At 46.3% G+C, this 72089-nt stretch overlaps 1 protein-coding gene and 1 long non-coding RNA gene across 3 annotated transcripts; both read left to right on the plus strand.

Annotated features, from left to right (window-relative positions):
* The first annotated feature begins 17768 nt into the window (after positions 1–17768).
* On the plus strand, positions 17769–31690 carry LOC110292184. The gene is made up of 3 exons (XR_002377686.1): positions 17769–17994; positions 24013–24248; positions 31385–31690. It is a non-coding gene; the product is annotated as an uncharacterized LOC110292184 (long non-coding RNA).
* Positions 31691–44738: 13048 nt separating this feature from the next.
* Errfi1 (ERBB receptor feedback inhibitor 1) lies at positions 44739–59781 on the plus strand. Of its 2 annotated transcripts, none has more exons than XM_029476143.1 (4): positions 44739–45043; positions 55989–56183; positions 56276–56352; positions 57226–59781. In XM_029476143.1, the coding sequence occupies exons 2-4, from the start codon at positions 56062–56064 to the stop codon at positions 58410–58412; spliced, it is 1386 nt and encodes a 461-aa protein (XP_029332003.1). In that variant the 5' UTR covers positions 44739–45043; positions 55989–56061; the 3' UTR covers positions 58413–59781. The 2 variants fall into 2 exon arrangements, with proteins under 2 accessions (XP_029332003.1, XP_021014936.1); XM_021159277.2 differs by lacking the exon at positions 44739–45043 and adding an exon at positions 45988–46197.
* The last annotated feature ends 12308 nt before the right edge of the window (positions 59782–72089 follow it).

Here is a 72089-nt window from a genome sequence, read left to right on the forward strand (position 1 = left end):
ACTGATGTCACAGCTTTGGTTAGCATCACGCCTCTTTCAAAAAGACTCTCAGAACCCTTGACGGCATGGGGCTGTCACCAAGTTCTTAACTGACCTCATGATTCCATAGTGTAATGAACGATTATGCTCTCCGTGAGGAAACTAAGCAACTGGAGAGGTCAAGTAGCCAGCTCCAGGGTGCTACAAGGTCAAGAGCAGCAGGAGGAAGCTGGAAGTGGGGTGTAATCGTGTCAGCCGCTGCCCGCTGGGCTCTTATCTCTCCCAGGAGGTGCACGGCAGGACACAGGAAGCTAGCCCTGGAGCAGGACACACTGCCTGCTAAAAACAGCATCACCCATTGACTTCTAAGCCGCTCTGCATCCCTCTCCTGGCTCACTTGGATAGAGCAGAGCTGTCCGTGGGCACCAGGATGGCCATTCCACACTGAACCTCTGCTCCAGTGCTGGTCCAGAGAGCCTCCCCCTGACTTGTCTGCCTTCCGCGTCACAGCACAGGACACCCCCTCCCATGGCCTCCTGTCAGGGTGGAGATACAACTCTATGGTAGCACATGTGTGTGGCTCGAGCAGGGCCATATATATATATATACATCCCAACCCCAACACTGGGGGGTTTTCCCCAGTGTAGAAGGCCCCATCACCTCTCTGTTCTGATCCTCGCCTGTTCTCCTTCCCTACCCTCCTTGAGATCCCAGGGTCTGTGTCCTGCCCTATGTACCTCACACTTGCTCTTCCCCTCAGGTTCTGATGACTCCTGAAGTCCTGACTCCAGAATCACCTCTACCACCTCTTTTGACATTTCATCTCCTGCCTCTTCCACCCCAACACCTTGGAGTTCCTGTCCTTATCTCGTCTCCACCCTTGACCTTGACACTGCCGGGTGTATTTCACTTGCTTATCTTGCTCGTCACTACCAACACAAGCCCAGCTAACCCGGAGAAATAGCAACACACACATCTTTGGGGTGGGGTAGGGGGAGAGAGCTGTATGCGGTGATGACTCATGCGCTCGTAAACTGCTGGACGCTTTTTATACTACTGTGAGGAGCTGTTGCAAAGTCGCTTGTGGTTTGAATGACTTTAAGATTCAGAGTACTATTAATTTCCGGTGAATAATTCCAAGAAACACGGTGCTTGGGGAAGAATTAAGATGTTTTCAAGAGAGTACAAAGAGCTGCCTGGTGTGACTCTAGAGGAAAGACCGCAGCGCTGAAGTCATTTTCCTGTTTGGTGAGCCACCGTAGGCAGTGCCGGGGAGATTTTCAGATTTACTGTACTCTCATTCATTCGAAATCAGATTCCACACGGAATGTTTCTTTAAAGCATCTTGGAACAAACTCTTCTCCATTCCAGATCTTGTTTTTCTTTTCTTTCCACCGCCCCCCTATAAACGCATTCACTGAACTAACAAAAACTTTATTACAGGTTCGTCAGTGTGATCGAAATGAAGCCTGGGACTGGGTGCAGTGGTACACACCTTTGCTGCCAGCGCTTGGAGGGCAGAAGCTGGCAGACCATTATGAGTTCGAGGCCAGCCTGGCTCACATAGTGAGCAGGGCTACATAGTGAATCAGAAAGAGAAAGAGAGAGAGAGAGAGAGTGACAGAGACAGAGAGACAGAGGGTAGAGGGAGGGAAGACTGAGGGTATGTGAGTAGCTCAGTGGAAGATGCTTGCCTAGCCTACGTGAGGTCCTGGGTTCTGTGCCAGCACAAAGCCCCCATCCTGTATTTTCCATGGCATGCCAGCAACACACACCTTAGTCTCTGGGCACATGGAGGAGGTGAAGGCAGCTGTGGATTGACAAGGATGTTGGGGGCATGCGCCGTGAAATCAGAAAGGAAATGAGAAGGCAGCTGCAGGCTGTCTGCCTACCTCGACTCCCACCCACCCGCCCGCCCGCCCGCGCCTCAGCAGCTGCCTCCAGAGGTGAGAGCTGTCGACCAGCTGATGGGAAACAGCTGGCTCCTTCCTGCCCTTTATGCTCTCCCAAACCCTAAGCCTGCACACAGCTGCAAAAAGCCACCTCACAGACCTCCCTGCAGAGCTGCAGGTCTCAACCATTACTGTGTCCACAGGGTGGGAAAGATGACGGAGATCGGTTAAACAAAGGATCCCAGCTCCCAGCGCCTCTGTTTGGTTTTCGTTTATTATTATTTTTTGAGATAGTGTCTCCAGTAGCCCACCCTGGTTTCAGACTTGCTATATAGTTAAAGATGGCCTTGGATTCCTAACCTTCCTTCCAGGAGCTTCTGGGTGCTGGGACTGCAGGCATGTGCCACCAAGCTCCACTCTGTGGGTTTATGCTGGGAATTTAATTTAGGGCTTCATGTATGCCAGGTGAGCTCTCTGCCAGTTAAGCTCCATACATCCTCGGGCCTTAATTTTAGCTAGGGTTTCACGTAGTTAAGACCGGCATGGGACTCGATCCTCCTGCTTCTGCCTCCCATTGTTAGGGTAACAGTTGTGTGTCACGGATCCTCTTGATGGATCTTGAATGCCTAAGAGGGTCTCTGTCCCTCACCAAGCCCGTTTTCACAAGAACTCACCACAGTGATGGCCATGTCACATGTGTTCAAGAAGTGACCAGGAGGGAAAGATTGGTTAGGTGACTGCTTGAGAGTACAATTAACTGTCTATCCAGTCTAATGACACTCAAGTATAACCTGTAAGTAAATGGAATATGTGGGAAGAAGGATTATTTTAAATGATTTATAGCACCTATAGTCTAGTCACAGTTACCAGAGGGATCTGAAGCATGAGGTGAAAAACCAGAGCCACTGCACACAAGTAATCTTCATTATTCACGGCTGTGTTTTGGAGACTGATTAATAGAATGTATGCATACAATATATCATATATATATATATATATATATATATATATATATATCATATATATATTCATACAACTTATCTAATACATGTATACTATATAAATATATATGTATACATACAATGTATTTGATATATATACACTATGTATATGAATGCGTACAATGTATTTGATATATAGATACCCTATATGTATATGTATATACACAATGTATTTGATATATAATATATATGTATACATACAATGTATATGTGTATGTATATGTGCATAGTTGAATCAACCCACCACCATGAGGAATGAGCTGCTCTAATCTTTGGTGTGAATATACTACAAAAACAACACCGAATAAGCAAAGCTCTACACAAAAGACCACACTTATATGTAGCGGTGAGCTTGGGCTACACAGCTTTGTGCTCCCTGCAGATCACATGCTCACTCACATCTGCCCAAGAGCTATCTTGGATCTGTGAATGAAAGATGCGCACACATTAACTTATTTTTAAAATGCCTTGGCTACCTCAAAAGATGGGCACTCCTCAACCTTCTCCTGCTACCCCAGGCCCAATTGGGGAAGTGGCCAATGTCACCTGAATTCTTACATGGCTGGTTGGCTTTATCTCCTGCCCCTCCTGTGTCCCATCCTTCTTCCCCGAGTCATGGCAGTTCTGCGTCTCCTGCCCCCTGCCCCCTAGCCCTCGAAACTCTAAGGATCCCTTTGCCCAGACATTGGCTGCTAGCATCTTTATTGATTGATCAGAAACCAATTGGGAACAAGGACCTTGGGCATTTGGACATGCAGACTCCTAATTGAATCAGAGCATTAGAAGCAATCTCCAACACTTAGATGACTTTCTTGGAAAGGCAAGACTTGTCCACGGTAGGGGGAAATTAGAGTGCTTGTCTGAAGAGCTGAGCTACAGGGAGTTCCAGGAAGCCATGAAGGCCATGGACATGAAGGGGTTGAGCTCCAACAGAACACATTTGATGGTGCACTGGAGAGTCACATGTCTGGAGCTGAGGGTAGACCTCAGTGGAAGTGCGCCTGCCTCACGTGCACGGCCTGGCCCTGGTCTCCAGCACTGCACTTTTTTTCTAAGAGCCATGTATTTTATTGCATCTGAATTCTTCTTCAAACTAGAAAGAAACAATTATACACAGATGCTGAGTCCCGAGCTTTGACAGGTGTTACTGTGCCTCCACAATGAGGATAGAACCATGAGGGCATACACAGCATCATGATAGTGTCCATGGATCTGCTAATTTATAGGAATGAAATGTAAGAAAGACAAACCAGGGCTGGGGGCGTGGCTCACTGGGAAAGCACTTCACTGGGACCCTGAGCTGTGTCTTTAACACTAGCAGTGCGGGGCAGACGCAGATGAGACTGGGTACCACAAGGAATACACAGATGGATGGAAAGAAGACAGGAGAGCGAGAGAAGCCCCACCTATTCAATGGTTCACACCTCCCTGACTCCTCAGGCTAGGACCAAGCTTCTTCTTCAAGGGCCTTTGGGGGACATTTCATACTCAGACTCCAGCGAGGGGTGTGGCCATTCTCTGTGTACACCTTTGGCACAGCCCTCGCTTTAGAATCAGGATGTCATGTCACACACTGCTTTCGTCACCAAAAGGCAATGGTTTAAAGTCAACCTAGGCAGAGAAGAACCCCAGCATACAGCGCTGACTAAAACTAGTGAAGACGGTAATACAATAAATGAGTGGCCTGCCAGGCAGTGGTGGCGCATGCCTTTAATCCCAGCACTTGGGAGGCAGAGGCAGAGAAACCCTGTCTCAAAAATAAATACAAATAAATAAATAAATAATAAATAAGTGGCCCAGCTCCCCCAAAGAGGGTGCAGAGGAAAAGAACCTGGGTGATTTTCCTTATATTATGTGCTTGTGTATATTATGTGCTTATATATGTATGCACACGTGTCTACAACACGTATGTATGTGGTGTATGAGCATGTGTGTGTTCAGGCACATTCAGATACCACAGGATGACTTCAGGTGTCCTGCCCTGTGGCTCTACACGTTGCTCCCTTGAGACACACTCTCTCACTGATATGAGCTAGCCTGGCCTCCCCAGCGATCCTCCCCCACAGCGCTGGAGTTGATGGCGCTCCTGTGATGTTGCTCCTTGCCTGGCTTTTTATCTGGGTTCCTGGGATTTGAACTCAGCTCCTCGTGCTTTCAAAGCTGGTGCCCTTACCCACTGGGTCATCTCTTCAGCCCAAACATATTTAAATCTGAAGCAGAGTCTGAGCTCCAGTATGTGATCCTGAAGACGAAAGCACTGGCTCACAGCGGTGAGGGGATGGTGCCTGTGGGGACACTCATGCTTCACAAGTATTAGAACCTGAGTCCTGAGCACGCTCATAGAAACTGGGTATACATTTGTAGATACATTTGTAGATGTAGCAGTGCAGAAAAGCATATATGGAGAATGACTGCTCTCCTGAGGTATATATATGATGGTATATACAAGATAAATACATATACATATATATACATATACACATACACATTACATATACACCTACACATACATATATACATTTACACACACACACATATACATATTTCCTCTGAGCTCTGATACATGTGTGTATATACATACATACATATATACAGAATGGATATATATAGAATATATATATATATACATATGTATATATATATATATATATATATCTTACATTCACACATATATACAGGATGAGTATATACAGAATATACATATATATATACATATGTATACACACATGTATATACATACATATATATGTGTGTATATATATACATACATATATATATTCTGTATATATATATATATATATATATATATATATATATATATTCTCAGGCCCCTGGAGCCTAAGTCTAAAAGGTTGCTCAAAGGCCCATGTATTGAGGGCTTGTATTTAGCCTGTGGTGCCACTGGGAGGTAGTAAACTCTTTAAGAGGTGGGGCGGAGTTGTCTCATTAGGATAGTGATGGTCCATCAACCTGACTGTGTTTGGAACCACCTAGGAGACACGCCCCTGAGTGTGTCTGTGAGGGTGTGTCTTAGAGGTTTAACTGAGGATGGTAAAGCTCTGAAAACCAGAGACACAAAGGTCCCTGGGGCTTGCTGGCCAGCTAGTCTAACTGGTGAGCTCCTGGGTTCGGCGAGAGACCCTGTCTTCAAAAATAAGGTGGAGTGCAATGGAGAAACCCAAGGAGGCATCGGAACTGCATATAATGTGGGATCCTGGAACGAGATACACAGGGAAGAATAGAGGCATCGGCGGGAAAGTTGGATAAGGGTTTTAGAAAGTCATACTCTTCTGCAAATTTTCTGTAATTCTAAAAATTATTACATAATAAAAAATAGAAGTCGAAATGGATTGCTGGGTGGGCAGATGGATGATGTAATTAACAACTGGAACATCAACTGGAAAAAAAATCAGCTGCGTCGAGTGTGCCGTGAACATCTGCAGTCTGCAGTCCCAGCGCTTATAAAGCTGAGGCAGGAGAATTGGGAATTTAAGGCCAACTTAAGTCACATAGTAAATCCAAGGCCAGCCTGGGCAACATGAGATCCTGTCTTAAAGACAAAACATGTAAACAAACAAAGCCAACTGTAGAACTCAAATAAGGGAGGGTTCACCGTGCAGCTCCAACAGGCTCCCTCACAGTCAAGAGTTTCAAAAATGAAAAACTGACAAGAGCCAATCAACAAACCAACGTTAACCTTGAACCTGGCCTCGGAGTACAGATTCCCACCTGCAGTCAGGAAGCCTGTGAGATCAGCAGATAGGAGTGTAATAAAACTGTGTTTGGTGACTCGTGGGATACCACAAGAGAAGAAGGTCATCTACCATGAACGAGAACCCCTGGATGTCAACAACAAAGTAGCCAAGTGAACAGCAGAGAGGACTGTGGTGACCAGGGGAGGGGACCTGTCTGCATTTTAGTCTGGGAACACTCAGGGGAGACCACTGTGTGAGGTGCCTTGTAGTAGACGGTGGCCCTAACGAAACTCCACGCCATGGCAGCCCAGGCTGTGCCTGTGAGTGTGGGGTCCCTCTTATCAGATACTGATAGCAAAAGGGATGGGGCAGTGGGGCCAGCTAAGTGGGGGTTGGTGTGAGTTGGTACAGTCGCCTGATTAAATATTACTTAATTACTAAATAAACTGATCTCATGAATCAGTCCCCCAGTAAAATGATGTAACAAGCAATAAATCTGCAATGGCGACCTTTGGTGTTTTGGATGAATGTACGCACTGTGACCCACATATTTATCATGGAGGGAGGGAAACTGTGCAGTCGTAATGGAATATACACATGTCCCTTGGAGACTGGGAACTAGAGGAAGGGGGTGAAGGGAAAAACATGCTCTAAAGATTCACAGATGAGAAATGTCCTATGAGATAATTCAGAAAGCTTATGGTTCCCCGTGTGGGACAGGAAACGCCTGAGGTCCAACTCAACCCTCAGAAGATATACATTCAGGGAAAGTTCCAAACCTAGTCCTCCAGGGAGCACGGAGAGAAACCAGCCCAGAAGGCTGAGGCTACATCCGCTGCAAGACTTATCTGGTTCTCCAAGGGGGTTGTGAGTGATCAAAAACGTTGGATGCAGAAATACCATTTCAGAGATGGAGGGGGTAAAAATGCCCACACAAGGATGGAGCCTTTCCAGGTGACTTGTGGAGTGGCAGATTTGTCCATCTCTGATAGACCACTTGAGTCGAGATCGAATTCTGGTCTGAAACCATGAAGCTAGGGAACACGGGTAAGAATTTATCCTAGCCCTTTCAGCAACATGGCAGAATTTTGAGTACTGCAGAGGGGACAGTTACTTAGTGTTTCTAATGGACCCTCAGAGGGTAATCTTCTAAAACTTAACCTCCCCTCAGTCCTGTGTCTGTGTGTATTTGTGCTCAAGCATATGTGTGCATACAGGCGTGAGTGCATGTGTGCGTGCATGCATTTGTGTGTTTGTGTGTGTATGCATTTGTGTGAGTGTGAGGAGAACACAGGCAGATATCAAGTGCCTTCCTCCACTTCCTCGGTTACTCTTCAACTTAGTTTTTGTTACAGTATCTATCGATGAAGCTAGAGCTGACTAATTCAGTTGAATTGGCTGGCAAGCTCTAGGAATCCTCCAGTCTTTGACTCCCCAGGACTGGGATTAAATGGTTGCACTGCATGCCTGGATTTTTTTTTCCTATATGGATTCTAGCAGCTGGATCTCAGGTCTCTATACCTATACAACAAACACTTTACCAACAGACATCTCCCCAAGCCATAACCATTTTTGAAAGTTATGCTAGCCATTGAACATCTTTGTGCACCAGGCCTGTGCTCTTCAAGTAGACAGAGTAAATCCTACGAGGCTAGCTTCTTCTGAGACCGTGCACTACTCCCAACAGGACATAGCTCAAAACAGCTGCTGACCGGCCATCCTCAGAGATGCGGCGAACACTACTCAGTACAATCTGTGAGCCTCCTCCACCGCTTTTTCCTCTGTATACACTGAAGTCTTGCCAAGGGTCGAACTGAAAATTATTCCAGCTGCACATACATCTCAAGATGTCCGAGCAGAGCCCCTGCTCCAGCCAGTAAGACACTCCCCATCTCAGCTCCATAAGCAACGCGCCACACCCCTGCCTGTAAAGTTCAAAGACCATATGCCCAAGTGGGACTGTGGCAGCTTGAGAAAGAATAGGAAACATGGCAAATTCATCCTGCAGCGAGTCTCAGATGCGTTAAAACAAACAAATCGTCTGAGTGTAAACAGATACTTGTAATTGTGCTTCGACAGGGAGTAGGAGATGAGCCTTCGTTGCTGTGAGCTTTCTTTCAACTCTGTTTTTCTGTGCTTCAGTAAAGAAGCACACTTGGTTTGGGTAGATCGGATAGCTTTCTTATGAATGTGACGAGTCTAGCTGCATGGTTAAAGGCGGCCGGGATCCCTGGGACTGGGCTTATCTATCTCATTCTAGTGTGAAATGACGATTACCTGGGCATCTGAGAGGCAGATTTATAGGAGGGCATTTTTTAAGGGAACTCTGAGGCTTCGTGTCTCTGGGCAAAAAAATAAAAGTCTCCTTCCTACCCACGGCCACTGCTGTTCCCTAGAGCAAAGCTAACTGCTTCAGGAGTTGAGGGTGAGTTGCTCACGGATGCTTGCCATGTCTTTTTTGACATTTGAAATATAACTCCCCGATTCCATTTGTTTATTTTTTTATGTATTTATAATCTATTTATTTTGTGTACGAGCCCCCCCCCCCCCCCCGCATACCACTGGAGGTTAGAAGAGGGTGTGGGATCCCCTGGGACTGGAGTTAAGTATGGTTATGAGCCACCATGTGGGTGCTGGGAACTGAACTCAGGTCCTCTGCAAGAGCCACACATGCTCCTCACTGGTGAGTTGTGTCCTCAGGTGCGCCCCACCCCCACACTTCTCAGTTCCTGACTATGGACTTGAGATGGGGACTTTGCAGGACGCTGTGGGGAGGGACAATGCTTGCATGTATGCAAATCATTCGGGTGTGATGTATGCTCAAAGGAGCTCCACGCTCTCCAGACAGCAGCTCCGCCCCTCTGTAGACCAGCTGCTAGCTTTCCCTTCTTCTTCTACTCCTACATGCCTCCCACACGCCTGTTCCTTCAGGGGCTGCCACCACACTCCAGAATAACAAAGAGAATCTACACTAACTCTTCCTTCAGGTCAACAGTTTCAGTCTACACAGTTAACTGGTAAAAAGTCCACACGGACTTCACTTCATACCTGATCAGCATGAGAGTCCCACACAGAGCCAGAGGCTCTGAGTGCAGGGTCGGAAGCCTGCAGACATAGCAGCAGGCTGTGGGGAAGTGCACAGCCACCCACAGAGTCTCCTGGGTGAGCGGCCCTGCCTGGCTGTGCAGAAGCCAAGCTCTGTGCCTTTTTCCTTAGAACAGAACTTTCCTAGGCAGGGGCAGCTACTGGAGAAGGCTCCGTGGCACCTACTGCTCATGCTCAAAGGACAGCTTTGCAGCCATCCCTCTCTGCAGAGGTCTGCAGCTTCTCTCAACAGCTCAGACTTTGCCAAAGAAATACACACTTACGGAGGGGAGCCCACTCCCCTCCTTTCCACGGGCAAATTCACCCAAGGTTCTCTCTCTCCCCACCTTGTCTCTGTAGAAGATCAGTGGTTTTGTTGTTTGTTTGTTTGTACTGTATTACTGTAGCACTGGGGAATGGAACCCAGTCTCCCACAAATGGGAGTCAAGCTCTCAACTGCTAGGTCCCAAGCCCAGGCACTTCTGCTTCCTGTCCATAGACTGACTCCCTGTGGTCTTTATTTCTCCACTGCTACTGCCTTTGCCAACAAGTGCAGGGATTCAGCACACAGAGAAACTTGACCTCTTTCACCCCACCCCCACCCTGAATCCTTATGCTCTCTCTCTCTCTCTCTCTCTCTGTTTCTCTCTCTCTCTGTTTCTCTCTCTCTGTGTCAGTCTCCCCCTTTCCCCCTCCCTCTCTCCATCTCCCTCTTTTTTTCTCTCCCCTTCCCTTTCTCTCCCCCTGCTTCTGTGCTAGCCTTACCTCCCACCTGGGCCTGAAACCCTTCTGGTCCTCTTCATCTTTGCCAGGATCCCAGCCCAGGCCATGATTTTTCTCTTCCGGGCTCTTTCAAAAATGCAGAACAGGCCGAGTAGCAATATCTACATATCAGCATTGCCTGGTTGTCTACAGGTCCCCCCAAGCCCCTCAACCTTTGTGGTTTAAAGACACAGCTCAGGAACCTGCAGATCCCTGTTGCTCTGTCCTGGGAAAGTCTGTTCTCTGCTGCATCCCTAGTCATGACACTCCTAATTGTCCCTAAGGTCTGGGCTCAGAGGACCCTTCTCGAATGCTCCTCCTGGGGCATAGCCTGAGCTTCCTGTGCCCTCTCTTCCAAGACACATCTCTCCTCATCCATGAGCATGAAGCTCACCTCACTTTTCCTCACCTGTACATCTGTGTGAGTGTACAGTGTCGCCTTGTCAAACTCTATCTCTCATAAGGAGGTGGGGCTAGCTGTCTCCAGTCTCTGAGCTCCACTAATTCTGATGTCAAGGCTCTACTAAGGCCTCTGACTTCCTAAAGAAGCAAGATGCCCTCCTCGCCTTGAATTCTTCGTGGTCCCTTCTGCTTACTCCACGGTCACCCGCTGTGTCACCCCACTCACTTTTTCTCTGTTTCCCTACCTGCACGAATCTAACTGGAATTATAGATGGAGTCCATCCATCCTAGCATGTCCAACAGAGACGCACAGAAAAGTGGCTTCTGATCCCTGGGGATAACTAACTGAGCCTTCTGTGTCAACCATTTAGGCACAGTAACCTCAAGAGGCTACAATCCTGCCTCCCTTTAACTGTCACCTAGTCCCCTAGTCTGCTTAGACATGCCTCTTCCTCCGCCTTTCCTCTGACTCCAGTCTGACCTCAAATGTTAACTTAGCCCTCTTCTTCCACACCCTGGGCACTGCTCCTGCCTCCTCCTATGCTGTGCTTTCTCCCCTCTGGTTGTTCTCCCAGACTGAATGTTCCTTTGGCTAACTCAGTGCTCATACTGGCTGTACTCCATAAACTCGTTTGGGCTTCTCCCCTAAAGGAAGGACTTTGTTTCCCCAATCCAACTTTCAAATTATTTTTTTTTCCAAACTACAATCAATGTCTTTCCTGGGAACAAAGCAATCCCAGGACAAAACAATAAACTTCCTCACAGGCGACTATGGAACTGTATTAGCAATCTCCCTCCTCCCGCACCCTTCAGCGATGTGCTGGGGGTGGGGAGGGTGGCAGGAGGATGGCTGTGTCCTCTGTGTGACCTGAGAAAGGCACTTGAGCCAAGCCCAGCTCCTTGGCAAGTCCCTCCTTGGGCCACAGTTGTTTTTCTAAACAATAGCCTGGCTGGCCCCCACCGTGACCATATTTTGTCAAACTCACACCCTGCCCTGCTCCAGCTGTCCTATCCTGACTCCACTGTGACTTTTCCAATCCTTCCTCTAGGCACAGAACTAATGACTCATAGCTGGGCAGTGAGGTATCGACCCCCTAATCCTCTCTGCATCCGAAAGCCAGAGCTCCAGCCCTGCCTTTCCACGAAGCTTCCTGGGTCTGGGACACCAACTGACGGTCTTGTAGTGTGAGCATGGATCCCTGATGCTGACACATGTTCACAGCCTTGCAGTGTGAGTGCTAGACCCTGAATGAGCTAGACTGGAAAGGAGATGGGTGTATGGGTGTAGAAGGGTGACCCAGAGGCCACTTTGAAGTATTTAGAGTCCAGTAATACCAAGAATAAGTAAAACTCTAGGCAAACGATTCTAGGTGCTTTCTGTTTTCTCTGAGTCGTCTTTACAATTAATTGTATTTATTCCTGCTCCTCTGTGGGTCTGAGTCTCCTGTGGTAATCCTAAACTAGAGGCATGTGGGGGGCATCCTAGAGACAGGAATAGCATCCCTGTTGCTAGAGTAACCTGGAACCAGGGCCTCTGAGGGAAGGGGAGGCTTGATGTAGGCAGGAAGAGAAGTGCAAGAGCCTGCCATAGAACAAGTTTCTAGACAGACCTTCTGTCTCACCCTTAGCATGAGAGAGGAGCAAAGAAAAGCTAGGCTTTAAATTAAGCACAGTCTTTCTTCTTCAAGGAAGAGGCTAGGAACCATCTCTCACGGTATACAGTGGTCACTCAGTGTGTCACATCCCAGAGTACGCAGTCAGCACTCAGTCTGGGGTGCAGGAGTTTTTGCCTGCATTGAGCATGCAGTCTGTCCTGGACACTACTCCCTAAGCAGTTAACAGTAGCGCAGTCACTCCCGTACTGTTACGCAAACGCCACCCGGTCTTGTTGAAGGGATCTGAGCCATGGACCTGTTGGTCTCCAGTCCCCGCAGGACACCCAGGGATAATGGTGTGTGATGAAGTTTTAAACAGATTAATTCAACTGTTAGAATCCTGGAGCTTGAAGCTAAGATTAAGTGTGTGCAGTATCTCCTGAGGGTTTTGTTTTGTTTTGTTTTTTGGTTTTGTTGTTGTTGTTGTTTTTGTTTTTTGGTTTGGTTTGGTTATTGTTGTTTTGTTTGTTTGTTTTCTTTTGTTTGGTTTTTGTAGCAATTGAGAAGTCTTGTTTGATAAAACCTAGTGGAAGTATCTGGCCTAAGCCTTTTCTCGGCTACCCAATCCAGGCTACATCCCTGGTTCTTAGCTAAGCAGCCAAGGGAAGAGAAGAGAGGCCCCAGCCTCAGGATAACCTAACCGTAGTTATAGGAAGGAGTGGCCACTCTTGACCAGCATCGTAGCTACAGAGATCCCTGTATGCTCTGGGACAGTGGCAGAAGGCCTAACAAAGACCATGCACCTAATCGCTGGGAGCCAACTCCTCTGCAGAGCCACAAGCAGGGGACTCCTGACCAGCCACTGTCTTGTCCTCCAGACACCCAGCCTAGGAAGGCTCTGGGCTTGCCCGACCTCCGAGTCTGCCTCTCTCGCTTCTTCTCCAGCCTCACTGCCCTCTCCTCTCCCCACCACCACACATACTAAGCGTTCAGCTTTGGCCTTATAAGGCTGGACACAACATACAACTGGCTAAGCAGCAAACATCATCGGAATGCATTTCTTTTGTTCTTAGAATCCCATCAGCTCAGTAAACGTTCAGAAGCCGTTCGAGGCACGGTCCTCCCCAGTTATGCCGTCGGCCACTTCCTCGAGTTTCGCCATCGTCTCTTGTGTCAGGGTCGAAGTAAATGGAGAGCTACCCAACCGAGAAAGAATTCTAGAAGCCTAAGAGCCCGAAACTACTCCCCTCTATGGCTCTGAAGAGCTGAGAAAAGCTTCACCTGACATCACACAGTTCTGCTGAAAAACCTTGGATGGAGCAGAGACGGAGAGAGGAAGGAAGGAAGGAAGGAAGGAAGGAAGGAAGGAAGGAAGGAAGGAAGGAAGGAAGGAAATGTTTTGACCAGAGCATGTGGGGTTTTTTTTGTTGTTGTTCTTGTTTTAGTTTTTGGTTTTTCAAGACAGAGTTTCCTTGTAAAGCCCTGGCTGTTCTAGAAATCGCTTTGTAGACCAGGCTGGCCTCAAACTCATAGAGATCCCCCTGTCTCTGCCTCCTGAGTGCCAGGATTAGGGCATGCACTACTATGCCTGGCTTGAGCATGTGGTTTTAAGTAATTTTTCTTTAACTTTTTTTAGTTTGCTGGCCTTTGTGGGGTTCAGAGGACTGTTCAGGGTCAAATCTGGGACTCTGAGTATGCTAAACATGTTGTTACAGGAAGAAGAAGGTGGCGACAGTTTAGAGATTTAAAGCCTTGCAAGCAGGCTTAGGGGGGTAGCATAAGGCAGGGGGTGCTTGCCTTGAAAGGATAAGGGGATGAGTCCAACCCCAGCATCCACGAATAAAGCAAGGTGAGGTAGCCAACTGGTTAGCTCCTGAGAGAGGAGACACTCCAGGTCTCCATGCACACACACGCACATAAGCACACACACAGACATGCACACGCACATGTTGTCTTTTTTTTTTTTTTTTAAGAAGCAGCTTAAAGCTGAAAGAGGGGAAATGAGGTCCTAGTGATACCCCACCTACACCAGAACTGGCTGGCTGTCTGTCCACCTCACTAGTCAGAAGTCTGCTTCAAAAAGTCAAAACAGACATGACAAAGCTCAGGCATTAAAAACTCAGTGACTACCTAGGAAAAACTTCTAACAAAAACAAAACAAGAGGACTGCAAATGCGTAGTGATATAAAAGACGCCTTGTGCGTCTCTGACCGACTGGCTAGAGAGGCCGAGAACACTAGGTCCTCTGTCGTCGTCACTCACCGAGGAGCAGTGGTTTATGGGAGACTGGAAAGGTTGCCCCGAACCTTACTGAGCAGATCCACAGCACAGCAAAGTAACCTTTGACCTTTTTATCCCTGAAAAAGCTTAAGAAAAAAAAAATAGCTTTCTTAAATGACCAGCCAGCACTGCCCAGGGACTGCTTCACCGGTTTTATGTGAATTCTTCGGTTTGCTTGGTTTGGGCTCTGGACAAGGAACCTCTGCATGGCACATGCTACATATATGTCTAAGTACACGTGTGCTCTTCTACTGAGCTCCCCAGCCCACAGCTCTGACCTACCTCGTTCTGAGCTGTCCTTCTTCTCTGATCGGAATGGAATTCTGGCCTGCTTCAGCAAAGGTGCCCAAATGTAGACGTCTATATTAATACTCATTCTGCTGGGGCCAACATCTGAGATTCATGGCATTCATAAAGAAAACTCTGCCTACAACACACTATGCTGTACTTAATCCGTTGCTGGCCTCTCCTTGTTAGAATCGGAAATGGGAAGGCAGTTTTTGCTGTGTTGGTCAGTGCAGTGTCTCCAGCCTGTATGGAAGACCTTAGCACAGAGTGGGGTCCATACCTAGGTGACTAGGAGAATGTTATACTGGGGATAGGTGGTGACACCTCTTTCTAGTCAACATGCTTCTGGCCTCTCTCAGAGAGGACCACTGTCTGGAGGACCCAGCAGTTCACAGTCCAGCTGATATTAAGGGAGAACGGGGGGGGGGGGGATGGCAGGTGTTAGAAAAGATGTATGTCCAGGGAACATATCCCAAGGACACTTGTCTGGTCCAGGGGTCAGAGAAGGTCACTGTGAAGACACAGCATTTGAGACCAGTATAGTTGACCAGGGTGAGATAGGGATTTGGAGAGTGGAGCTGCAGCTCCCCAGCTGACTGAAGCGTAGTAGGGCAGCACCAAGGCTGTCACCGTCACCGTGACAGAAGCTCCTAGAAGGTAAGAGCATCCATCAAGCTAAGGTCACAGGAGAGCGTGACTTCAGAGATGTCTACGTACCTCTGAGCTATACCACGATGCACAGTCCTCAGACCGGCATTCCTTAGCTCTGGTTCTCCACGGAGAATTGAAGGCAGGCACGGAGGAGAGCAGCTTAGAAGGTCAGTGTGTGTGTGTGTGTGTGTGTGTGTGTGTGTGTGTGTGTGTATACACATGTGCGGGTGCTCGCACTTGGGTGTCATCTGTGCTTCGGGAATTCTTTTCCTCAAACTTGGGTGATTAAGTCATCCAAGCACCTACACAATGATGAGAGAGCCCCTCCCCCACCACCACGCCCCACCAGCTCACGAGGGGCAGAATGGGCTCACACAGCAACCTTCAATTCTAAGCAATAAAGGGAAGAGCTGAGTCAGCTGGGCTGGTGGGTCCTCGGATGTCTGTGAATGGCCCTCTCCGTGAAATGGCAAATTCCTCATTTAATTTACAATTGCTGTCTGTCAGTCTCCTCTCTCCCTCCTTCTGGACCAGTTCTTTCTCTTACTGACTTTGTTCTCCTCCTGCTTTGTGAGTAGGGAGATGAAAATGTGCTTCCCCGCAGGACGCCCTTCCCACAAACACACTTCCTCATCTTGCTTCCGGCCCTTTTTCCAGAGAAGCCACAGGGGCAGGAGGGACTGAAAGCTGTTCTCTTGTAAAAATGTTACACCTGTCTCTGTGAAGCCAGGACACAGGCAGAGTCCGCTGCCCCACGCCTAGACAGACAGGACCCAGATGATTGTCACTGGGGAACCTCACTGCACCCCAAGTGAACCTCCATGTCTGCTCCCCTTTACCCCAGAAGCCACACCCTTGTCCCTTTGTTTAGCTCCAGAAAGCCTGAGCTACTTTGAGCCTTATACTTGTGTATATATGTACATATATGTATGTATATGTTATGCATGTATATATGTATGTGTGCATGTATATGTATATATGTATGTGTATGTATATATGTTCATGTATGTATGCATGTATGTGTATACGTGTGTATGTATGTATATGTATATGTGTGCGTGTATGTATACATGTATATGTGCACATGTGTGTATGCATGTATATGTATATGTGTGCATGTATGTATGTATGCATGTATATGTGTATATGTATGTATATGTGTGCGTGTATGTATGCATGTATATGTATGTGTGTATATATGTGTGTACTCTGCAAGACTTAGGAATCTAATAAAATGTCTTACTTCCCATGAGCTAGTCTGATTTCAGTTTATTCCTGAGGCTTGGTTGAGGAACTGGCTGTGGGAGGAGACACACCCCAACACCCAGGAGTTGGCTCCAGAGCAAATTTCAACTCAGGGACATTTCCAGAACAATGTCCAAGTCAATGAAAGGTAGGTGCTCCTGACGACATTCCTGGTTAGTTCCATCCACATGGAACCCGCTCTGAGCGCAGTATAGATTAGGACTGGCCAGGTGACCTGCAGTTCCGGTTTTGATGGAAAGGGAGGATAAAGGTAGGAAGGAAGCAGGCCACCCACCCCTGTCTTATCTGGGCTGGGACAGAGTGTGCCCCTGGAGAGGAGGAACAAGTGCTGTTTTGCTTTCTGTGTTTTTATTTAAGCAATTAGTCACAGGTAACGTGAAGGAACTTTTGAAGGAAAGCTCTCCACATGCCGGAATTCTCAACCCAGTGGTGTTGGGTGTCGAGGTTCGGGAAACATAAATAAATGAATTTCAAAGCATTAAAGCGGAGGAGGGAAAAGCAACGTCCACCTCATCCTTGCGTTAGCATTGATCTCACAGGACCTGGAAAGGGAATAAATATAAGAATAGTAGACAGGCAAACGTGTGAGGCTCTGCAGACAGCGAGCCCTGAACAGTCTCCTGACAGCGGCAGGCTACTTCAGCCACCTCTTTGGTGACTATAATTACACAGGACAATGTAGTTTTGGGGAACCCTGGCACTGGTGGTGTCTGGGATTTGTAAACTCTGCTCAGAGGCCCAGCCTCACTCTCTAAAGCTGGAAAAGCCTCTGTTTTCCACAAGTCACCATTGAGAGTGCAGCCAGATCTAAAGTGTGTTTGCCCCTGAACAAAGGAGCAGCCATTCCCAAAGGCCAGTCCAACCTGAAATACCAGATTTCTAATGAGCCCTGGCCCGGTCTGCAGCTCACTCTGCACCTGGCTTAACCCCTTCCTGCCTGCAGGTCCTGAGTCCACCTTCAGTGGAAAATCGCCCTGTCTAACTGCTGTAGGTAACCCTGCACGCCATCCATCTATTTGGGCCGAATCATGTCGGGCCTGAGCGAGCTGACGTGGAACATCGCTGCCCTTCGCTGAAAAGCTGTTTGCTAATTCTAAAGGTTCTCCTCTACTTTTGCTGGATTTAAAAAGAAAGGGGGTGGGGCTGATTTAATAGCGCTAATCAATCATTTCTCTGTCCTCACATGAGTTTGTTTACACAGTGTATTGGATATCTCTTAAATGACCCCGGTCCCTCTGTTGCTACTGAAATTCTACACACTCCCATCCAGTAGATGAAAATACCAAGGTCCAGACAGAGGGTCTGATTCCAATTGTCGGTAACCCTGTTGTCCTTTTCTTCTTTGTTTTAAAAATCACCAGCATGTGTACATGTGTACATGCAACATGCATGTGTGTGTGTGTGTGTGTGCTTCAAGATTCCTGTGCCTGTATGTTCAAGGGTAGAGAGTACACATCGACACTAGGGGCCCTCACCCACTGTTCCCCATCTTGTTTTTAAGACACAGGCCTCTCTCACTCAATCTGGAGGTTGCCAATTGTCCCCACCCCCTCCTGCTGCATCCTCCTGTCTCCACACCCCAGGACTGGGGACTGCAGGCCTGTGTCACCATGCCTGGGGTGGTGGGGTAGGATGGGGGGGTGTCACGTGGTCCTGAGGCTCTCGACTTGGGTCTCTGTGTTGGTACAACTAGCAGTTCACCCACTGGGCTGTTCCCCTAGCCTGCTGCCCCTTTTAAAAGAAGATCCTCAGGCTCTGGAGTTTACAGTCCTGTGGTTTTCCTTATTCATGTGTGCTTCATACAATTGAAACTTACCGGGGGTGGGGGGTGGGGAATTCAGGTATTAAATTCTTCTGATCAAAAAACAGTGGAGTCCCAACAGACTGTTATAAAACTAATTAATCACTCAGAGACATACAGCTAAGAGGACAGTGTGCTTTCGCGTTCTCTCTGGCCCTCCCTCCCTCCCTCCCTCCCTCCTTCCTTCCCTCTCTCCCTCCCTTGTTCTCTCTTTCCTTGTGAAGTTTAAAGAAAGAGGTTTTAAATAAAACCAGACACTCACTGACAGAGAAAGGTGGAGAAGAATGGAACCCTTGGAAGTGTAAATTAGAGCAATTGATCTGGCTGGCCAACCAGCAGTTAGTGCCCAAAGATTTAATCGCTTCCTTTGATCTGATCATTTTACTTTGATTGATTTATCCCAAGGAAATAACTCAAGAAAGAGTTAGATTTAAAACAAAGTAGCAAAATCAGGGACCTGGGCATCACAAGTCATTGGGCCTGTTGCCTGTGGTGAGGCACTGGCAGGAAAACCCAATCCTTAGATACAAGTAGGGAAGACAATGTCTATAACCTAGATCCAGTAGATTGAGACTGCAGCGCATCGGAGTTGGGTGGACTGGAAGCTGAGAAAAGGCAAGGGAGGGAAGTAGCCCCAGGGAAGGGTAACTGGGGAGGCAGTGGTGGCAAATATCCCCTGGGCAGGAGGGTAGTAAGGCTGGATTGTGAAGAACACAGCAGGCCAAGAGCCTACTGTGAAGGGAAAGCCCAGACCTGGGTATAATGGTTGGTCCCCGAGGCTCGGATACCTAGGAAGGCAGGGCCCTGGGTTAGATCTTGTTTTATTTTGTGGTGGTGCTTCATCCTGTCTTTCTGTCACTTTGAGAGGTGATGTTGGAAGGATTTGAACAGGCAGAACAGGAAGGATTTGACACGGAGGAGGACTGCTTGCCCAAAGAATCACTGTGGGCAGCGTGACAAAACCTGGATTAGAGAAAGGGAAGTCTGAGACCCAGAACAGTGCAAGGGCAAAGCTGACGGGTGGAGGAAGGGACAGATGAAGCCATTTCGTGGCTTGCGTTCAAGGCCTTAATCACCAATTAGCTATGAGGCTTACAGGCCAGTCAGGTCACAGAGACAACTGTCCTAGGGAGAGGGATTCTGCCACATTCACAGGAGTGTCAGAATCAATCCCTCTTCAGCCGGGAATTGAACTCAGAACCTCTGGAAAAGAAGTCCGTTCTCTCAACCACCGAGCCATCTCTCTAGCCACCCCACACTTAGAGTTCTTAAGGGGTAAAGTTTCTCCTTGCCGACCTCTCTCCTCCAGCTGAGAACATCTGGAATGACTTTTAACCACTAAAAATCTCCTCAAAGTAAACCAAATAGAGAATCCTTTCCATATTCAAAATACCTGTAGATTTCATGTTTCCTTGCTGGGGATGGAACCCAGAACCTTGGGCACTCCAGCCCTTTGCCTTTGGAGAGAACATACCCAGGAAGTCTTCCAACTCACAATCCTCCTGCCTCAGCCTCATTAGGGGTGGGGTGCATGCACATACCATGAAACCTTGTTTAGATCTGGATTTATGAAGAGCCAAAGAATTCAAACTCCGTTCAGGCAACCACTATGTGATCTTTATTTCTGAAAACATCACCTTAGTTTTAAAGAGATTTTCCGAGCCTGATCTTAGTTCAGTGAAATAATTCAAATACCAAAGGACCTCCGCTTTAGCACTCCGGTGGTCGCCTTACTTCTTCCTTGAAGTATGGAGAAAATCCAATTAGGTTGCACACATAAAACATCGAGCTTGGGAATTACTCTCTTAGCTGTGCTTTTGGCTCCATACGTCATTAGTTCAGTTTTCAGATTCCATCTCAAGGAAACAATTACAAACACCCACTGTGGAGGACTATTTAACGCCAGGTCAGGCAGCTCAGTGAACAGTAAATAGATCTTTACCTTTCCTGAATTACACTTCTATAAAAAGTTATAAAAAATACCTGTCAACGGCTCACTCGTTTATGAACTAGCTGATGGATACTTAAGTAATAAAAACCTTTGAAAACTACCAAACTCTCCAAATTAAGTACCCTGGAGGCAGCAGAAGGCAGCACCTGAAAAGCTCATACTGGAAGCCTCAGGAACAACAGGCCCCAGGATCTCCAAGACAGGACGTGGACCTCCCCCAAGGCTGGCAGCAGCCTCCACTCGCAGAGTCTGACTTAGTCAGGTTAGACCAGAGAAGGAGGCTTTGTCTGCCTTCTCCCTGGAGACCCCAAGGTAAAGCTGGAATTGCAATTTGCTAGACAGCCTGTGCTGAGCCAGGCCTTTGTGCCATCTTCTGAAGTAACAGGTGGCCATGTCCAAAGGGAACTGAGCCGGGAGACACCAGAACAACAAAGAAGTCTGCTCCAGAAGATGACGGAGGTCCCTGAAAGATTCTTCTAGATCCAGCAGCGGTCTTCTGTAGCAACAGATGCTGTTTCTAAGTAATTATGGGGACGCGCAAAAGCGCACAGCTTTGAAATCAGTCAGGTCACTCCAGCGACCCTGGGCCAGTTGCTTAACCTCAGACATCTGGGAAATGGTGATATTAACTTACTTTTGGAGGTGGTGAAAGGATTAAATGAAATAATATGCGTAGCCTCACAAGGCCTGCCCCAAGGCCTGAACAGGCTTACGGTGGCTGGCCTAAAATGTCTCCCGGAATTTCTCTGGTTCACACTTCTAAGAGCTAAGCCGTTTGAGGATCCTCCCTCCCACTTTTAGCGCCAACCACCTGTGAGGAAGAGCTGACTCTCTTCTTTACGGCTCAGCCCTACTTCATCTCTACGTTTGAATTGTGGCAAGATACAAAATCCCTTGAGTGCAGGGTCCCAGATCCTTTAGTTCAAATGAAACGGAGAGACTCCTGCAGGTGAGGCGACCAGAAAGTGTGCACAAGATAGGTGGGGCCCACTGGATGGCACGGCACCCACCGCACGGTGACTTACGGACAGGAAGCATCTCTGGCCAAGGCCACTTTTGTTGTTACTTAGGTTGCTGCTCTGTTTTGTTTGAGACAGTCTTGCTGCGTAGCCCAGGCTAGCCTGGATCTCAAGATGCCCCTCCCTCTACAGATAAGTGGCTCCACATTTGGCTGGCTGTATCTTCTTCTTCCCAAATACACAATAAATAAATGCAAAAAAAATTTTTTTTTCAAAGGAAACAAAACAAAAAATCAAGAATAAGTATCCAGAGGTTCTCCTCCCCACCCCACCCCCGTTTGTTTTGTTTTGGATTTAACGTCTCACGTGAGAGAAAACTGATTCAGTAGCATTACCTGAAAACAATTTAAAGAGGAGGTCCCACGTGAAAATGTCCCCTGGGTGCTCCTGGCTGTTTTGTCACAGCTGAGGAAACTGCACTGGGCAGCTCTTCTTCCAGATGCAGTCAGCACTTGTGTGAGTGGCACATCTCAAGGACCCTCCTCACCACACAAGGATGCCAAGGGCTGGTCCTGCTCAGGTCTCTGGCTGCAGCCCCAGGCAAACGTCTCTACTTCAGTTGGGACCAACAGCAGCACTGTCCTCAGAGGGTCCTAGAGAATTCCTTCTCGCGTCCTGGAAGAGTCTGAGGATGTGGGTATGGCTGCTACACTGCACTTGTATTGTATTGACTGCCAGGATTGTAATCAGCAATGCTCCCTCTGTTGGGCTCTCTTCTCCTTCAGGGTCAGGTGCAGAGGCTTTGAGAAATCCTAGGTCGACAATCTTGAACTCAGGTCGTAAGGTCTGAGTATAAAAGCCCTCATTCTAAGCACCATGTAGGGAGTGCTTGCTGCCTGTCTACTCTGTGTTGTTAAATCTACTCCTATCTTTCACAGACAGGTTCAGCATCCCCTCACGAAGGCAGCTGCATCTGGAGGAAGTACGTTCCATGGCATGGAGTAGAAGCTACCCACCGTAGAACCATCACGTAGGGGATCATTGCTACCGCCCCCTAATCAGTCGGGACAGAGAGCCTGTGACTGCTGCAGTTACCATCATATCCCAAGGCCATGGGCATTCTTAATTTTTTGGTAGATCATCTTCAGCATGTGACTTGGGTCCTGTGGTCACCACCTGCCTTAGTCAGGGTTTCTATTCCTGCACAAACATCATGACCAAGAAGCAAGTTGGGGAGGAAAGGGTTTATTCAGCTTACACTTCCATACTGCTGTTCATCACCAAGGAAGTCAGGACTGGAACTCAAGCAGGTCAGGAAGCAGGAGCCGATGCAGAGGCCATGGAGGGACGTTCCTTACTGACTAGCTTCCCCTGGCTTGCTCAGCTTGCTTTCTTATAGAACCCAGGACTACCAGCCCAGGGATGGCCCCACCCACAATGGACAGGGCCCTCCCACCTTGATTACCAACTGAGAAAATGCCCCACAGCTGGATCTCATGGAGGCATTTCTCCAATTGAAACTCCTTTCTCTGTGATAACTCCAGCTGTGTCAAGTTGACCCAAAACCAGCCAGTACACCACCTGATCATATCTTGGAAAGAAAGCATTGGAAAGAGATGGGGCCAAGAAGTTAGGGTTGCATCTGAGGCCCCCCCCCCAAGCCATTCCCACTGGCTAACGACTAGGTGACACCAGACAGAGACCCTATATGTTCAAGGGGGATACAAAACTTGAGTCTTTTCTTGTTTGTTTTGTGTTTTGTTTTATTTTGCTTTGTGGCCTCGTCTGGCCTCCAACCCATAGCAATCCTTCTGCCTCAGCTTCCTACTATTGGGTCTGAGCCTTCAAAGACAAATAGAGCCTTTGAATCCAGGTAGATTATAGATCCAAAGAAAACTCTGTGCTCCGTTAGGGGAAGAATTGTTATTGGGTAGATAACTCAAAGAGAAGTTGGTTTTGGCCACTCTCCAAGGACAGCTCAGACACTACTCAAAATGCTTACTTTCATAGTGCCCTAGACTTTGAATAGTGCTTATGTAAAAAAAAAAAAAAAAAAAAAGATAATCCAATAATTTTGCATGTAATTTGCATGTAATTTTTTTTCCTGGTGCTGGGAATTTAACCTAGGGCCATGATTACGCTCGGCAAGACATCTGCCTTGAGCGATTTCCCACTTTTTAACATTGCCGATGGTTAAGACAGTTCTCTGCAGGGCGAGGACTTGGGGAAGGTAGGGTGAGTCCTATGTGTGCCCTGCTCTGATGTCCCCAGCACCCGCAGAGCGAGTCCAGTGCCCACATGAAATGCACACGCCAGGAGTAGAGACTAAATTAAAGATTAAAGGTTTCCTAAGACACTGGGCGGCTGTGGATGGTTGACTGAGATGTTTTCCTTGTTTAAACACAGGCCAGAAGGATGCATATGCTCCATTCGGTCAGCAATGTGATCAGAATCCATGGAAAGAGCACCAAGAAGCAGTGGGAAAGTATGTTGGGTCAGAACTTGACCTACATGGGAACAGGAACGGAGCCCAAGGGACATGGTCGAGGTCATGGGAATGGAGGGAAGCAAACAGAAGACCCTGGGTGTACAGCCCTGTTCCGTGCTAACAGACATGGGAGGTAGAGATAAGAGGAGGCGAGGTAAGGACTCGCCATATTTGGTTATGACTGCTTCCCCTGCCTGCTTCCCTCCTTCTCTCCTCCCCATAAAGAAGGAGATTTTTACAGACTGAGGGAAGCTTGCTAGTTGATAGAGGTTAACTCTGCCCGTTCATTCCCAGAGCTGCCGGGGAGTGCTGTTAGGTCCCAGAGCACACAGGGATCACACACAGCTGCTCTTGAAACAAAGGGGGAGTGGGGCTTGGTGCTGGCTGGGGTGCTGGGGCACACATCTACTCCTTTGACAAGCCCTGTGAGGTACCAAGACAGACAGTAACAGAGGGAGGTGGCATTTAACCATTGCACAAGAGCACTCTGACAACTGCCAACACAAAGGCACTGGCAATGCACACAACAGCAAGAAGGAAAGGGACAAAGTGGCAAAGACAGGTATATGTAGGCCTATGACAGGCCAGGTGGCCAGTCCACCACAGCGGTGGGTTGAGAAAGCCCAGCCCCCACTCCCCTACCATACTCTTGCTTGCCAATAATTTTGCATGTAGTTTTTTGTTTGTTTGTTTGTTTTGTTTTGTTTTTTTGTTTTTTTGTTTTTTTGTTGTTGTTTTTTTGCCACAGGCCCTTTGCACAAACTCCAAGAGATCAGAATCAGACCTCTGCTCCTTACCACCATATCAGGGGCCATCTCCCATCTGAAACAGTCCTTTTATTACCGTTCTCATCCTTCTTTCCGACCCCCTGTCACCCATCCTGCATATAATAGATTTGGTATGGTCTGTGGGATGTGAGCGCGCTACCAGTGAGCGGGAACATTGTTCAAGAGCGAATCTCTGCCCACCTGGAATGGATTTTTAATCAACACCATGGGATGAGCACAGAGGTCCCAAGAGTAAGAACAAGACAGAAAGAATCAGGAGAGACTTATGGTAGCAAAACTCCCAGCATCTTCTTTAGACTATCAAAGATGAGTTATGTCAAAGCCAGGCCTGGTGGTACACACCTAAAATCTCAGCTACCTGGGAGGCTGAGACAGAAGGATTGCACACTCACGACCTGCTTAAGTAACAGAGGGAATTCGAGGCCAGGTTAGGTAATTTAGCAAAAACCTTGTCTCAAAAGGGGTGGGGATGGGGGCATTGTACAATTCAGTGTCGAAGTTCTCCCCTCATAAACTCTGGGCCCTAGGTTCAATTCCTGGTACAAGAAAGAGAAAGGGGGGGGGGTCAGACATCAAATTACTTTAGGCTATGAAAGAAAACATGCAGCTTTAGAAGTGGTGCCTGGGGAGGGGACCTCAGGCCTCACATGGGCTTTCAGGATTTCTGCTGTACAAGAAGCTACACAGAAGCCATGGAGGTAAGGATCAGCCACGCTGCGTGTGTTGCAAAGCCTGTCACCTTAACAAACACATCACCACAAAACAAGAGATACTTAAAGGCTTAGAAATCTGTACAACAAACATACCCAGGGCTGTTAGTCGGGGTCTACATAAATTCTCTAAATGAAATAAGATCTAGGTTTTTCCTCAGACAAAAATGCCATGACCAAAAGCCACCTGGGGAGGGAAAGGTTTCATTTCAGCTTACAAGTCTCAGGTCACACCCCATCACAGAGAAAAGTCAGGGCAAGAACTCAGCAGAGACCTGGAAGTGGGAACTGAAGCACAGGCCTCCGAGGGGTGCTGCTCACCGGATTGCTCCTCGTGGCTTGCTCTGCCTGCTTTTGGATACAACTCGGGACTGCCTGTCCAGTGTTCTGGACGCTCACACATCAACTCTTAATCGAGAAAATGCTTGACAAACTTGCCTATAGACAAATCTTATGGAGGCATTTTCTCAATTCAAAGTCTCTCTTCCCAAATGACTCTAGCTTGTGTCAAGCTGACCTAAAACTAGCCAACACAAGTGACCCCTTGTCAACTTGACACACAAACATGTCATTATCAAACCATAGACTTTCCTTTGGGGTTTGTCCTCAAGATCTCATATTAATATCACTATCACAATAGAAGACACGTTTAACCCAACACTTAAAAGAAAATACATACAAATGAAAAACAGAAGTGACTTTGACCTCAGAGCTAAGAGAAAGGCCACCATATGACCCATCTGTGCTACTGATGGGGCTGATATTTCTCTTCAACAGCTCCTGGAAAATACTTTCAGGACTGGCAAAATTTGTAATCAAGATAGACCCATGACACCTCTGCTTTCAGTCACTAAATAAAACAGGCAGCTTACAGCATGCGTCACTGCAGAGAGATCGGTTCAGTAGAGGGCAAAAGCTGATGTCTACAAGCAGGCTGTAAAAACTACAAGACAGTCATAGAATCTCAACAAAGAGTGTTGTTCTACTGAGTAACTGAGAAAAGAAAGAAGATGAGAAACAAATCTAATTTACCCTCCTGGGAAGTCAGGTCAAAGTTTCTGTAACTAAAATAAACTGCAAGATGAGATACTGAAAGCCTGGCGTACGAGTAAAAATAACACAAGAAATAAATATTGTAGATTACAAGAAAATGTGGTAGGGAGGCACACTGACAGCAAACGAAGGCTGTGGCTCGTGAGCCAGGGAGACCGGTCAGAGCTGACTTCTGTGATGCTCGGCTGAAGCAAGAGCATGATTAGTGCCATTGCTTGATGAGACCAGCAAGAAGGTTTGCACAGCGAGAATTAAAATTTCTGTTTTGACCCGTGAGCTGGAGATGCCGTTATAGGTTGAATTGTGCTCCACAAGAGGACACTGAAGTTCTAATCCCCATGTCTCAGGATGGGGCCCTGTTTGGAAATACAATCACTGTAGCTGTGGCAGGCTAAGAGAAAGCACGTTGCCCCTCAATCCAATGATGGGTGTCCTTGCAAAAGGGCCCTATGAAGACAGAAGCAGATGTTGGAGTGGTACAACTTCAGGTCAAGGAATTCCAGGGATAGCTGGGTACAACCAGATTCTGGGAAGAGGCAAGAAGGGCTGTCCCCAGAACCTCAGAGGGGCTTCTTGCCACCACAATTGAGGGGGGAAAATGCCATGGTTGTGAACCACTATCGCCCCCATTTAAAAATGAATGCAGATGTTTATCAGTCATCTGCGGTCCACTTTGAGGGGCATTTGGGACTGAAGGCACGCTTGATGAGATGTGTCATAACACTGGGCTTGGCTATGCACCAAAACCCACTCATTTGTTGTCTCGGGCAACAGCGCAAACGGCAGCAGATGCCAACCTTTGAAGTAAGGGCACGGCCCACACTCTTGAGATGCCTGAGGAAGCTGAAAGAGAGCTGGGATGATCACCGTGGCTGTGGGAGGAATATAAGAAGAAAAAAAAATGCAAGAAACATTCACAGACAGGACCACCACATCAAGCAGTAAGAACCCAGCCATCGATTCACAGGCCAGTTAATGTACTAGGACTGCCTTAAATAATGAAAGCCCAGCAGACAGACACATGTGCTGTCACCACACGGGATGGTCCAGTCAGCCACAGACACGGAAGCAACGGTAGCGCCATAAAACTATGACGGAGCCGTGAACTTCCTGTGACATCAAAGCCTCCTAGCAGCACCCGCCTCATGTGTTTATGGTGATGCTACCATAAGTCAACCTTGTTGTAGTAATTTCCAGCCCCAACAAGCCCATATAAAAACCACACAATCCAGTTATTATATTTATCAGCTATGTGCCTAGATTGGGCAGATTTCGCTCTATACAAACTCAGTCCCCAGCTATGAGACCCTTTGCTACTTGCAATTTTTCCCTGCCACGCGGTTCTGCTCCATCTTTGCTTCTTCCTCCTCTTCGGTCCTCTCTCCTTCACTTCTCCTTCTCCTCACTTTCCTGCCCCTGCTCTCTAAGACCTCCTGTCCCACCTTTCCCCTCCACTGCCTAATCATAGGCTCCAGCCTTTATTGGCCGGTCAAAATGGGGAGAAGGTTCATACAAGATCACCGGAGTATGTGGTCAACTGCTCGTCAGGGGCAGCCCCTCTTGAGGAAGCAGAATTCACATCAGAATACAAACAGCATCAAGGCAACCCACAGCACAATCTACTATGCTGCCAGTCACATAAAAGCATGGTGCCTACAATTATGTCCAGAGACTATACTTGCTAATAAGCGTCTGTGTGCCTGTCTTATCACTATACCATACACTGTGTCATTGCCGTAGAGCATACTCCTGTTGTACCTTTAAAAAAACAAGCCTGCTATAAAGCACTATGCGTGTGGCTGGCCCTGGCCGTGGTCACATGTCTGTTGTATCTCTTCTTGCCCTGAGAGGCCACAGGTACACCTGCTACACCACTTGGGTATGTATGAGCGTGCAACGTTGGTGCTCCTAGGCAAGTGTGACTCTGTTAAGTGGTGTTCAGACATGGATACCCACTGACATCTGTGGTGCTTGACATCTGTGGGAAATGATCGAGTCGGCTACAAAGTAGCCCAGGACGAGTTCATCAGTGGGATGGGGTGGGTGGAAATACGAATGGGACAACTGTCAGGACAGCAGGCAGCTTTGAGCGCACACGCCGTACATGTACCATGTACATGATTATCCAAGTCTTCCCCGGAATCTAATCACATCCTTAGATCAAAACCACAATCGAAACAAAACATGAACAGAAAGGTACCCTGATGTAATGAAAACCTCCAGTCTGTGGAACATCCCATCCTTAGGGGGGGAGCAGGTTCAGAGCACACGAGGCCATTTTAACAGCAATAAAGATAAATACAGAGCTCAAATTCCATGGAATATATGCTTATAATGAGTCTGTATTCAGCTTCATATGTGTTACACACTCCGTCCATCAGGTTCTTGGCTGTGAGGAAGAAAGCTTGGTCTCCCGCAGACGACCACGCCCCGCAGACGGCCACGCCCCGCACACAGCCACGCCCCACAGAGGCCCCGCCCCGCAGACGGCCGTGCTTCATGTGCTCCACTGGACAGGCTTCCGTGCCTCCATCCCAAGCTCAGGTCCTCCTGCTGGAGCTGGACCATGCTGCTCAGAAAGCACCACTGCAGGAGACTCACTTAGCCCTCCCCTCCCCTCCCTTCCCTTCCCTTCTCTTCCTCCCCTCCTCTCCCCTCTTTTCCTCTCCCCTCTCCTCCTGTCTCTTCTTTTCTTCTTTAATCAGACCTTAAAATCCCCCCATTTAGAGTGATCTCTTTGCACCTCAAACCCAATTCAAATTTGACTCCAGCAGCTTCATCAAAACTGTACTGTGGAGAATCCATTTTTAACGAATGATGGTCCCTGGATTCCGGCGCGTTCCGTGGGTGTTTGGCACTGTTGGGGGTTTCCTTCCTGCTCTGTTTGATGAAATCTCTAGTTATAAGCCTGTTAGGTCACTGAGACTCATAGCCAGCCAAACCTCATCTGAAGCATTTCTGTGGGTTTTCCCGAATACCCCTCAGCAACTTAAATCCTGGGAGTCAGTGCCAGCTACCAGGGAAATTAAGTGCGGGCCTACAGGAAACAGAAGTGACTAACAGCTGGCGATTGCACAACGTTCTCTCATGGGCATTTTCCATGGCTGGGAAACAAACTCAAGGGCACAGTGGGACACAGTAAAGTGTTCACAGACATCCTGAGGTGCAGCATCTACAGACACATGGAGAAACTTCTGGTTGGGTTCCTGGAAGGACTGAGGTTTGAGTCATAAACTTCTGTGCCTAGGGCTTGTTCAATTATATCTGGATCGTCGTGATTAGACACGATCAGAATCATGTGCTAGCAAAGGTTGATCTTTAAACATTGTATAGGTACACAATTGCCCTTTATTCATTAAAAAAATAATAATGAATTCCTAATCTTCTGAAATCAAGACTCATCCAAAGAAACCCATGTGGACCTTACTCTGCAAAGTTAACATTGCATAGGCATTGGAGACTGTGGTACTCTCGGGAAAACAGAAAATCTATAAAATGATCGCCAATTTGTTGTCCAGGTCTAGTGTGGGGGTCAGCTTTCCTACTCTGTGACTAAATAACTCAATGAGCTACATCTTTTGATCATCACCTCCCAACTCCACGATGGACTGGTGACCAGCTCACCGATGCACGGGACATCAGAGGACATTTCCAGTTCAAACTCTGGTGTTCAGAAAGGGGGAAGCATTAAGAGATAAGCAAGCATGGGCATTCCCTCAGCAGTGTGGCAAAACTATTACAGAGGGGGAAGCTGGGGAGGAAGTCTGGCCATAGGACAGCTGGAAACATATTAAAAGTCACTACCATAGCAAGACTTCGTCTCAAATACGGCAGAGAGAAAGAGAACCTGTGCTGGCTATCCAAGCCCACGGTCCAGTGTGTAGAAAAACAACAGAAGGTCAAAAGCTGTCATTGGAAACATGGGATGTATTTGGTGGATAGGTGACTGACATTCTGTGACATAGAAAAGGGGATTTTTGTTCTTTAAATTCTTTATATCTGGAATTCCCTCCACTTTACGGAGGTATAGTAGGCATTGAAGTCTTCAGGGAAATTTTGCCTCTGAGTTTTCTGTGGTACTTGAGTTTGGTTATTAATTTTTATATGAATGAACAAATGTAACTGCTGTAGGCCAGTTTCAAAGGTTAAAAACACTCACAGATACACACACACAGAGATAGATGTACCCCTACACACACATACTTGCACACACACACACACACACACACACACACACACACATACACACACACACACTGCCACTGTATGCATCTATGTCTATCTCCAAAACCAAAGCATTTTAGGAGACTCATTAGTTATTTGTGATGCACTCGTTTAGATTCAAGTCTGACCCTTGTATCTTAGAACAAGGAACTATCTACCCACCTGCCAGGTGCTAACCATTCACCTACCCACCTGTCAGCTACTATCCATTCACTTATCCAGCTGCCAGATGCTAACCATTCACCTACCCACCTACTGGGTATCTATCTATATGTTCACCTACCCACCTGTCAGGTGCTATCCATTCACCCACCCACATACCGAATCTCTATATAGTCATCTATACCACCAGCCCGGTACCTGTCTATCCATTCATCCACTTCCAGTTTGCTTGGGCAGAAGACATTTTGTTCCATCATATACTTGGTGAGGTGTTTCCTTGTTTTATGCTGTGTTTGTGTAAAGCCGTGTGACATCAGAACGAGCAGCATGTGGCTTCTCTGTCATTTCTGCAGTGGCGCTAACCAGGAGAGAGAGAACCCCGGAGAACCTGTAAGATCCTGCTCCCGTGGGATGTTCACCCCTTCAGAGCCTAACAGAGCTCCTCACGATGGTCTAGACACCCCCCACACCCCCCACCCCTGCCAGGACACATAAGAGCCAGATGGAAAAGCCACTGACTAAATTAAAACACACTAATTGGGCATTGAATTTCTGCTGGAAATGCCCCCTCCCAGCGTCACTGGTGAGGTACTGTGTGGGTGTCGGATGTACGACTAAGAGGAAATTCTTCCTTTCTGAACAAATAAATCATTTGGAACTCATTTTGCTAAGCTTTCTTATTGGTTCCTGGAAAATATCAAATATAGGATGTGGGGAATCCAACTGCTCCAACAGTCAAGAGGTTTATTAATTCGGCAAAGGAAATCAAGAATCAATATCACCAGGCAACGAGAGCATTACTAAATAAAATGTTTCTTTGCCAAATAATTCTTAAAAAAAAAAAAAAAATCAAAGTTGCATCTCAGATAGCGGCATATGGCGGCATATGGATTTTCTCATATCCATACAGATGCTGTGGAAGTATCTATAGTTCAAATAATATGCTTAATTAATTAATTAGTTTTGAGATAGGGTCTTGCATAGCCCAGGCTAGCCCCATACTCACTCATGGATGAAAGTGACTCTGAGCTTCTGATCCTCTTGCCTCCATTTCTCCGGTGTTGGGATTACAGGAGTGTACCACCACCCACAGTGGGGGTTGTTTGCTTGCCTTATCATATTCATCTATTTATTTGCTTATTTGTATTCATTTGTTCGTGTGCGTGTGTGTGTGTGTGTGTGTGCGCATATGCACGTGACACATGCCAGGCACGGCACACATGTGGCGGTCTGAAGACAATTGGCAGGAGTCAATCATTCTCTCCTTCCACCTTGAGGGACCTGTGATCAAACTCAGGTCATCAGGCTGGGTGGTAGGCATCTTCACCCACTGAGCCATCTCGCCGGCCCCATGCCCAGTTTTAAGTGGTGGTAGGGACTGAACGCAGGCATACCAGGCCAGTGCTCTCTACCGACTGAGCTGTACCCTCAGCCCTAAATTAAAATATTTGACTAGATCTTAAGGTTTTCTGGTTTAACATCAATTCCTAGCTCATAAGGTCACCGAAAACATACTGTATAAAATTAACCTTACATAAGCTGGGCATGATGACATGTACCTACAATTTCAGCACTCAGAAGCCTGAGGCAGGGGGATTGCAAGTCTGAAGCCAGCCTGGGATAGTTAGCAAGGCCCTGTCTCAAAACAAACAAACCAACAAACCTGCCTCTACATTTAGAGCCTTCCCATCATGCATCTATCCCCATCTTTCGGTTGGGAGGAGTGTGGCTGTTTCCAGGCAACAGTTCAGGCACTAAATCTAGTGATCAGAGCACGGAATCACCCAGATCTGTCACCCAGACTCCTAGTGCCCAGCCGCTCCTCTCCTCAGGAAAGCCCCAAACCCATGTGGCCTACTGTATATCCCACAGTGTACCCTCTACTGTGGATCTCCAGAGCGTATCCCCTTTAATCTGTACTGTTGCTTTTCTCTAAATAACACTATCTCACTACTGTTGCAGTCCATGTGTGCCCTTATTTTCAGTTCTCTATGGGGTCTTTGTTTTCATTACTTTTTGAGAATTTGATTCCTAAATACTGGTTTTTCTCCCTCCTCCCCCTTCCTCTCACATTCATTTCTTTAACTGTAGCCAGCACCCATACAGCATCTCTCAACTGTCTATAACTCCAGTTCCAGGGGATCCAGCACCTTCATACAGACACACCTGCAGGCAAAACACCAGTGCACATAAATTAAACAGATCATTAAAAATAAAATAAAATTATATAAACACACTCTATTAAAAAAAAAATCTAAAAATTGGCCAGGCCTGATGGCACAAACCTTTAATCCCAGCCCCAGGAGGACAGAGGCAAATGGATTTCTGTGAATTCAAGGCCAACTTGGTCTACATAATAAGGTTCCAGGCTAGCCAGGGCTACATAGTAAAAACCCTGTTTCTTTAAAAAAACAAACAAACAAAAAGCAAAAACAAAACTAAGACTTTAAATCAGTCAGATGTGAATTATGCTACAGGCCTGATAGATTACTAAACGTCATGAGGAATCATCATGAAACGGTACTTACCAGCAATGAGAAAGTTGACAATAGACACCATTCACTATCACAGTCACCATCACCATCACTGTCAGCATCAGCATCAGCATCAGCATCAGTGTGTTTTTTCCTTTTTTTTTTTTTATTTTTTAAAATTTATTTATTATTATATGTAAGTACACTGTAGCTGTCTTCAGACACCCCAGAAGAGAGCATCAGATCTCATTACGGGTGGTTGTGAGCCACCATGTGGTTGCTGGGATTTGAACTCAGGACCTTCGGAAAAGCAGTCAGTGCTCTTACCCACTGAGCCATCTCTCCAGGCCGTGTGTTTTTTCCATGACAAGGTTTCTCTATGTAGCTCTGTCCTGGAACTTACTCTATAGACAAGGCTGGCCTCGAACTCAGAGAAAAGGCATTAGCCACCACATCTGGCTTTCATCATAGTCATCTTGGAGCAGACTTATTTGCTGGCACTAAGCTTCTGACTCTGTGGTGAGGAGATTCGCTGTACACAGTTGCAATGCTGCATGCCTGAGGGAACCCTTTGGAAGTATCAAGTGTTGGCCAGCCCGAGGAATCACTGATGCTCCACACTGAAAAACAAAGCAGCTTTGCAAGAACAAAATGGAGTCTGTGTGTCTCTTCATTCTGCAGTTATGTACCCCGGACAGTCCAAACCTTCTGCAAGGGGCCTGGAGAGGAAAAAGAGACATCTTCAGAGTTGGATCACCAGTGTTATTTGGCCTTACTGAGCTTGCAATTTAGCAAGATATTCAAAACATCTTTGTGAATGATTTTGATGTAAAGAGCATCAAGGAAAAGAGACAGAACAACCACTAGCTAGAGTTAAAACAGAAACAGTTTCTGCTCTGAGATACAAAGAAAGAGTCATCTTTTAACTGGCTACTGTTGCTGCGGGGAACCTAGTAAAGTATGGAGGTGGGGAGGCCCGGGGATTTGTTAAGAGGACTGAGGGAGAACACAGACATACTGTGTGGCTAGAACATAGCTGGGAAAGCACAGACATACTGTGTGGCTAGAACATAGCCAATGAAGAAAGTGCTAAGAGATGATTGGGGAGGTGGGTAAACATCAGAAAATAAACTGGATGTGGTGGGTCACACCCATAATCCCAGCACCCAGTAGAGGCAGAAGGGACAGAGACTCAAGGCCAGCCTTAGCTAATGGGACTTTGACTCAAAACAAAAAAGGGAGAACAAACAAACTAAAAAGCCAGAGAAAAAGGTACTGGCTAGCAGAGGGTTCAGCCTCTACTTTAGGTGACTATGAAACAGCCCTGGTCAGTTTGAGAGCCTGGCAAAAATCTGTCCTAGTAAGTGAAAGAAAGCCTGTGTTACTGTCAGCGAGGTCCTGGTATACACCGTTACATCAGTTAGTTGCAAGCAAGATATTTTCAAATGTCATCACCAATACATGGCTGAGCTGACAAAATGTGGCCACCCCTAAGACCTGGCAAAGACAGGCTGACTCAGAGTGGCCTAGAAAATGATAAGCTTCCCATGTCCCCGAAGGTTTCTGCCAATTCCAGATGGCCTAGCACAGTCAGCAACGATGAGCCATAAGCCACACCCAGCTTGCCACCCAATTGTGCAAATAAAGTTTTATTGGGACAGGGCCACACCCCAACATTTATATGTTGTCTGACTGTGTTCACAGCTACAGTGGCAGATGTGAGTAGTTACAACAGGGCCCACAGAGTGTTCAAAGCCTAAACTATAGTCTTTCCAGCCTGAACCTTTGAGAAACACCACGCTGACACCTGGACTTGAGTTTAAGTTGGTTAAGTCAGGGAAATTTGGGAGATAGAGTTTGGGTGACCTATGATATGAAAACACCCGTGTGAGCTGGGACCCTAACAGGTAACCCTCTGGTCTGTGAATCAGGAGGCTTTCTCTGAAGGAGACTGAGGGAATGCTTGCGTATCTGTGTCTTGGAATGCTGTAGAAGGAAGAGTTTCCCTGATCCTTTCTTACCACAGGCTAGCCTCACACAGGCCAGCATCCACCTTGTGAGGTAGGGGGAGGGGAATATATATATATATATATTCCCAGTCTAAAATTCAATTTTATTCAGCACAAAAAAGTTGAGAAAATGAGCTACAAAAAGTAGAATGAAGGGCAAGCCCAACTGCACAAATAAGTCACAAGTCACAGCTATGGGGGACCATTAGGTATCAAATGTTGAATGTATTTGCTATCATTCAAGAAATAAAATGCTCACACCTGTAACCCCAGGAGGCTAGGACAGGCAAGTCACTGTGCGATTGAGGACAACCTGGACTACAGACTAAGTAAGATATTGACTCAAAAACCACAAACAAACAAACAACAACAAAAACCCAAACAAACAAATAAACAAACAAAAGGCATCAAACAAGAAAGAAGTCACCAAAATGTTTACTAGTACTTTAATGGAACCAAATACCATACCTAAAAGTTCTAAGAAAATTTTTTTCAAGCATATAATTGATGTTATAAACTCAATTAAAGTAGCAGAGATACCAGAAGAGAGCAATAGCAAATTGAAGAACAGATGTGAAGAAATTACACAAAAAGCCAACGGAAAGAAGGAAGCCAAACATACAAGAGTAGAAAGATAGGAAAGAATAAAGGGATAATCATTTAATCAGATACTGGGAGGAAAAGCAATTGAAACAATGAATAAAACTTTCATGAAACAGTTATCTTCAGAACAAAAATAATTTCCATAGACCTGCTGTAAATAAATTACAATGTACAACAGAGAATACTTAATCCCAGAAGAAGAAAAACCAAATAGAATCATGACCGAGTTTTCATCGATCTTGATATGAGAAGCTGGTAGGACAATACTTTGGAAGCTCTGTGGACGAACACACATGCATGCACTGGCACACACACACACAGGCACACACACACACAAACATACACACACACATTGTTTTCAAGGTAAGATGGGTGGGCAGGGCCGGGCAGTGATGGCACACGCCTTTAATCCCAGCACTTGGAAGGCAGAGGCAGGAGGATTTCTTAGTTTGAGGCCAGCCTGGTCTACAGAGTGAGTTCCAGGACAGCCAGAGCTCTATAGAGAAACCCTGTCTCAAAAAAAACCCCAAAATAACAAACAAACAAACAAAGATGGGCGGGCAGACAGATGGCTCAGTGGTTAGGAGCCCCTGCTCTTGCAAAGGACCTGGGTTCGGTTCCCTGCACTTACCTCTAAGGATAGCAGGCATGCATATACTGCACATACATACATGCAGGTAAGACACGTGTCATGGTGATTTAAATGAGAACAACCTCCCTAGGATCATACATCTGAATGTTTGGCTCCCAGTTGTGGAACTGTCTGAGAAGGACTGGGCAGCACACAGCCTTTTTGGAAGAGGTGCATGTGTCCCAGGGAGTGGACTTGGAGGTTTCAGAAGTCTAGTTATCGATTGCTGAGTGTTCTCTCTCCTTTCTCTGTATCTGTCTGTCTCTCAGTTTCTCTCTGTCTCTGTCTATGTATCTCTCCCTCCCTCTCTCCCTGGCTCCCTCCTCTGCTGCCTCGTGGTTGTGAATCAGACACTCTCTCGGCTCCTCTTTTCCAGGACCAGGCCTGCCTGCTTGCTGCTGGGCTCTGCCATGGAGAGCATGGCTTTACCCTCTGAACTATAAACAAGTTCCCAATTAAACGCTTATGTTTGGAAGTTGCTTTGGTCGTGGTGGGTTTGTTTGTTTGTTTGTTTCACAATAGAAAAGTAACTAAGATACCCATAAAATGTCATAAGTAAACACATTTAAACAAAAGGGTAAAGCAAAACAAACAAACAAACAAACAAAAAACAGCACTTGGGAAGCAGAGGGAAGCAATCCCTGTGAGTTCAAAGCCAGCCTGGGCTACAGAGTGACCATTCCCCAGTGCCACAGAGAGAAAACAAAACATTTGTACTGCCAGTCACAAAGCTGGGTACCTGCTCCCAGAACTGCCAGTCCGAGAACTGCCTTCTCCACTCCAGTTTTGGCTAATAGAAGCAGTGTACTTCCCTGGCCTTCAGTTTGGACCAGAGAGACTTGGATCCAGGGTTTTGTTCAAGCCACAAAATAGGCTCCTTTATATTTTAGCTGGAGGTCACTAGGGTCTGCTGTCAGTCCTTATACCACCAAGAAACCTGAAAACGAAGCCATCACAGAGGACGGAAGTTGAAAGTCAAGTGAAGCCCAGGCCTGGCCAGCCCCTGCCAGCCTCCTGGGAATCCCCGGTTAGAGCTGTGCCTTCGGCTTCACCCCCCAGTCCTTTCATGCCCACCCACTGAATGCCTCGTGTTATTTATGGGGGAAGAGATCTATTAGTAGCAAAAAATAAAATAATGCTGACAGAACTTGGCTACCATCCCCTTGTTCCATGGTATAACAGCATGGGAAGTGAATTTATCTAAAACCTTACATCATGCCCAGTCCTGAGTAAACGCTACAAAGTGTCCGCTATTATTGGGTATATTTGCTAATCCCCAAATTCAGACATTCATCCTATTTATAAAAGCTTCGCAAGAATATGAATAGGCGTTCCATTTTCTGCTTGGGCCAGCTTACCACCATGCTGTGTATCGCTGATTGAGGGTTCTGGGCATAAAGCTTCCTCTGTCTGCGATTGTTTGCTTATTTTAGAGTGCTTCCATCTAATTCTTGAAGCTTTTGTAAGGATGTCGAGTCTCTGGCTTTTCTCCAGTGAACCTTCCTTTGCATTTTTTTGTCTCTTGGGCTACTTTGCTCATCCACATCTCATCCTAGGATTAAGCCTATACCTATAATCAAGGTGGTGCCATGTACCAAAGGGACATTGAAGAAGCATGATTGCTTGCGTGTCCTGCGCTCTAATTGAGGAGGTGGACGAAATCGTTGAAGGAAAGGAGACGCCTCCAGAAAGCTCAAATGACTGGAAATTACTCTAAATTTTACTCTTAGAAGGTATGGCCATCTGAAATGCATTCAATCGTTAAATATTCGTGGAATGAGCACTGGTCACCTCGGATGTCCTGACGGGTCTCCTGATGCAGCAGGCAGAGCTCGCTAACAGCACTGGTTTTCTTATGTCCCCAGATCAGGGAATCTAAGCTCCTGTCTTGTATTTTCCCAGTGGCTTTCACTACTCCCTACGGCACAGCAGAGCAATACTCATTCGCCTTAATGTTGTATCAAGAACTTGGGAAACCCACACATGCGTGCGCAACCATGCAACCTCGAAGGTCATTCATGATGAGAAAAGCGTAGCCTGAGGAATGGAGAGCAACAGCTTTAATGCCAGAATCAGACCGTGTTCGCCAGTCCCACCTATGCTCTAACTCGCAGTCCCTCTGTCTCTCCCTTATATCTCAATAAGCACAGTCACCCAGCCACTTAAAGACAGAAGGCTCGGCCCATCCTTGACCTTCTCCCTTCCTGTTTCTCGTGGGCGAGATCTCAAAGGCCTGCTGATTCCAGCTCCGTGAGAAGCTTGGAATCCATTTCTAAAATCTCATTCTGCTCCTCTCCAACTGCGGCCACCTCCTTTCTCCATATCTCTTATGCTGGAGACGCCTGCGGTGCCCTCCTCCTGTTTTCAGCCTGAGCCTTCCTTCCGCTGTCCTGTTGCATGAAGCTCTCTCCCACGTTGGGCTGTTCCTTTCTGCAGGCTCTTCAGATGGACCACCTCTTGTCACACTTCACCCGGGTCTCAGAATGTCTCTCCCATCTACTGTCAGCCCTGCTCACTTGGTCTCCTGACACACTCTGTCTCCTGACACACTTGGTCTCCTGATACACTCGATCTCCTGTCACCACTATCCTCTGGCTTAGCACTTGTTTTATTTTATGAGACAGGGTCTCACTATTTAGCTTTGGCTGTCCTAGACCAGGCTAGCCCAGAACTCAGACATTCACATGCCTTTGCCTCTGTACCAGGATTAAAGGTGTGTGCCACCACGCCATTGTCTGCCATCTTTCTCTCCCATTAGACTGTAAGTTTCTATATAACAAATATAATATAAACAAAAATTATATTCACTCTTTTTACCAGTGTATACCCAGTGCTAGATCTGTGATTGGCAAGTGGGAGGCTGCTTGCTAAATTTGACTTGAGTGAATGCTTTGTTATACCTCTTACCAAGGACTAAACTCCAGTGCTCACAAGTTTTTTGTTGTTTTTTTTAATTGGGCATCCCAGAGTTGCCATGAGCCACAAACACAACAGACTCCCCACATTCATGGCCCCATCGTTCACACCCTGTTCCGAACTTCAACTTAGTTCTTCCGTGAGAACCAGCAGTCACACCAGTTGAAGCAGCTCTTTCTCCCACTTGGGTGCTGGAAAGTCGATTTACTCCAGACCCTCGCGCCGCACACGAGAGGGAGCACCGCAGCAGAGGGCTCCCTAACTCCTCAAAGAAACCCATTGTGTGAGGCAGCCATGAAGGACAAGAAAACTCAGGAAAAGAGATCGTCTCACCAACTTTAAAACCTAGCTCTCAGCTTTACAGTGCTGCGACATGTGTGTGTGTGTGTTTATGAACATCTTTATACAAATGTCTTCATATTAATACCCAATCATTGAGCATATCCATTGTCCTCGCATCCCAGAGAAATTCACGAAGCCATTCACATAGAGGGTTCTGCAGGGGCTTTAGGCTTCTGTGCAGATGAAGTCTACTGTGCTCTGGAGGGAAACACACCCCCGCGTGTGTGTGATGGCAACGGAGGGGTAGATGCCACAGACCTAAGAGCCACTTTACACCTTGCCTTCAGGTTAGTGAGAAGCTGGGACCTGAAGCTTCACTCCTGCTGTAAGATCTGACTGCCTCGGAAGAGGAGATGCTACAAGTCAGGGAAAACATCCCATCAATCATTGCCCTCTGGAGGCAATGAAATCACCTCTTCCACAGATTGTTTCAGGTATAGATAACAATCTAGAATTGGGGGATTTTATAGCAAAAGATATTTAAACACCTCTCGGAGGATATATGGCCATAACAATGAAGCTAACAATAGAACCAATAACATAACAACATTTATTGAACTCTAATTGGCCCTGAGCAATGTTTTACATGCTGACCATGTTAACCTGTTTGTCTAATAGCCCTACTAGAGTGGTAAGAACCACTCCTATTTCCAAGTTACTGGACACCCAGAGGTTAAATAATTTGCACAAAGATGTATTCTTATTGCTTCTGAGGGCTAAGTGATGGTTCAAACACAAGGTTCCACAGACTGCATCCCCCACCCCTTCCCGCTTTGTTTTTACTTGAGACAGATGTAGCCCAGGATGCTTTGGACTCTCAAGCCTTCCTGCTCAAGCTCACCACGCCTGCCAAATTCTTTTAGGGCTAAGCTGAAGAACTAAGCAGATAAAGCTCTCTTTATTCAACAGCATAATTAAACTTTCCATCTGTACTATGTATGTATATGTAACGCGTGTCTATAGAAACACACCCTACGTGTGCCGGTAGTCACAAAGACATAAAATTAGTTTCCGAAATCTCTTAATGAAGAGTTTACATTAATATTTTAATTAATTAATTTGGCAAGGGACTAGAGCACACCCTACTGGCCAGCTAATAGGAAATACAGTGTGTTCTTCAGACACAAGCTTAACCGTGAAAACACGCAGAGAAACTTGAGAAAACTAACTCAATAAACGTCTAGACTCCGTATCTAAGTAAGTCGACGCACAGGCTGCTGGAAAGGTCTTGAATCTGTAAGCTTCTAGAGATGGGCTAGACTTGGGAAAGCAGTGTTTGTTAAGGAAGCCTTGGGTACACAAAAGGTGACTCAATTGAAAACAAATGACATAGTCTGCCTTCCTGGTGAGGAAAAGAAGTCAGGTCCTGTCCCTAAAACACTCCAAACTACAGACTCAAAAATTCTAACACAACTACCGTGCTCAGTCTACTCACAGGCCACATATTACCCCTAAACCCTGTGTGTGTGTGTGTGTGTGTGTGTGTGTGTGGTGTGTTTGGTGCGTGTTATGTGTGAGTGGTATATAGGGCATGCCTGTATGTGGAGTATGTGTATTACGTGTGTGTGCATCGTGTGTGTGTCTGTATGGTGTGTGGCATATGGTGCATGTGTGTGTGTGTAGTGTAGTGTGTTATGTGTGTGTGCACTGTGTGTATGTGGTGCATGTTTGTGTGTGTGTATGTGTGTGTGTGTGTACACGCGTGCATGCACGTGGTACTTTTCACAGAGCAGTTAAGTTCATGGTTCAGTGGAGGCCTCTGCTATTAGGAAGCACTCCTTATGAGCGAGCCTCAGGACTCTGTATTATTATTATCATCTGAGGATTTTATACATGTCTATAATGTACTCTGATCAAGTCCACCCCTGAGCCCCCTTTCAGTTCCTTCCCAGGCATTTCTTACAGTTTTCTAAATTTTCATTTGCTCATTTCTGCGTGAGTACAGGTGGAGGTCAGAAGGCAATGGGAGGACTTAGCCCTCTCCTTCCAGCCTGTGAGTCTCAGAGGCTGAACTCAGGTCATCAGATGGCACCTTTACCAGCTGAGCCATCTGGACTCTGAATCTCAGGTGCTCATGCAGGCTTTAAAATAAGACAGAGTTTGCTGCAGATATGTGTGTGTGCCTACGCATGCCTATGTGTGGTTGTTTCCAACAGTGTGGTACACTAATCAGGTGACAACTAAGAAATGTAAATTTTCCGTGCGTGCGTTTTTATAGCACTCATCTACGGCTAGTGAAAAGTGTGTGATATGCATTCTCTATTGACAGAAACAAAGGCCCTATGATTAATAAGGAAATGCAAAAAGTATTTCTCTTTTAAATATTTGTCTTTAAAGGAAGTAGATAAAAGACAATCAAGAAGAATACAAAAATGTGTGTACTTTTTTATATAGGCTGCCAAGAGCAAAATATAAACATACATTCACTAAGGTTCCATGTGACACATTTATGCTTAGGCAAGACATGCTGGATTTCTTTGAGAGAGCAAGGGGAAAAGTACCCCACGTGAGTCTCAGGCTCCTGAGCCAGAACCCCAACCTTGTTCTTACTCCAAGAGTGGAATGGTGCAAACTGACAAACTGGGTCAGCATGACAAAAACACTAATGCTTTAAGATACTGTGTTCAATTCTGCTTTTAAAGAAACCAGCTAATCAGAATTCTTTGGGAGGAATGGCCTCAAAGCAAAGCAAACTTTGAAAGACTTTAACAAAGTGAAAACTTGGAGCTGGGCTATGGTAGCAAAAACCTTTAACCCCAGCTCTCGGGAGGCAGAGGCAGGTGGATCTCTGAGTTCAAGGCCCGCCTGGTTTACAGAGTGAGTTCCAGGACAGCCAGGGCTACAAAGAGGGACCCTGTCTTGAAAAAGAAAAGGAAGGAAGGAAGGAAGGAAGGAAGGAAGGAAGGAAGGAAGGAAGAAAGGAAGAAAGGAAGAAAGGAAGAAAGAAAGAAAGAAAGAAAGAAAGAAAGAAAGAAAGAAAGAAAGAAAGAAAGAAAGAGGAAATGAACAAAAAGAAAAGAAAAGGAAAGGAAAGAAAAGGAAAGGGGAAAATCTTTCAATTTCTAGACAGAGACAATTTAGAGCAAGATAGGCTGGAGGCACGGAGAGTGTTCTGGCATTTGAACTGTTAAAGGTCAATGAACAGTACTGATCAATCCGCCAGAAGTCTGTCACATGACTGGCTGAGCATTTTCACTTTGAACTCTTCTCAAACTATTCTACAACTTTTTTTGTTTTGTTTTGTTTTTTTTGGCATAACAGCATTATTATACAACAACTGCTAAGTAGCCTGTTGAGTATACGTTTTCCTCCACAGCTGAGAAAGCTTCAGTGTATGAATAATTAGGAGCTAAAGCCAGTGAGGTAGAAGCTCTAATTGCCTTCTCTCAGAAAAACTAGGAAACTAAATGTTTTCTGTTGTAAGTTTAAAGTTGGTCCGAGGAAAAACCCAGATTAATCATGAATTACTCAAGTGACTCTGATTTTTTTTGATGATGATTTACCAAAACATGAGCACATCCTCCAGCTCCCAAGTGCAGGAGGAGGATCTTGTTGGTCTTCTTTCTCTACAGAGGGGCGTGTCCCGCGGTTGCTGTGGTGATTATCACTGTTTTGTGAATAGGGGAATATAAAAGCATGCTAATAAGGCTAGAGCACACATTACAACTGCATTGTGGCAACTGGAAATCAGAGTAACTAGGGCTCTTCTCCGATGAAACTGGACCTCACTGAATCCCCAAATAGTAAATGCTCTACTGTGAGGGCTTGTTCTGAGGGTGATCTTACACACACACACACACACATATACACACAAGCATATACACAGATACACACATGCACATACACACACATACATGCACATACACACAGGCACATACACATTATATACATACATACACATACATGGAGGGGAGGACACACATGCACATACATACATGCACACACACATGGAGGGAGGACACATAGACACACACACGGAGGGGAGGACACACATGCACACACACAAGGAGGGGTGGGGAGGCTATTTGCATAGCATACAGATAAAACAGGAATAGCAAAGGTGAGGGGCAAGAGGATTTTCTGTGACTTTCAAAACCTAGTCAAGCTGGCCGTGTTGACTTCATGCCTGTAAATCTCAATACACTGGAGCCCAAAGGATGACCAAGCTTGAGGTTAACCTGAGCTGTGTAGAATGAGTTGTAGGCCCACTTGGGCTACAGAGTAAAACTGTCTTAAAACCCACCAAAACTTAATCAAGTAAATAATAAATGTTAGTAAATAGTAAATAATAAATAGACAATGTGGCAATGACCAATTTCCATAAGATTAAAATACAACTAAGAGAATGGCCATAAGAAAAGATGGGAGAATTGAACTGCTAGGAGCATGGGTGTGGAAGCAACCCCAGCAGGCCAGTAGGGACCATCAGAAAGAGGGGAGGAGCCTTCTAACATCCTGGTAGCCTGCCGCTGAGAGTGGGCAAAGGAAGACTTCGGAGTTTTCTTTTCTTTTTTAAAATCCAGTGCATCAGGCCTTGAGTTTAAAATTAAAGCCTTTGAGTTCAATTAAAAAAAAAAAAAGAATTCAAGTCAATACTGGAAGAAGCAACTTGGTTCGTGGGGCACAAAGTTAATAGTTAACCAGATAATGAGGCCAGCGCCTCATTCCATATGTTAAACTGGCTCAATTAGGTGGTGCTAAGCATATAACTATCAGGCATTCTTGCTGCAGTGCAGGAAGGGCTCTGTGTGCGGACCACAGAGGTCAGCCATAGGTCTGCGCTCTCTACTCTGTGGAGTGCCATTAAGAGGAATTTGTACTCATCCCAACTGGAGGGCTTCTGTCTGTTTGCCTTTTTTCTTGAACTACTCTGGTTTATCATTGTATTATTTATTTTACGGTTAAACTATAAACCCGAGTTGCATCACCGGATTTCTGCCCCACGAACCCTCCTCCCTGTAGACTTGATGGCGTTTTGTCCTTGGGCATCAGCGGCCACCCTGGGGCCAAAAGACATGGAGAACAGCACTTTGACAGGTAAGCCAAGAGGGCTGGGGGCAGGTTTGGGGGAGGTGCCCGGGATCACCCTAGCCTTGTTGGAGGCCAAGCCAAGTACAGAGGAGCCTGGAGTGAGGCCTCCCTGATCCTGCCCACACAGCATGGCCCACTGCCCAGTCCCCTTTGTCCTTTCTGCGCTGCCCCTCACCTTTCCATTCTGTCCCTTCCTTTTCCACACCGTCCCTTAACTACCTAGATCAATTAGTGAGGCTCTCTATACGTCCTGCAGTGCCTCACGCTGCTCCTCACCGCCCCTCCATCCCTTATTGTCCTTAGTCAGACACTCCCTGCCCCTTCCTGTCTTCAGACGCATTTTGTCCCTTACTGATCCTCAGTCCGCTGCCCTCTTTCCCAGAGACCACTTTCTTCATGGTCATCTATCCCTGGTTGTAGCGCCCTGCCATCCTTCATCTCTCGCATCATCACAGCAGTCCCTCGTTGTTCCTCACTGTCCTCCTCCGTTCTTCATCACTCTCCTCGCCATCCCTCGACCCTCCCTCGCTCTCTCTCTCTCTCTCTCTCTCTCTATATATATATATATATATATATATATATATATACCTCGGGGTGCCCCTCTCCCCTCCAATCCCCATTTTCTCCCGCTCCCTGAGTTTCTTGGACCCAAGTGCATCTCAGCGTCACTTCCCTCCCCGGGGATGGAAACAGGGCCGCTCACAGCCTTCTAAGGAAAACTCGGTGTCCTTAGGCTAGGCAGCTCGCACAGAGGCGGCCCAAATAGAAACGTCCCCTCGGGAGACGAGGCTGCTAGCGCCGCCCGGCGGGCCCCACGCAAACGCTTCGGTAGCAGCATCGCCCCTTTAAACGTCCGGCCGCCCGGATTGGCTGCGTGAAGGAGGCGGGGCGGCGGGCGTCGACGTCACATTGTCGCTCACCGTATAAATACGGGCGTCGGCTGCGCCGGCGTCGGCGGCCGAGTGCGAGGCGCGGAGCGTGAGCTGTGCGAGCGAGCGAGCGAGCGAGCGCGAGCCTAGCCTGCGAGCGAGCAGAGAGAAAGAGAGAGGGCAAGAGAGCGGCGAGGCGCCTGCGCGATGCTCGGGCCCCTAAGCCCGCGGCGCTGAGCCAGCCGGGACGGACATGCGCGGGAGGGCGCCGCGGGGCCCCGCTCCCTTGGGGTAAGGGGCCTGGCGGGCGTCGGGAGCCGTGGGGCCGGGGCGCGGAGGGCGGGCGGACGGGCGGGCGGTGGGCTGGAGCCGGAGCCTCCCGCACGCCGCTTCCCGGGATTGGGCCGGGGTGCGTGAGGAGCCGCGGGCCGCGGGCGCCCTCGGCTTCTCGCCGGGGCCATGCACCGGCGCGCACACGACACGTCTCCACAGCCTGGGGCTCCGGAGCGGCGGCTCCACGGTCTTCCCGGTGCAGCTGCGGCCCGGGGATGCGGCGGAACTGCTGCGGCCCCCTCCATCTTCCCTCTCACCCCGCGCACCCGTCGGTCCGGCCCGGAAAGCTTCTGCGAGAAGCTGTCGCGGGTGGGCTCGGAGACTGCTAGTCCCTGGTTGGTACCAGTCTTGAGTCTCGGTGAGACTCGGCGACGAAAGCCATTCCCCCTTTTTTTTTTAAAAAAAAAAAAATATATATATATATTTGTTTTAATTCATCCGAGTTGTTCCGTGGGCTTTTCCTCTCCAGAAACATGATTCTTTGCCTTAAATGACTTATATATTAAAGGAGTGAAAATGCAGACAGAACTGTTCAAACGCCAAGGCTCCTTGGCAAGTATCCTGTATTTATACGTATATCCTATCTTTGTTCAAATTAATCGTGATTGGTGGTGCTGGATGGGTGCTTCCTCAGTCTTTATTAGGATTTCATCATTGCTTGAAAGAAACCAGTCTCCTACCTGATAAAAATGTGAATAGATTGTTAGTCATAAACTTAAGTGTAGTAAGAATAGAGACTGTAGCTTTAAAAGAGATGTGACGGGAGGTACACCTGTAGCACAGGTAGGGCAGGACTGGTTTCCAGGCAACTGTCAGGGGTGAAGAAAGGTGAGGTATAAATTGCCTTTTTTTTTTTTTTTTTTTTTTTCCTGGAAAAAAAAAAAAAAAAAAAAGAGTTCTACAGTTTTACACTTCCTTAAGTCTATACAGGTATAGTGAATATGCATCTATTAAGACTGGGACATTTTTGAGTTCACTGTGGTGGCTCTTGCCTTTAAAAAAATTTTTTTTTTTAAAACATGGAGATTTTAAGAGAGATTTTACCAAAATAGAGACCAAAGATAGTCTAAATACCTTTATCAGTAAAAGAGCAAATTTTGTAAGGAATAAGCTGGTTTCGTACTAACCTGTCAACTCTGGCGGATATTATCAGGTTTGAGAGGAAATACATGAAGATGTTTAAAAAGGCTGGGCACTCTGTCATGGCCTTCACTCCCTCTCCTGTGCACTGGTGGACATTTGCTGATCAGTGGTAAAAATCTCAAACTGTAAATCTGTATCTTGGCAAATAAATCAGATGGTAAACTCCCTAAGGGCAGGAACTGCCTTGAACAGCTCTTATTTTACACAGCCTTGCACATGGCTAATGTTGATTAAATACATGCAGGAAAGCATGGTTTACATTTTAAGGCTTAACAGGATTGGTCCAAGAACTGATAAGATTTGAAAAGAAAATCTGTTGTTCCTTGTTAATGGCTGCTATGAAATGTCTGGATTCCTCATATTTTTGAGAGGTAGAATTATTGTTTTTTAATGAGTTGGATTTCCTACTTTGGGTTCATAGTAGATACTGGTGAGCCTTTTGTATGACTTAATTATGTCGTAGTCTCTAGGTGTTTTATGTTTTATGAAACTGAGTCTTTATTGCCACTTCTCCAAAGCTGTACTAGATGAATACTGCCTTTCTGCTCATACTAATAGTAGCTTTTAAAAGCAAGTTCCCTAAATGACAGGTGCGCCACAGCAGCTTGCAACTGACCTCATTGTCAGCATACCTACATCAGGGTGCTTTGGAAAGGCGGGCAGAGGAGGGGAAGGTGGTGCCCAGGGTAATTCTTGGAATTTGAATGTCCCTGGCTCCCTCTACCAGAGAAGCAGCTCCGCTCCCTAATCTCCATAAATATGAACTGGTACCTCACCATCCAGATGCACGTAGATAGCATCCTTTGCAGGCATTTGGCCAGGACATGGGAAAGCTAATGAACAGTAACTAGATGAATACCATCCACCTGTGGTATTCTGGCAGCATTCACACAGTTTAAACTTGATGTGGATAAAACTGGTGAACTTCAGGGTCTAAACTATAAATTACTAGCTTCACAGGATTGGTGTTAAGAAAACAACTGTGGGGTTCAAACTTCAAAAGACGAGATTAGGAGTCTTCATTGATATTTTAGTCAATTTGTTTGTACTGTAAAATTGGAGTGGGAATATTGCAAAATGACTGATTTCCCAGGCCTTGCTGAATCTATCTTTAAAATGTGGAACTCGAGCCCTTTTCAGTGTGGAAATAGGATGGTTAGGACTATAAGTTCCTGTTCAAAAGCGCTTACAACCATAGCTAAGAAGAAACTTTACAAGTTACAGATTCTTAATCCGCATGTTCTTTTCTGGCCTCCTTTCATGGCTGTCTATGTTATTTAAGAGATCAGTTCTTAGCACTGTGGCACACACCTTTAATCCTAGCAATAGCACTAGGCAGAGGCAGGCAGATTTCTACGTTCTAAGGCCAACCTGGTCTACAGAGTGATGTCAGGACAGCTGGAGCTACAAAGAGAAAGCCTGTCTGGAAAACCAAAGCAAAAAAACTAAATAAAAAAAGGAAATCAGTTGTGAATGTCGCCTCTGTGGAGGCCTCCCCTGACCACCTGTGTAAATAAGCTCTCTGCCTCCTTATCCTGCCATTGTGCCCTGCTCATTTCCTTGAGAGATAACCCCATCTGAAATTATCCCCATCGTTGTTAGATGGCCTCATCAGGCAACAACCATTTTTCTTCATCTGATGAATTTAGCCCAGAAGAAGCATTCCTATGTATTTGTGAAAGTAAATGTTTGCTTTCTTAGAGTTTGACCTGAAGAAAGCTGAGTTCCAGTTCCAGTCTTTGCAGGTAGCTAGCACACAGGTCTTATGTAGCCCTCCTTTTTATAGAAACATCATTTTAGGTCAGCAAGAATATTAGGAGAACCAACGCTATTGCCTAAAATGACAATAGAAAGGAGGAGTGGGTGAAGAGAGCTCTGGCTGGCTGACAGCGCAGAACAGCCCAGGTAGGATGCTTCAGTCAGAGCAGGGTGTCTCAACTCACTTCATTTCTTTAAAGCAAAAATGGAGATTATAATTCCTGCCTTTTCTTACAGGGATGTATGGATAGTGTATAAGAGAGAGCTTTGTAATTTGTAGAATGCTTTACAGATAAAAGAATCCTATTACTGAATTTCAGGTTTTTTTTTTAAATTTATTTTTATTTATATGAGTACACTGTAGCTATCTTCAGACACACCAGAAAAGGGCATCAAATTCCATTACAGATGGTTGTGAGCTACCATGTGGTTGCTGGGAATTGAACTCAGGACCTCTGGAAGATCAGTCAGTGCTCTTAACCTCTGAGCCATCTCTCCAGCCTGAATTTCAGGGTTTGTGTTAGAGCGAAGTTGTAATGGTTTCATTGGGATCCATGCAATGAGAGTATTTAAAGGAAGCCTCTTGGATATATGTAGTAAACCTGTGCGAGGTCAGAGACTATGAGATTCCATTATGGCGGTGCATCATTGTATCAGTAAAGATGAAAGAGCATCAAAAGAATTATTCCAGCTGGTCATAGAAGATTATACCTTGATCTGCCCATTTTAGATATCTAGGCCAAGTATATAACTGATAACTTTTAGTAGGAAAATGTGAGGAAGTGAAAGGGGAACTTTCATAGGCTACAGGTTATCCAAGGGAACATCAAATAGAATCCCTCTAAAAAATGTACCTGCCTTATCCAGAGGAGTCAAGTGTGTATCTTAAGTCATTTTATTCCAGCCATTTGAAGAGCCTAAGACTTTAAAAGAGAGGCTGTGGTATGGTTGAGGGCCTAAACTTTGAGGCCAAGCTTCCTGAAGTAAGCCGTGGCATTACTGTGGCTCACCAGAGCGGAGTCAGATCTAGTTGCAGAAGCTCCTTGTCTGTCATTGAGAGTAGTGTCCCACCCACCTTACAGGGCTGCTACAAGGATAAAACATGAAAACCTTCCTGACAGACAGTATCCTATGAATGTTATTATCATCGCCTGTGTATTAATTTGAACTCTCCTGAGTTGTCCATTGGGTTATTTAAATGCTTGTTAAATAAACTTGAAGTTTTAAAGACTCATTTCCCATCATTAGCCCATTGTGGTCATTGTCATTAAGATTACAACAGAATCCACACATCGTTCACAGGTACAGTGCATTGCATATGTCGGAAAGAAATGCTCTTCCATGCCGTGTGTGCTTGCCTGTGTCTGTGGATGGTACTGTTGATTGTTGTGCTCTGTAGGAAAAATACCAGTGACAAACAATACAGTGCTGTCGCCCTGCTTGTAATTGTATCTCCCTAAAATCCTGAGGGACAAACTGAATCACAAGGCTATTGAGACAGGAGTTGAACTAATGGGGCTTTCACCAGCTTGCTATTTATTTCTTAAATACTTAGCTAGGCGTTTTCGGAATCATTGAAGAAGTTTCATCATTTGGCTTTTATTTTGACAGCCTGGAGATAAATTCTTTTCCTTGTGGCCTCCATTTCATACTGACCCACCTGTAAGTGGGTCAGTATGTGTGGGGCACATAGAAGGTCCTCTAGTGGAGGCGAGAACACACAAACCATCCTTTCTTTGCATCCTTTTGGACAGCATTTATGAAATATTTGCTGAAGCTATCACATCTTACTTGATTCCATGCATGAGCACTGTAGTTGTGTTTTATTTTAGAAGTCATTCATGTAGCTTATATAAAGGCGAGTTCTGCTTTTCTATGGTAAACTTATAACAAAGAAGTTCCCTTAGCCTGCCTCCCTTCTTTCCTTATCCCCAAATCATAGCTTTTAAAATGAAATCTGAAAAACTTTGAATTCAGGCCTTTGCTCTTGAAATATCTGTGCAAACGTCCTTTTGCTTTCAGTAAATAAGTGTAGATTATATCACCTGCTTGATTCAGAGACGCAGAAGTCTTTGCTGCATTTAACAGTTTGTTACCTTAACTTCTACAAACCAAGAAGACACATGATCACTATTTACAGCCAAAATGTGTAAGACATTAACTAGAAGTATGATGGATTCCATGATTTTTAGATCCTCCTGTGTAACAGGATAATGCTGAGTGCAGGTAGATGCTAAGTCATCTTTCTCAGTTATTAATTTAAGCCCATGAAACAGCAAATAAAACTGATTTCCATTTCCTCTCATTTTCTCAGCAAGCATAGGAAGTAATATATTTGAGGAAGATCCAAAGTAATGAAAGGTGGCAACGTTTCTAATCGGTGTCTTTCGATAAACTTTGGCTCTATAGTTGTCTTCCCTGATTATGGAAGTAGCTAGGTAGGTAATTGTTAAATGCAGCTGGAAAGACCATTTATCACTCTGAATAAACAGAAATCAGGTTCTAGAACCAGATTGAAAGAAGGAAATTACATCACACTCTTAAATAAGGAAGCACTGGGCAGAACTGGATGAGTTGTAAGACAAAAATGTGCCCCTCCTCCTCTCATGGACTGCTCCTGAGATGTATTAATAAGATCTTGTGGCAAGGTAAGCATATCTAGGTTACTGCCCTAAGGTAGCCTAGCTCTGTGTGTTAAAGCAGTTTCAAAGTAAGTATTTTCAAGATAAAGGCATGTGAGTTCACCTTAGAAAGTGTGCAGTGTGCTATTGATATATTGTGACTTTTTTATTTTTAAAGTGGCAATAAAACCAAGATAGATAGATTACAAGCCCAAAGGAACAGTATGTAAGAAAAGGTGAAAAGTCTGTAGTAAGAAGCCATTGAGAAAGCCACGCCAGCAGCCATTGATGCTGACCTTTTACTCAGCCACACACTGTCACTGAGGACCCAGAAGGTGAACTCAGGATATTCTAAATGTGTTAGGTTATTACAGGCCTAACTTACATACAGTACATACAGAGTTGATCTCTGAACAAATTTGTGCTTTTCCCTTCGCTTTCCTCTTCAGCCTGGGGAGAATCTTACATAATTACATTTTAAAACATGAGATGGCTATTTTCTCAATGTTCACTTAATATGATCTACAGGGGGGGAATGTCAGGCACCAGTCCTAGATTTGAAGGGTAGGAGGGGAACCTGGCATAGCACAGAATAGCTAGAAACTGAGAGACTGGCCCTGGCTTTTAATAAAAGGAGGGGCTTGTTGAAGGAGCACAGTGTGAGAACTAACCTTAGAGCTCAAAGCAGCTAGAGCTGAACAGGGCAGGTTAAGAAAAGGCCATTGTGAGGTCTTTTGTGCCAACAGACGAGCTTTTAGAGGCTTTTACAGGTTCTTTTGGGGGTGGCAATTGAGGAATATTGATTTGATCCCGTTGGCTATAGAATGGTTGAAATATCTTCAAACTAAAAATTGGAACCAATAGGAGAAGGAAGAGAGTTTTGAGAAGAAGTTTTAAAACTTTGTATGGAGGTTGGCAGTTGAATGTATATTGGCCTTAACTCAGGCTCACAATGGTAGGTACCTCAGGAAGTATGATGATAACTCAGGCTCACAATGGTAGGTACCTCAGGAAGTATGATGATAACTCAGGCTCACAATGGCAGGTACCTCAGGAAGTATGATGATAACTCAGGCTCACAATGGCAGGTACCTCAGGAAGTATGATAACTCAGGCTCACAATGGCAGGTACCTCAGGAAGTATGATCCTCTTGGATGAAGAAAGGGTGGGAGGTAAGTTAAGAGACCCAAAGAATCCGGTTTGGAACTTGTGAGATAAACCAGAGGCCCATCCAAGTGGAAAGATAATCACCAGACAGACAATAAGAAATGCACAGTGGAAGTCAGACTGCACGTATCTCCTTAGGAACTGTCTGTGGATTTGAAGCCATAGAAATGAATTAAAAGATTTTAAGAGCAAAATCTTAAAGTTAAAATATAATGCAATTAGCAGAAATGAGGTACTGGTATTTAACTACATTTTGATCACTTCACATTAAAATTGTTTTATGATTATGTAAATTGTTATACTGAAGGTTATTTGGGTCCTAGTTTATACAGTGAACCTGTATCAACATTCATTTTGATCTTGGCTTTCATAATAGAATACCGTATTGTACTTTTAAATATTGACACTCATACATAAATGTATCTTTGCAGTTAGTTTCTTTATGAATTGAAAAGTAGAGCTAGTTTTACAGTTATGAGGACTTGGATACAATTGTAAACACTGCAGCATTAGTTGAATTTTACTTGAGCAAAATGTGTTGTTTTATTGGCTAGAGTGATTTCTCCGCCTCCACCAGGATTACGCAGCCTGAATGCTGGCTTGGGCTTTTTTGTCTTGTGAGGTAGGAGACTCAAACAATTTTCTAACATAACCTTAGTTTAACATCAGGAGGGATGAGAGAATGTGTGTGTATCTAAACCTTAAACCTGTGGCATGTTGCTCTTTTGAGTTTTACAGCCTGAAGTTATTTTCCAAACGATGAGAGCACAGCAGTAATATTGCCCTCCTTGCTTCTGCCATGCAAGCAAGTAGGAAGTTGAGATAGTTTCATAACATGGCCCATTCACAATTCCCCATTGAAATTTAGAGGCAGGTCACCTTCTATGAATACACAAAGACAACTATTGTGGTCAGAAGTGAGCTGGCTTAGTGAACACAATTCTTTTTATACTAAAAAAAAAAAAATTTCCTTAAGAAAGCTAACAAGTAGGTGATGAAAACAATGAATAAAAAATAACTTTTTCTAAAACATATAAATAATTTTAAGTGACCACTGAAGTGTAAGTTTAGGATTCCAAGGCAACTTGAGCAGAGGCGATAGTTACACAATCACTCTGTTGAAAGCTAAGATGTAGATGGCACTGGGAGGCTGACACAGTAATTACTAGTAGTATTTGTTGGCTGGCCTACAGGTGGGGGCTGGGCCTCCCTCGTCCCCCGCAGCATTGTCCTGTAATCGGGATGAACCATCTTCCAACGTGTGCTTTCAAACCACTTAACCACCACAGTCGTCCTCCCATCTCGCCTGCCTTTCATTTTCATATTACACAGGTCCTTTCCCTGTAGTCTCTCAGTGTTTGTGACTATTTAGAAAGGGCTTGATACACCCTGGCTAAGCATACACTGGGAGAGGCTAGCCTCTTTAAAAATGTGCTTTTTAAATTATTCAGTGGTAAATAACACATCTGTTTCATTTCAGTAATCTAAAACCCAAGACTCAGAGACCTCCTAATACTAAGGTTCCTTACATCACAGAGAGACTGGTTTTTCAGAACAAGGTTTGACTCTTTGAAATAAAATAACTGCCTTGTGTATTAAAACAGCTGCTTTTGTAAACATCTATGGGGTGTTTTTTTAGATTAGTTTAAAAAAATAAGAACCCCTATGCCTTCCACATAGTTTGCCTTTGGCGGACTTACTGAGCCAGGGCCCTGTGGTTAGAAGGTACTTAGGACCCTCAGCCACTTGTTCTGAAGCCATAGTTCACTAGGCCCAGATTTGTAAGTAGTAGATGTTTAGTTGCTGATCATTTTAATAAGAAGGACCATCTGTGTAGCTCCTTCAGCACAGGAGTCCTAGTCCCGCACTAGCACTTGGTAGCTTTGCAAGTATTTAATGGCAGAGTTGTGTAGACAATATGTGTGGAGAACTCAAAGGGGTCTGTGTTCTGGGCAGCCAGCAGATAACATCCTGCTGTCTACAGGAGAAAGGCCTAGCTTCCTAAACGCACGTGACTATCTGAAGACGATCTGCAGAGTACTGAAGCAAAAACGGAAAATTAGAATGAGCGTGCGAGAACTCCAGACCTGTAACAGCTGATACGAGGGGATTTCTAAAATTAAGGAACTACTAGTTTAAGAAAAATATATTTTGCTTTTGTAGTCCATGCCTTATAGGGAGGAGGACGTGAATTACTGTGTATTTCACAAAGGAGAATACAAACAATGTCCCTTAAGTTTGTCTTTGAAAGGGAGGAAGCTAGCCAAAGCTTACACTGAAGCCAGTAATCTTGCAGAACTTGATTTTTACAAGATGATAGAAATTTGTATCTGCATATGTGACTGTATATTTCTTGAGCAAGTAATAACTGGAGAATATGTCTTCTGTGACCAACCCCGAAATACAGAGTCCAATAAATGTTAGGCTGTGGGGAGGTAGGTTTCAGGGCTGGAGACTCTCCTGAGTGGGCTCTAATGAATGACAGCTCAGCCTGTGTGGAGCACGGTACTTTCTAAAATTATTTAGGTTTGTTTGTTGTTTTCAGGGTGGGGGAATCAGTGAGGGTAAGACAGGACTTGTTATGTAGTCCAAGCAGGCCTTGAACCTACCTACCTGCCTCAGCCTCGAAAGAGCTGGGATTACCATGTGTAGCTTGAAATTCCTTTTTAAGCCTGGGAAAAATGGGTAGTATCCACTGCGCTTCCTTCCTGGCACTGCCATGCTGTAGAAAGTCAGTTTAGGGGGCTGAAGGGGCTTGTGTGCTTTGGAAAGCAGTTGTGATTTGTTGAGCAACTGGTAAGCTCTGCAGCAAGGGTTGGCTTTCCTGGCAATGGATTCTTTCTCATTCTGTGAAAAACCTTTCAAGTGTCAAGTTAGTATTTATAAAAACAAAAATTATTTTTGCTGGCCACATTTTAAGTATCCTTATGAGATTTAGAAGAACGTCTATAACCAAATTTTCCCATCTCCCTCCACCTCTGATTATTTATGCTACAATATACACTATCCGACTTCTGAATTATGTTGTTTATTCTCTCATTTGTTCTTGATTTCCCCAGGGAATGAAAGCTACTGGTTGACTTTAAAACACCTGGGCTTTACAAATTTGAAGGCATCCCAGAGTGGGGCACAATGTCAACAGCCGGAGTTGCTGCTCAGGATATTCGAGTCCCATTAAAAACTGGATTTCTCCATAATGGTCAGGCCTTGGGGAATATGAAGTCCTGCTGGGGCAGTCACAGTGAGTTTGAAAAGTAAGTCAAGAGTTTGTGCTCCTGTGCTCTGTGTGTTCCTCATACTGCAGTGATAGCATGCTCATGACCAACATGTTTTCCTTTGCTTTCAGTAACTTTTTAAATATTGATCCAATAACCATGGCCTACAATCTGAACTCCCCTGCTCAGGAGCACCTAACAACTCTTGGTATGTATAAAAGTCTCTGGAATAGCATGTGAAGAAGTTGGCAGTCTGATCAGCTTTGCCCTGTCCTCAAGCAAGCAGTATTTCTTAAAGCAGGAAACCTAAGCAGTTTCCCACAATAGTCTGACACCTAGTGGCAGCAGATTCTGAAAACAATGCCTTCTTACCCTTTACTACCTGAGCCATTGATTCATAAACAGAACTGTGGAACTGTGATTTCTCCACATCAGGAATTAATTCCCTCTGAGGTATGATGCAGACTTAACCTTGGGCTGTATCTGTCTTGTGTATGAGTAGTACTGAATGCACATTCGAAAGCAGTAGGTGCAAGCAGTCACATGGTAATCAGACTTAGAAAACTGGACAGTTATTTTAATTTGAACATTATGTCCCTTGGATTTGTGTCAAGAGCTTTTTATCTGGTGAACACATTTCAAGTGAGTCCATTCACTCAATTATGATGTGCTGGCAGGAAGGCCCTCCCTCCCTCCCTCACCTCAGCTTCCTCACGCCAGCCGGCATGCCTTGTATTGCTGCATGTCATAAGCTTGCTGTAGCATGGCACTCGTGTAAATTACACACTGTTCATCTCCTGTGAATTTCATACACGTCACAGAACTTGCCTGGGACGTGTGGGTGTATGCCTAGCACATGTCCAAGGGAGATGGCAGAGATAATTTGTTCTTTGAACCAGATCACGTGTGTTCCCCTACTCTGGCTCTAATTATACCTGTGGTTGGTGCATGGGTGTCCTCCGGGTTACACCAGTCAGGTGTTTCCCTGACTTGTGCAGAGAGCTGGAAGCTGAGGTCCCGGGCTCTCCCAGGGTGAAGGCCGAGGACCGCAGTCTCTGATGAGCATTGCTTGTTGTTTCAGGATGTGCTGCTCGGTCTGCTCCAGGGAGCGGCCACTTCTTTGCAGAGCGTGGTCCATCTCCAAGGTCAAGCTTGCCCCCTCTTGTTATATCACCAAGTGAAAGCTCGGGACAGCGTGAAGAGGATCAAGTTATGTGTGGTTTTAAGAAACTCTCAGTGAATGGGGTCTGCACTTCCACACCTCCACTTACACCCATTAAAAGCTGCCCTTCCCCTTTCCCCTGTGCGGCTCTGTGTGATCGGGGTTCTCGGCCGCTCCCGCCACTGCCCATCTCTGAAGACCGATCTGTGGATGAGGCCGACAGTGAGGTAGAGCTTCTAACCAGCTCAGATACAGACGGGCTCTTAGAAGAAGACTGTGCACCTTCAGATTTCAAATATGACGTTCCTGGCAGGCGCAGCTTCCGTGGCTGTGGCCAGATCAACTATGCATATTTTGACAGCCCAACTGTTTCTGTGGCAGATCTTAGCTGTGCATCTGACCAGAACAGAGTTGTTCCAGACCCAAACCCTCCCCCACCTCAAAGCCATCGCAGATTAAGGAGGTCTCACTCAGGACCAGCTGGGTCATTTAACAAGCCAGCCATTCGGATATCTAGCTGCACACACAGAGCTTCTCCTAGCTCTGATGAAGACAAGCCTGAGATCCCTCCCAGGGTTCCTATACCTCCTAGGCCAGCAAAGCCAGACTATAGAAGGTGGTCAGCAGAAGTGACCTCCAACACCTACAGTGATGAAGATAGGCCTCCCAAAGTTCCCCCGAGAGAACCTTTGTCTCGGAGTAACTCCCGTACCCCAAGTCCTAAAAGCCTTCCGTCTTACCTCAATGGGGTCATGCCCCCAACACAGAGCTTTGCTCCTGACCCCAAGTATGTCAGCAGCAAAGCCCTGCAGAGACAGAGCAGCGAGGGATCTGCCAACAAGGTTCCTTGCATCCTGCCCATTATTGAAAATGGGAAGAAGGTTAGCTCAACGCATTATTACTTACTACCTGAGAGGCCGCCGTACCTGGACAAATATGAAAAGTATTTTAAGGAAGCAGAAGAAGCAAACCCAAGCACCCAAATTCAGCCATTACCTGCTGCCTGTGGTATGGCCTCTGCCACAGAAAAGCTGGCCTCCAGAATGAAAATAGATGTGGGTAGCCACGGGAAGCGCAAACACTTATCCTACGTGGTTTCTCCATAAATATGGGGTCATGCTTCAACAGAAGTTACATGGAACGAATGGCTCCCGGTTTTCCAGTTTGAGGTTCATAGAACAATGTCAAGTGGCAAAATGAAGTTGGTGGACTCCGCCTTAATGAGAAAGGCTTAGAGCAGAGTTATGAGGTGCTGTAATGCTGGGAGTCCCTGATCTATCAGCATAGGAGAAAAAAGGATGATTTAAAGATGTGCTAGGGGGAGGGAAGAATGGGCAACTTTTACATTTGACTACATTATATACCTATGTATAAAAGTGCGGTGTAACCATAGACCATAGCTGCAGGATAACCAATTAGTCACTCTTAGAGTAATCTGTATTCAGAACAATTCAAACAAGCTGGAGGAACAGCTCCTGATAGTGTGAAAATTGAGCAAATGGGAGAAAGCAGTATTGTTAGATCAGATTATAAATTTTTTAAGTTTAAAGATTCCTGGCATACAGGCCTGCTCTAAAAATTTGTTTTCCCCTTCCCTGCCAGCAGTCTTCTCCATACACGACAGGGCGTGTTCTCCGCCAGGCCTGTAACATCTTGTTGAGATCATTCTATGGCCCAATACTTGTCGCTCTGGGGTTTTGTCTTGTTGAGGAGAGGACGGCAGTTTCTGGACCATGTTATCACCTGTGTGTGTCTCATATCTTGGAAATTGACAGATTTGGTGAATAACTTTTCCATGCTATTCCTGAAACAGTCTGTTGTAGCAAGAGGCTTTCAAGAGTGCAGTGGAGTTGTGCTGGCCATCAGTGTTTGGGGTACGAGCTTGATAGACTAGTGCAGCGATTAGCCATGATTGAGAGTTACTTTGGGGATGTATGGTACGTTGTTTTTGTTTTTTAGACTTAATAAAGTACAACACGAGCTGGTCTTGTGTTGCTGGTTCCTATTCAGTATTTCCTGGGGATTGTTTGCTTTTTAAGTGAAACACTTCTGACCAATAGCACAGAACGTCTTAATGCCAGAGGTCACTTCAGCATCTTCCTGCTTTGAAAACTCACGCTGGCTGCTTCACTGCCCTGAGATTCAGTGAGACACGCAGTTTGTGTTCAGTTTTTACATCCTCTGATTGTTTATCTTGTACAGATAAACACAAAGAGAAGGTGCTTGCTAGCAGGGACACTGCTGCCATGTCCCAACAAGCTGTTCAGTTTAAACTGCTGAATGACATTATTTGAGCTATTTAAAGCTTACTTTAGTATGAACTAAATGAAGGTTAAAACATGCTTTAGAAAAATGCACTGATCTCCGCACTGTGTGTACAGTATTGGACAAAGGATTTATTCATTTTGTTGCATTATTTTGAATATTGTCTTTTCATTTTAATAAAGTTATATTACTTATTTATGACACCGTTAATAATGTGTCTTGTCTAAACTCTTATAGGATGTCTCAAGCAAGACAGAAGAGTGTTTGAGGTTAATACATGTTGAAACTTATTGCAGATTTCTAAATGACAATTTGAGCAACTTGACTTGGGTATTATAAAAATGTATGGGGGCTGAAGACTTGGCTCAGTTGTTAAAGTGCTTGCCTAGCATGCACAGAACCCTGGATTTGATTCCTAGGATCACATAAGCCGGGCATGGTAGTACATGTCCATAAGCCCAGCACTTGAAGGGAGGCAGAGGCTGGAGAATCAGGAGTTCAAGGTCATCTCTGGTTACAATATGCATTCGGGGGTTTAGGCCACATGAATCCCTGTCTCAGAAAGAAATGTTGTGGTAAAATCAAGCCTTTTGTTCTTACCTGCAACAACTAAGTAACCTTGGTTCCGGTGCTTCTGTGGAAACCTTGAGGGTCGGAGCCGTGCAGTCCGTAGAAAGGAACATTCACTGTACAGACTTCTTGGGCTTTAGGATTACTCTGGGCCCTTTGTGGCCTTCGCTGCTTGTTTGTTTGGGACCTTACTCTCCACTGCCAGGCATCACAGAGGGCCCTGCACACCGCTGTCTGCTGGGCTGCTGTATCAGAGCTGGTGGCCCTGTGTGTCGGGTGTTGGATCTGGGAAGAAGAGAGTTTGTGGCGTGGCAATGTGATTTGGAAGTGTTTAAAAGGTACTCGGTAGGCAACTGAAGGGCATCTTAACCCTGGAAACGATGGTCAGAGTTGGAGATAGCGATTTGGAAGGTATGATAGCAGACGAAGGCAAGCCTGTGAGGCCAGGAAGCAGGAAGCAGCTGGGCACGTTCCAGAAGCTGAAGGCCACGGGCGAGTAGGCTGAGCAGTGGAAAAGGGCAGTGGGCGCAACTCAAAAGCTCCTAAGTGGGAGAGGAACACGATGTGATTTGTTTTAGGAAAGATGACAGTAGCTGTTGTGTGGGGAACATTTCAGAGAAGTGAAATTAGCAGAAACACGAAAAGCTACAGGCCAAGGTCCAAAACTGGCACCAGAGTGAAGGGGGGGTGGGGGAGGGGATGGAGAAACACATGGCTTTCAGAGTTGTTAGAATGACGGGCTCCAGACTGAAAGCAGTCTGCACCACCCTTCTTCCACAACGAGCCGTGGCTCTTGCGAGCTGGAACTGCCTGTGTCCTTGTCCTAGCATCGAGCATTGCCTGGTACAGGAAGCCATGGTACTTACATTAGCTCCAGCTTCATTTCCTTACCTGTTTCTGTGTTTTCCCTTGAACTTTTGCGATATACTTTTCATAGTTTTTCCTGGCCAAAGAACTGTCCTTGGCACCCATGCTAATGGCACACTGCTAAAACACCCAGGAGCCACTTGCCCACCTATACCTCCCCTGCCGGCACACCAAGCAAGTTGAATTTTTTTTTCCAACTTATATGTCTGGGAGTTTTGCCTGTGTATGTCTGTGCATTGCATGCATGCCCACAAAGGCCCAAAGATGGTGTGGGATCATGGTTTCTGACAGCCATGAGCTGCTACATGGATGCTGGGAACTGGACTCTGGTTCTCTGAAAGAGCAGCCAGTATTCTTAATGACTAAGCCATCTTTACAGCCCTGTGTGATATCTTAGGTAATTATCAAAATGGGAAGTTGGTATCTGCACGATCCTTGTATAATGTTTTGTTTAGCTGCAAACTGATACTTGGTCATAAAAACTAGAAGCTGATTTGGCCATTCTGTCAGGCATTTTGTAAAAAGCTAGTGGAACTTTTAAAAAGCTGTCGTGCAAAGCCATGCAGTGCCCATGGCACTTGACGAGATGGTCCTGATGCTGGCTGGCTCCAGAGTGGTCTCCGCTCTTGGCATAGCTGGAGGCGTGAGGTTCCATACCTAAAATGAGACAAAGCCAAAAGACAAGAATGTACATTTTGAATTGAGCTCTAAAGCTCTGAGGTATTCTTGCCCTAATATTTCTTCAAACTAGAAATGGCTTGAGGACTTGTTTTCTTTGTAGTGTAGGTCATTTGACAGAATGTTCTGGCGCCTTTGCGCCCTTCGGTGTGAGTCATGCCATTCTTTTGAGGCTCTGAGGGGTGAAGGGGAAGAGAACAGAATTTGTCTACACTGTTGGCCTCGCCTCTTACTCCCTGTAACTTACACAAACATGGTTCAGGCGTGCCTAGCACTGCTTACTGTGAGGGTGTGAGCTTGCTCGCCTTCTTACCTGTATGGATTCAACTTCAGGATACTTGTATCTGAGCCACGGGGAGTCTGCGGCTCCCGCACGTTTAAACAAGCTCCCCTTAGCTTTCAAGATGTCTACTTGGAATCTGAAGCAGCAAACATACTTGTGTATGTTTTTCTGTACCTGAGCTTACATCAGAGCAACCTTGTGACTCAAAAGTCACCGCCCCATGGCAGCAGGTGGGGTTTTGGTAAGGAGTGGGGGGCTGGGGACGGATGGGAAGGAATGTACTTCAAGTACTAGTTGACACCTGTCTTGGAGCTGCTGTCAGGCTAGAGGCTTAGCTAGCGTGCCTCTTGAATGCTGTCATCTCTCACCCTGTAAGTAAGTTCAGACACCCGGGAACCCCAAGCACAAAAGCCTGTAGCAATTACCCACAGGGATTTGCGTCTCTGCCCCCCCCCTCCCCCCAAAAGGAGCTACTTAGGAATGTGCACTGCATTCTCTTCACAGATCCAGGCAGCACCTTCATTCCTTAGTAAACATCTAATCCCAGGCCTCCCATGGGTTTCTTCACAGTCATGAGGGTTAGCCAGTGCCTTCCCTGGGGACAGCATGACTTCTCCGCTCCCCTCTTGTGAAAGGCAGAATGAGTCGTGTCATTCTGGCCTGCACCAAGCCTTCCTCTGGCCTGGCCATGGCACTGCCTCAGGCACAGCACACAGGAAGCTGTACTTTGTTGTTCTGAATTCCTGGCTAGCCTCATGTTCTTGGATGAACCAGTGTCCTTGTACACAGTGTCTCTCCTCCCTCATTGATCAGGGTTCTTGGCTGAGCAGCTGACAGCTTCTGCAGCCGGCTGAGTAATGGAGCCCAGCTCTGTAGCAGGAGCACCCACGGTGGCCAGCACAGGACCAGACTTGCCTGTGTACTGCCTCAGCCCAGCCCAGAAGCCTCTAATTACACGTCTGCTGTGTGCAGGAGCCCAGGTGGCCTGGGCCCAAGCGGGGGTGGGGGGTGGGGTGGGGGAAGCACAGGTCTGCTGTCACTGAAGGACGGTGCAGAGGCCTCTAGAGCAGCAAGGTCCAGACACACATTCCAATTTCATCACACCCCTCTCTGAAACCACTGCCACACTATGTCATCTCCCTACAGACCTGCCCATGTGCCCCAAGAAGAGTCAGAAACTGACCTGGCCCCGTAGGAAGCTAAGGGCGGTGTGTTTTCCTCCACACAATATGGCATTGTCTCAGGGGTGGCTCATGTGGCAGAGCTCTGGCCCATTTGACTTGCCTGCAGATGTCTCAGTGTGAACAGCTCACAGTTGTCGGGAACTTGCTGTCTGCCAAGCCCCGGGCCCTCCAGATCCTGTGCAGTGGCACTGGGACTGAAGAGACAGCCTTTCAAGGCAAGCACAAGGGGGTTGGGGGTGGGGGAGCGGTTCTGCTCATGAGGACCTGGGTTCTTCCTGTCGCCCTGGCCTGCACTGCTCCCAGCCAGTGCCAGCCAGCATACCATGAAAGTTGAGCTGCGGGCCACAGAGACAGTGTCAACTGAACCTGTAAGGAAAACAAGACAGCAAACAGATCAGTTTGCGTTTTGTTTTTAAAGTCATTTTTTTTCCTTCCCAACTTAGCTGATGATGAATCTGAGTGTTCTTTTTGCAAAAATCCACCAATTTTCAATAGTAGATTGCCGTTTGTTGTCTAGCAACGAGACTGATAAGGATCTCAAACAGAAACAGATTTAGGGCTGGCGGGATGGCAAGATGGGCGAGCCTAGCAACCTGAGTTTGATTCCTGGAAGAAACTAAATGACACAAGTCAGTTGTCCTTGGACCTCCATATCAGCACATGCCCGTGCACATACATTATTTTAAACTAGTTTATGTCACTAAAATGCTCGATTCAGATTTTTTTTCCTCTATAATCTGAAATATACTAGTCTGTGGGAAACGTTTTTGTTTTTTCTGAGACAAAAACAAAACAAAACAAACAAAAACCTCTGCATAGTCCTAGCTGTCATAGAACTCAGTGTATAGACCAGGCTGGTCTGGAACTTACAAAGATCCATCTATCTGTCTCTGCCTTCTGAGCCCTGGGATTAAAGATGTACACCATAGCCGGGCATGGTGGCACACGCCTTTAATCCCAGCACTCGGGAGGCAGAAGCAGGCAGATTTCTGAGTTCGAGGCCAGCCTGGTCTACAAAGTGAGTGCCAGGACAGCCAGGGCTACACAGAGAAACCCTGTCTCGAAAAAAACCAAAAAAAAAAGAAAAAGAAAAAGAAAAGATGTACACCAGTATACCTGGCTTATGGAAAACTTCTATTCTTGTAATATTTGTTGTTATTTTGAGGTAGGGCCATACTCTAGCCCAGAAGAACCTAAATTTACTCTGTATTCATCCTGGGCTCAAACTTAGTGATGAACCCCCTACCACAGACACCCAGGATTACAGGCATGTGAGCTACCACACATGGATTTTTTTTTCCCCTCGTAACTTGTTATAGTTAAGGATTTGGCGTCTTTAGTGACCAGGGGGTAAAAAAAAAGTAGACACAGTGCATCCAATGAACAGCCCTGCTGAAGGCAAAAGGAGGTCCCTTGCCCACCCAGCACACACAATTCAGTTCTTACGTCATATTCTCTCTGAATCACACATAAACACCACACCCTCAGGTGCACATAAAACTGTGTGCTGTGCACACATCAGTCTGTGCTGGGGCGGGGGTTGGGGGTGAGGTCCAAGCTGCCCGAGTCTCTCCTCTGAAGACCTGTCTTCACTTCCTTCTAAGGCTAGAAATCCTCACATTAGGGGATCTTTCCCCACTAAACAAGAATCCCAACCACTGCCTTCAGAGTGGTGTAGAGCGTAGAGCAGCAACCTTGCAGGGTTCCTAGCCAGAAGCGGGAGATGTGGGATGGTGGAGATTGTACTCAGAGGGTCCTGCCCTCCTGCTAAATGTAGAAATCGAAAAGCAAAGCCTGTGATGGGAGCCCAGTGATGTCTCTAGGCACTAGAATGGTCTTCGCCTATGGGATGGAGCAGGACTATATGAAAGACAGTGGACCCAAATATAGCTGTCTCTTGTGAGACGATGCCGGGGCCTAGCAAACACAGGAGTGGATGTTCACAGTCAGCTATTGGATGTATCACAGGGCTCCCAATGGAGAAGCTAGAGAAAGTACCCAAGGAGCTAAAGGGATCTGCAACCCTATTGTTGGAACAACATGATGTACTAACCAGAACCCCGGAGCTCTTGTCTCTAGCTGCATATGTATCGAAAGATGGCCTAGTCGGCCATCAATGGAAAGAGAGGCCCATTGGACTTGCAAACTTTATATGCCCCAATATAGGGGAATGCCAGGGCCAAAAGAATGGGAATGGGTGGGTAGGGAAGTGGGGGGCGCTATGGGGGACTTTTGGGATAGCATTGGAAATGTAATTGAGGAAAATATGTAATAAAAATATTAAAAATTAAAAAAAAAAAAGAAAGAAAGACAGTGGATAGGTTGGGTCTGATGGACAAATAAGCCCAAAGGAAAGAACAGGCAAAAAAAAGAATGCAAACGTTATCTGTGAAGGAAGCCAAGTTCTTAGAGGAAAAATATACTGCACTTATGAACAGAGAGGACAGAACGATCCCCTCCTCAGCAGCAGATTCTGCCCCCTCCCCAACAATTGTTTTAACAGTGGGTGTGTGCCCTCAGCCTTCTTCCCCTAGCCCATGCTCTGCCCATTCTACGGTTCTGCTGCTGACAGATTCATCAAATGAGAACTCTGATCCACAGGAAAGCAGACATTTTCAAACAGAAGCATGTATATAAAGTTATAAGTCACTAAGCACATAAGGAAAATCAATGTCGAGAAAAGCACAAAAGCTGGGTGTGAAGATGCACACCTGTAACCCCAGCACTCCCCTTGTAACCCCAGCACTTCCCCTGCAGCCCCAGCACTTCCCCTGTAGCCCCAGCACTTCCCCTGCAGCCCCAGGACTTGAGGGGCTGAGAAAAGATCAGCTTGAGTTCAAGGCCAGCCTGGACTACAGAGACCTTATCTCTAAACACAAACAAACATACAAAAATGGAAGGAGGGAAGAAGTTCAAAAACCAAAAGCTGTGCCAGAGACGGGCCCTTGCCAACCATCCATGAGTCCCGCCCCCCCACCCCCCAGTTCAATCACCAACACTGGCACACAAACACACACACCCAAACACACACCCAAACACACAACCAAAACCCAAGAGGCTAACAACCCTCAAGCAGACATTTCACAAAGCAAACTGATATTAAAACAACAATCCTCAGAGAGTAAACAGAGCGTCTATCTATGAAACAAGAACTTAATGTAAAAAACCCAAGGGGTAGACTGAGAAGAGAGGGACAGAGAACAGCATGGAGGAAATAATGAGAGCGTGGCGGGGGTGGGGTGGGGGGACATTTGCCACAGAAGCCTGACAGCCTGCGTTCAATCCCTGGACGCACAGGTGTGAGGGCGTGGCAGTCTTGGGCTGAGGCGGCAGGACCTGAAGTTCACAGGTCAGATAGCCAGCCAGTGGTCCGCTGTACAGGGGCAGAAACAAGATGGAAGATGAGAATCGGCTCCTAAAAGTTGTCCTCTGAACATGTACCAGAAGACACACGCCCACCCTTACACACACACAATCCATTGATAAATAAATAGAAAAGGAGGCTGGAGCCATAAGTCAGTTGCAAAACGTGCATTGAAGCTTTGGGTTCAATTCCCCAATACCACAAAATAAATAGAACATAAAAATTTTCCAGATCTAGAAATTTCAAAAAACAAAACAAACAAACAAAAAAAATCCAGATCTGAAGATAGAAGGAAACAAGGCCACACCTAGATAGATCTTCTAAAAACTCCACCCCACCAATGATAAGAGCAGTAAAGCCTCCAACATGAGAAAGAGTGAAGGCTGCAGTTAGCGGGGAACCTAGCACGGCCACTGACTGCTGAAAGGTTCTGAGAAAGACCTGCTTGAATAGAAAATCTTGTACTTAGTCAACTTCAGTGTATTTTCTAGTCTTCATTTATTCTTGTTCAATTTCTATGCACTTATTTTGTGTACTGGGGGGGGGGGAATGCACTGCCACAGCATATTTGTGGCGTTCAGAGGTCAACTTCTGGGAGTCAACTCTCTCCCACATCATGTGAGTTCTGAGAGTCAGACTCAGGTGGTCCATCTTGCGGGTAGGCACCTCTACCCAGACTGGGCTCACAGACCCGCCCTGTACAGTCTTTTGAGGCAGGGAGGAGTTCGTGACTCCCCACTGAGGGATTACATGTGTGGGTTCCCAACCCTGAACCCGGGATCTCAGAGCTCATGCTAATCTGCTTTCAGAGACTGCTCCTGTTTGAGACCTGGAATGAGGAGGGCCTGTGCTAACAGCCTGTTCCCCAACTTAGCTGTTGGGAGGCGGTGGGAGTTTCAGGACGTGGGAAGAGTCACTGAAAGAGGGCATGAGACCCAAGTATTCCTTCTTTGTGCTAGCCATGAGTGTTAAGTGGCTTTCTGCCCCTTTCTACTCCCTCCAATAATGAGCTACCTCACCTCAGGCCCAAATGAATGGACCCAAGTCTATGAACACAGACCAACCTCCGGTCTTTATACGCTAACTTGTCTCAGGCATTTGTCACAGGCATTTGTCACAGTGATATAAAGCTGACCAACACAAACTGAGACCCAGCAGAGCAAACCAAGAGAACCTAAGAACTGGGGTGACGGGGTGTCCAGTGGCAGTGCTAAGCCAAGCAGCCACTACAACTTAGAGTAGAAGGACTTCCACGCGTGACTGACAGTGAATAATAGGAACTGACATCTCAGGTCAAGCCCAGGAGAAAGAAGCCAGGGGGCGAACTGAGAACATTTGGGACATCGTTGGTACTATTAAATCCGCATTAAAATTCTAGAGGTGGAGAAATGTGTGTCAGATGAGCCACCCTGCCCACAAACAATATAAACCCAGGGTACAACAAGTATCCTGGGACTTGGAAGGTGGAAGCAGAAAGATCAGAAGTTCAAGGCTATCCTAGGCTATATGAGACCTCTCAAAAAACTAAAATGCTCCGCCCAAGGTTGGCTGAGAATAATTTTAAGCCCCAAATAATTTTTTTTTTCCTGAGAACTAGCTGCTCGCACTGTTCTCTTCAGATATCACCAGGGCATGTAGGCACCATGTCTGCCTTAGGCCCAGAACCCTAACTGCCTACAAAGTCGGGTGTCTTATTCCTAACTCCTGTCTACACTGTCCCTTTTTCTAAGAAAAGCAAAATTGTCTTCCAAGTCATAAACAAATCTGCTTTTTCTTTCATGACCCATGCAGAGAGAGGATGGACACTAACAGCTTTTGAAGCGGGATGCATGCCAAGGCTAGCCCACCCACCAGCAGAGCCGTGTGCTCAGTTGCCATGGATAGACCCTCCAGACAGGACAGCAGGTACCAGGCAGATTCACAGAGGCTCTTGGGAGCAGAGGGGTGAAAAGAGTGCTTAAGGAGTTGGTGTTGATATGATCAGAGCCAAGGAACCCACAGTCACAGAGGAAACAGTTAACACGACTACCGAGGACTGACAACCCAGCCTGCAAGGAATGAAAAAGGACAGGCAGAGTCAATGCCAATTTGAGCAGCAGAATTAACAAGCTTGGTTTAGTGAAAATTAGACACTGTGACTAGCCATCGAATATGCATGCTTTTGTTGAGGCACTTTAATAGAATAGAACACAAGTTTTTTAAAATGCATGACTAGGCTGGCGAGGTGGCTCGGTGGGTAAGAGCACTGACTGCTCTTCCAAAGGTCCTGAGTTCAAGTCCCAGAAACTACCTGGTGGCTCACAACCATCCGTAATGAGATCGGATGCCCTCTTCTGGAGTGTCTGAAGATAGCTACAGTGTACTCATGTATAATAATAAATAAATCTTAAAAAAAAAAAAAAGCATGACTAAAATCAATATAACCAGGACCAAGAACCTTACAGAACCCTGTAACCACCCTGGACTCCCTATGCTGAGAATTCATTTTGCCTGTTTTGTGTGTGTGTGTGTGTGTGTGTGTGTGTGTGTGTGTGTGTGTTTTGAGGGGGGGGTTGTTTTGCTTTGTTTTGTTTTTTCCCAAGACAGGATTTTTCTGTGTAGCAGTACTGGCTGTCCTGGAACACTCACTATGTAGACTAGCCTGGTCTTGAACTCATAAGAGAGCTCCCTGCGTCTGCCTCCTGAGTGCTGGGATTAAAGGCATGCACCACCATGCCCAGCAGACTTTGACTGTTTTTACTGTTTATATCGATAGACTCTCAGGAACCAGAAGTGAAGTGAGAAAAACATATTTGCTAAATCGCCATCTGACCTCGGGCTGAAATCGGTCAGGCTGGCCGTGAGGCATGGAGGGTGCTTAAAGCTTAAAGTAACTTTCTAAGGCCTTCTGCTCCCAGGACACTGTGGTGTTACAACTCTACCCTAGTGTGAAAACATTAATATCCTTACCAAGATACGTCAATGGGGGGCTGGTGAGATGGCTCAGTGAGTAAGAGCACCCGACTGCTCTTCCAAAGATCCAGAGTTCAAATCCCAGCAACCACATGGTGGCTCACAACCATCCGTAGAGAGATCTGACTCCCTCTTCTGGAGTGTCTGAAGACATCTACAGTGTACTTACATATAATAAATAAATAAATCTTTAAAAAAAAAAAAAAAAGATACGTCAATGGGCAATGCCCAATTTGGGGTTTTAAGCTCTGGCTGCCTCTGGTCATAGGGGTGTGTATCCACGGCCAGGTCTGCGTGGCTCAGTAAAACCTCAAATTCAAAAAGATCTCTTGGTTGAGTGTACCCCTATTTTGAACATTTAGGCGCATGTCCGGTTCTTTCCCCGCCCTCACCCCTCAGGAGACTGCTCTGGTCATGTTTCCTGCTTTCTGACCCTGGGTGGGGGGAGGTGTCAGGGCTGGGGCGTCCACAATGTTCTCGAAAGGAGATCTGTTAATCTGAGGTCCCTTAGGTTCTGTTAATCCGAGGTACGGTAGATAACCCTGAATCTGTGGCTGATGAAACCAGGCGGCAGCTACGGGTCTGGCCGACCGACCGCTCTTGTGTTTCTTGTTTGTCTTATCTGTCTTTAGTTTTTATGAATTTCTCCTTGTCACTTTCTCCCCACCATGAGAACAGGATGGCCCAAGCCCACCACTGACTTTGAGACCATAGTGGCCGACTTGGGGTGATTTACCGAAGAATCCTCCGGCCCTAAATGTTGAAAGGTACGGCCTACGGACCTTCACGCAGAGGACTGGAACGGCCCTCTTTGCTGTCGGCTGGCCGTCCAGGGCTCCACCAACCTTCCTCGCTGTTAGAGAACAGTGAGGTATTTTTGGAAAATGAAGAGGAACCCTAGACACCTAAAGAAGGTCGCTACGCCCTGTAGGAACCTCCATCGATCGTGTGTTGAAGCATCTCTGACACTAACTGCTCTCTTCCCAGTCTGCACTCCTCCTCCTCCTCCGAAGAGCTCGGCAGTCCGCGCGCTCCCACCGAGCCACCCACACCGGTGATCTTACCCGCTTGGACGAGCCAGCACCATTCGCAGACCAAGACCAGAGGCCTCTGTTGCTCTCTTCTCCACCTCCACTTTTACTTTTTCGGTTGGAAGAGCCATCCCCTTCTTTGTCGCATAACTGCAGGCTCTGGCTTCTTCTTGAGTCTGTCGTCTTTATCCACCAATGCATCCGGGGGGGGGGGGTAAAAAAAACAAAACCAAAAACAAACAAAAAACGAGACGGGATCCTAGATAAATCTGGGGGAAGAAGGGCCATCTGAACGATCCTTCCAGAAACCCCCGCTTACACCCTCTTTTTAGACACACACACACCCTTCATCTTTGAATGGACTTGGATCCACTAAATGGCCCCGCTCCGTTCACTGAGGCCTTATAACACCGTCCGTTTAGGGCAGATCACGTGCACGGCCCAGAGATAACATTTCTTGCCCGCGGCAGGCGGTGAGAAAGGCTGTTTGGATGCACCTTCGACCTCAGCTTTCTGGGACAAAGAATGTCAGCCAGGTGGCCCAAATTTGTAGACAACCGGTTATCTGTTTAGGATATCAACTAACCACAGGGTCTGTCCGATATTTAGGTGATCACACGCGGTGCCCTACGGCGGCATCCTGGGGTTTTTCATCCTAGGTGAATTTTTGGAACTGTCCCATACTGCACTCCGGATTCCCAGCTGGCTGCACTGGTCCAGCCCTTGTGTGAGCGAGCGAAGCGCTAAACTTGCAGCCGCGAAACAGTTGCCGCGCGAGCGGTCAGAGGCTCGGAAGCCACTGCGTATCTGTTAGGAAAACTGCCCACATCCCAGAACCAGGTACGTCCCCACCACCCTTGTTAAATCGTCTCCTATGGCTACTGTCTGTCATCGCACATGGAGTACCCTTTATAAAGCCCACTCCGTCCCTCTTCCTCTCCTCTCCTGCCGCTGGCTTTTCGTGCCAACTTAAGCAGCCAGGGAAGGCTTTTCTTACTCCCAGACTCCCTTTGCAAATTTTATATATTTCGTATGAAAACTCAAGGCTGGGAAGCGCCCAGGCCTCTCCTTCAGCCACCCCACCCCCTGTCTGAGACGCTCCAGGGGGGCCAGACTCCGCCCCCCAACTTCCCTACCTGGCCGGAAAGGCTTTAAAACAGCTGTGACTGCTGTTCCCAGCCTTAAGGCCAAGAGTAGCCAGGCACTAACTATCACCCACACCTAAACTAAGGTCATTGTGTAAGGCAGGTCGTCTTCAGGTCCCAGACCGGAGGTAGAGTGGCTAGGCCCTGCCCTACAAGAAGAACAAAGTTCCACCAATCCCCAAGGCTTGTCCTAAAGATCAGACCACGCAATCCCTCCAATCCCAGGCCACCCTGAGAAGCTCCACACCCCCTCCCCCAAGAAACCCTCTATAAACCCTCTGTCCTGCCCAGTTCTCTGCTGGTTCTTGCTCAAGCACAGGAAGCCACCGTCCTAGGTTTTTCTGTCCCAATAAATCTCTTGTGTGAGGTTTTTTGTGCGGTGTGTCTTGGTATTTCTTGGCTTCTGATAACTTTTTGAGCCATGCTGTAACTCTTTGGCTGGGA

Source organism: Mus caroli, chromosome 4, assembly GCF_900094665.2.
Source record: "Mus caroli chromosome 4, CAROLI_EIJ_v1.1, whole genome shotgun sequence".
In the NCBI taxonomy this organism is placed as follows: domain Eukaryota; kingdom Metazoa; phylum Chordata; class Mammalia; order Rodentia; family Muridae; genus Mus; species Mus caroli.

Coding starts and splice junctions, on each gene's coding strand:
- Errfi1 (XM_029476143.1), top strand. CDS start 56,062: ATGTCAACAGCCGGAGTTGCTGCTCAGGATATTCGAGTCCCATTAAAA. Junction 56,184..56,275: donor AGTCACAGTGAGTTTGAAAA/GTAAGTCAAGAG, acceptor CTTTGCTTTCAG/TAACTTTTTAAATATTGATC. Junction 56,353..57,225: donor GGAGCACCTAACAACTCTTG/GTATGTATAAAA, acceptor TTGTTGTTTCAG/GATGTGCTGCTCGGTCTGCT.